The 72,089-nt window shown below is 45.1% G+C and overlaps 2 protein-coding genes across 2 annotated transcripts; one reads left to right on the top strand and one right to left on the bottom strand.

The window, feature by feature from the left end:
* The first annotated feature begins 39,668 nt into the window (after nt 1-39,668).
* On the top strand, nt 39,669-41,174 carry LOC103651973 (uncharacterized). Its single transcript, XM_008677637.1, has 2 exons — nt 39,669-39,945; nt 41,110-41,174. The coding sequence occupies exons 1-2, from the start codon at nt 39,669-39,671 to the stop codon at nt 41,172-41,174; spliced, it is 342 nt and encodes a 113-aa protein (XP_008675859.1).
* A 2,392-nt stretch (nt 41,175-43,566) lies between these two features.
* Nucleotides 43,567-46,888, bottom strand: LOC103651972 (exocyst complex component EXO70A1). Its single transcript, XM_020550896.1, has 3 exons — nt 46,440-46,888; nt 45,641-46,252; nt 43,567-44,902 (listed from the first exon to the last, which is right to left on the bottom strand). Exons 1-3 carry the CDS (start codon nt 46,775-46,777, stop codon nt 43,753-43,755), a joined length of 2,100 nt encoding a protein of 699 aa, XP_020406485.1. The 5' UTR covers nt 46,778-46,888; the 3' UTR covers nt 43,567-43,752.
* Between the last annotated feature and the right edge of the window lie 25,201 nt (nt 46,889-72,089).

Below are 72,089 nucleotides of genomic sequence, written 5' to 3'. Positions count from 1 at the left end.
CGGACAGTCCGGTGCTTCCTTCCGACCGTTGGCTCGGCCACGTGTCGCGCGCCGATCGCGCGGCCGATCGTTGGCCCGGCCGACCGTTGGCTCACCGGACAGTCCGGTGCACACCGGACAGTCCGGTGAATTTTAGCCGAAGTCGCCGGAGAAAAACCCGAGAGCAGCCTCTTCGGCCGAGGCAGCCTGGCGCACCGGACACTGTCCGGTGCACCACCGGACACTGTCCGGTGCACCACCGGACAGTCCGGTGCCCCAGACCGAAGCAGCCCCTTGGCTGTACACAGCCAAGTCTTCTCTTCTCTTCTTCTATCTGTTTCTAACACTTAGACAAATATATTAGTACACAAAACCAATGTACTAAGGCTTAGAAACATACCTTAACTTGTGATTTGCACTTTGTTCATCCTTGGGCATATTTTCACATTTAAGCACTTGTGTTTGCACTCAATCACCAAAATACTTAGAAATGGCCCAAAGGCACATTTCCCTTTCAAGAGGACGCTCGGATCTCTTTGGAAAGGGCGCGCGAGCGCCGCCAAAACATCGAAGGCCGCAACCTTGATCAAGACTTCGCTGCGGCAGCACCGCAGACGCCAATGGGCACCCGGACCCAAGTGGGTGTCCCCCTGACCGGCGTGGGCTGCACCGCTCTCATGGACCATCTCCGCGCAGCGTCTTGGCCACCCAAGTTCAGGCCACATCTGCCGGAAAAGTACGACGGAACGTTAAATCCGTCGGAATTCCTACAGGTGTACGTCACTGCCATCACGGCAGCAGGTGGAAACACCGCTGTGATGGCAACATATTTTCACGTCGCCTTGTCTGGACCAGCCCGGACTTGGCTTATGAACCTCGCCCCAAGGTCAATCCACTCCTGGGAAGAACTCTGCGCGCGGTTTGTAACAAACTTCGCCAGTACTTACCAGCAGCATGGAGTGGAGGCCCACCTCCATGCGGTGAGGCAGGAGCCCGGGGAGACTCTCCGGACGTTCATCTCCCGCTTCACCAAAGTGTGAGGTACTATACCTCGCATTTCCGATGCTTCCATCATCACGGCCTTCCGTCAGGGGGTATGTGATGAGAAGATGTTGGAGAAGTTGGCCACGCACGACGTGGAAACTGTCCCCACACTCTTCGCTCTGGCCGACAAATGCGCTAGAGCCGCCGAAGGCCGTGCCTGGCACTCGGTCCCACAAACCGGGGCTGGCCAGTCGGGTGGCTCAGGTGCCGTCTCCTAGGACGGCAAAAAGAAGAAGAAGAACCGTGGCCATAAGAGGCCGCCGTTTGCCGCCCCGACTGTCGCAGCCGCGGCTAGAGGACGGGGCGAGCGCAGTAAGCGCCCCCGGCCACAGGGAGGCAATAGCGGCTCGTGCCCCGTGCATCCCAACGCTCACCACAGCGCCTCGGAATGTCGCGACATTATCAAGCTCGCGAAACGCGTCAGTGAGCGACGCGTGCAGCCGTCCAAGGATGACACCCCGCCCCGTCGTCGGCCTGGTAAGGAGAGGCTCGACGACGGTGAAGTAGCCGCGGGAGAACAAGAGCTCGGGTATCAATCACCCAAGGGGGACCTCAAGGATGTCCTTACCGAAGGTTCCGACTCCGGGGATGACAGCGACCGCCGCAAGAAATTGTACGTCATGTACGGCGGGAGCTGGGAGCTGACCTCCCGCGGGAACGTCAAGTCCTTACGCCATGAGGTCCTATCGGTAACTCCAGGGGTCCCGAAGGCTGCTCCCCACCAGCGATGGAGGAGCACCACCATCTCCTTCGGGGCACCCAACTGCCCTGACAACATGGCGGGGGCCGGCGTACTGCCGCTCATCACCGCTCCTGTCATCGCCAACATGCGACTGCACCATGTGATGATTGACGGCGGAGCGGGCCTCAACGTCATCAGCCATGCTGCGTTTAAGCAGCTGCAAATCTCGGGATCCCGTCTGGGACCCTCACGCCCGTTCTCCGAGGTGGGCCCGCAGCCGGTGTATCCCTTGAGGAGCATTGCACTCCCGGTTACATTCGAAACTGAGGAGAACTTCCGCACGGAGAACGTCGTCTTTGATGTGGCGGAAGTCAACCTCCCCTTCAACGCCATCATTGGCAGGCCGGCCCTGTACTGGTTCATGGCCATTGCCCATTACGAGTATTTGGTCCTCAAGATGCCATCCCCAACCGGGGTCCTCGCTGTGCAAGGTGACTGTGCCGCCGCACTGGCAGCCATAGAAAAGTTGCACGCCATGGCGGCAGAGACTGCTCGCCCAGACGACGGAAGAAGGGACCCCTCGACCTCCGGCACCAAGGCGGCCCTCAAGGTGCCAAAGGTACAACCATCCAGAATGGATGGTGTCCCCGTCAAAGCCATCCGGCTCGCTGCGGACTCCACCCAGACCACTCGCATTGCTGGTGATCTGGACAAGAAATAGGAACTCGCGCTCATCGCTTTCCTCCAGGCAAACGCTGACGTATTCGCATGGGATCCGTCGCAGATGCCTGGGATCCCCAGGGAGGTGATCGAGCACTGCCTGAAGATTAACCCCGACGCCAAGCCAGTAAGCCAGAAGCCTCACAGACAGTCTGTTGAGCGACAGGACTTCATCTGAAAGGAGGTCCGGAAACTGCTGGACGCTGGCTTCATCGAAGAAGTTCATCATCCGATATGGCTGGCCAACCCAGTCATCGTCCCCAAAGCGAATGGAAAACTTCAGATGTGTATCGACTACACCAGCCTGAATAAGGCCTGTCCCAAGGACCCGTATCCACTGCCACGTATAGACCAAATCGTAGATTCTACCTCCGGGTGCGATCTGTTATCATTCCTGGACGCTTACTCTAGTTTCCACCAAATCCAGATGTCTAGGGAAGATAGAAAGCATACTGCTTTCGTGACAGTGGATGGGCTGTACTACTATGTTGTAATGCCGTACGGTCTGAAAAATGCCCTGCCAACCTTTGTGCGGGCGATGAGTAAGACTTTCGGGGACCTGATTAGGGACAAAGTAGAGGTCTATGTCGATGACATCATGGTCAATACTAAGAGAGGGTCGACCCTAGTGGAAGACTTAGCCCTGGTCTTCGACAAGCTACGGGCAACCCACACGAAGCTGAACCCGGACAAATGCGTTTTTGGCATTTCCGCCGGGAAGTTGCTTGGATTCCTGGTTTCGTACCGAGGCATTGAAGCGAACCCGGAAAAGATTAGAGCAATCGAAGCAATGAGGCCCCCAGCCCGAGTCAAGGACGTCCAGAAGCTTACGGGATCACTAGTCGCCCTTAGCCGCATCATTTCAAGGTTGGCTGAGAGAGCGCTGCCTTTCTTTAAGCTGCTACAGAAGTCCGGATCTTTCTCTTGGACCGAAGAAGCGGAACAAGCCTTCCAGGAGCTGAAGCAGCATTTGGTGTCCTTACCAATATTGGTAGCTCCGGAGCCAGAGGAACCGCTATATTTATACATCGCGACGGTCGCAGAAGCGGTGAGCATGGTGCTGGTCGTCGAGAGACCGGCACCAGAAAGCCAGGAACCTGGGGGCTCGGGACCGACTGTGGGGGTCCGAACCATTCAAAGACCAGTCTACTACGTCAGTGAAGTCCTTCATGAGGCGAAAACGAGGTACCTTGAGACACACAAACTCCTCTATGTTGTGCATGTCGTGTCCAGGAAGCTGCACCATTATTTCCAAGCGCACTGGATTGTGGTGGTGACCTCCTTCCCATTAAGGACCATCCTTCACAACTCCAACGCCACAGGCAACATCGCTAAGTGGGCTGCAGAACTCGCTGAGTTCCAGCTGGATTTCCGACCATGCCACACCATCAAGAGTCAGGTCCTGGCTGACTTCATCGTAGAATGGACGCCCCCCGCAAGCGTCCCCAAGGGTCAGGGCCCTGATTCGGACCCCACGCCTGTGGAACCCAGTGGACTAGTCTTCACAGAGCCCCACTGTACGCTCTACTTCGACGGATCTGCCCGCCAGCAAGTTGGCGGGGCTGGAGTGATCCTCACCGACCCAAGCGGAGATCAAGTGAAGTACATGGTGCACCTTGAGTTCAAGGCCACCAACAACATGGCAGAGTACGAGGCACTGATCTTCGGCTTATCGGCGGCCCTATCCTTGGGGATCCGCCAGCTCCTAGTAAAGGGAGACTCCTAGCTAATTATCAAGCAAGTGCACAGAGAATGTAGCTGCAATGAGCCCAGGCTCGCAGCCTACCTTCTTCACGTAAGGAGACTGGAGAAAGACTTCACAGCCCTGGAGCTACAGCATGTTCCTCGGGCCGACAACTCAGCGGAAGATGACCTCTCCGTGAAGGCATCAACTTGGGCACCCATGCCCGAAGGCGTCTTCGAAAGGCGGCTGCTGAGACCCACCGCCCAGCCGACCGAACTGGGCGAAGGGGGCGAGACTAGCACCTCGAAGCTAGCGGTCCTGGTCGCGTCCCAGTACCCACCAAAGACTGTGTGCACTACAGGGGGCTTGCCAGCCCTTTAGCGCCGCAATCAATATCTTAGAGTAGTCCCGATGCATGGATCTCCGAGATCCGGGACTACCTGAAGGAAAATATCCTTCCTGAAGACCATGCGTCCGCAGAACGCATAGTGCAGTTGGCTAAGCGCTACGCGGTGGTGGAAGGGGATCTCTACCGCCGCGACGCCAACGGCATTCACATGCGATGCATTACCCTAGAGGAGCCGTGGGTTGCTCACGGAGATCCATGGAGGAGAGTGCGGAAGTCATTCATCATCCCGCACATTGGTCGGCAAGGCCTTCTGGCATGGCTTCTACTGGCCAATCGCTCTCCAGGATGCAGCTGAGATGGTAAAGTCTTGCAAGGCGTGTCAGTTCCACGCAAAGCAAATACACACACCAGCTCAGGCGCTGCAGATGATTCCACCCTCTTGGCCATTCGCCGTATGGGGGGTAGATATCCTAGGACCTTTCCCCAGGGCTGTTGGCGGGTACCGGTACCTCTTCGTCGCCATCGACAAGTTCACCAAATGGCCAGAGGCCACCCCTGTGGTCAACATCACCCAAGGTGCCGCTGTCGCCTTCCTAAAGTCCATTGTCTGTAGATTTGGGGTCCCAAACTGTATCATTACGGACAACGGAACCCAGTTTACAAGTCGGATCTTCCAGGAATATTGCGAGGGCATTGGCACCCAGCTCTGCTTTGCATCCGTTGCCCACCCCAGAAGCAATGGCCAAGCAGAAAGGGTAAATGCAAAGATCCTCAGGGGACTCAAAACGCGCACCTACGACTGCTTGAAGAAGCATGGTGCGAATTGGGTCAGTGAACTCTCCTCCGTCCTATGGGGAAACCGGACAACACCCAGCCGAGCCACCGGGGAGACCCCTTCCTGGTATATGGGGCCGAAGCCTGCCTTCTCCCGGAAATCATCATGGGCTCCCCTCGGGTCCAAGCCTTTGAGGAGTCTATGCAGGGACTGCTACGGCGTGAAGACATGGACTTCGTCGACGAGCAGAGGTGGCGAGCAGCCATCCGAAATGCACGGTACAACCAAGCGCTCAGACGCTACCACCAAAGGTTCATGCATAGTAGGGAGCTCAGGGTCGGGGACCTAGTCCTAAGGTGAGTACTGAACCGAGAAGGGCTCCATAAAATCTCCCCCAGCTGGGAAGGACCCTTCAAAGTGACGGAAGTGAGCCGACCCGGGTGCGTCCGCCTCGCCACAACCGAAGGAGAGTCTCTGCCCAACCCCTGGAACATAGAACACCTCTGTAAGTTATTCCCATAAAAGAAAATCTGGGGGATATAGTTTTCTTCCTTTGTAGCTAGGTAGCACACATATGTACGCCAGCCCGATAAGGCCCGCCCTTACAAGCTCGGTCTGTCGGTTTGCACTCATGAAGCTATGAAAAGAAAATCCATCCTACCCCTAGATTTACTTTGTGGTGGTCTTATCCTGTCCAATCTTGCAACCATTATTTTTATCTAACCCACCCACTCAGATTACCTCTATTACTGGTATATCGCATCCGGATTGAATAAGCATGGGGGCCAGCCCAAGAGAACGAATAATCGTCCACGGGGAGTTCCGGGGCCGGGTGGCCGTTTAGCTGGTCCAATACCCTAAGCCCACTCGCCCCACCACCCCATGACGGGTGTCCTAGTACCCGGAGCTATAAGTCCTATAGGTCTGAAAGCCCGAGGTTCGGCTTCAAAGAAAGGGCACGCGTCTCATAGGGTGGATCGGAGCTGCATGACTGCTTAGCCCGGTCCCGTACTCCACCGCCATGCGATGGGTACGCCGAGGGTCCAGACACACGGGTCGGCCCCCCAGTCCAGGCCCTACAGGTCATGTTACATAACTCAAAGGATGAAGGATACCAGCTAATGGGTCCGATGGGTGCACTACTGAAACTCCCTAGCTAAGACTGTGTGCAGGTCCCCAACTCCTTCTTAAGATTACTGGCATTCAGCCTCGACAAGTCGAGACCGCATCCCAGAGGGGCCAAGTACTAGGGAAGAAGTTGACAACAAAATACATAGAAAAGGGAAAGTATCATATAGATAAGTTATAATGTTGCATGACAAGAAATACTTAAATGTATCTTACAAAACCAGAATATGATAAGTCGCTCCCAGCGGAGTCCTTGCTTTCTTTCCACAGATCCGACTACTCATCAGAAGGATCTCGCTGGAAACGCTTGGCCACCACATCTACAGCGTCCTGCACACTCCCCCAGGCGGCGTCTTCGGCATCGGCCACCGGACCGGCAATCACCGGTCCCAAGGAAATGGCCGGGTCGTGACTCCAGAAGCACGTCAGGATGTATTCTATCACCACCCGGCAGAGTCTGCTGCCCTCAACCTCCAGGCGGGCGCCAAGGATCTGATCCAGGCGTCGGAGGCGGTCAGCAGCGGAATCCAGCACCGGGAGCGTGTCAGAAATGGACACCGACTGCTTCGACACAGGGATGGGGCTCACCCCCAGCGGCACCAGAGCCGAACTCGCCTCATCGGCCCATGCGGCGATACGCTGGACCCCAATGCGATGCTCCGCCCGAAGATCCTCTAGCGTCTTCTTCATCATCTCTGCCGCCTGAGAAACCGGAGCCGCCTGCGCCATCTGGGCTACCTGCGCCGCTTGCGCCGCCTGGAACCAGTGGACCCGCTCCTCCAGGTTCTTCTCCTTCTTCTTCGCCTCGAGCTCGTGCTCGGCCAGCAACTTGTCCCGCCTTTCCCACATCTCCTCCCTCCAGGCAAGGTCCTTCTCCTGTCGGATGAGATCCGTTGCCCGCTTCTCCAGGGAGGCATTCTTCGCCCTAAGGTTTTCTTTGGCAAAAGAGATTTTGCCAGCCTTGTCATCGAGCACCTGTTGTAGCTTCTGCAGTGCCGCCTCGGTCACGGTCTGCTTATCCCACTGCTTCTCCAGCACTGCATTATAGGCTTTCAACTTCTCATGGAACTCAGTGATGACCACCTCCCGTTGGTCCAAGCGCTCTTTCTTCTTGGCCAGCTTCCCCTCCTCCCAGGTCGCTTTCCGTTCCCGTTCGATCACCTCCTCCAGGTCCTCCTTGAGGTCCTTACGCCCCTGCTCAAGCTCGGACCGCTTCGAAGCAAATTGACAGGACACGGCTTTGGTACGTTCCTCCAACTGGGTGCCCCAATCACCAAGGCACTGGTGCTCAGTCTCGAGCGCCTCCCACTCCCGGAGGATCGCCGCTTCAGTCTCCCGAAGAGCCTGACGGGCGCGGGACAGCACCTGAGGGAGGGGAGGCGGCGCTGCTTCTGGCCCGGCGCAGGTCTGGAGCCGCCGCCCAAGAACGACCTCTGGCTCCTCAAGAACGGCCGGCGAGACGGGATCGGGCACGCCCCCATGGGTTCCGCCATTATCGAAGGTATATCCGTCGCCGCCGCCGTTGGGTCTGCCATAGCCGTTGGCAGTGCTGCAGCTTCTGGACTCCCGGCTGGAGCCTGGGGTCCCGATGGCACTGCCTCGGCAATGCCAGCCGGAACCTAGGGGCCCGGCGACGCAGCTACTGGACCCCCGGCAGGAGCCTAGGGGCCCGACGGCACTGCCTCGGCGGTGCCGGTCGGAACCTAGGGGCCCGCGACGCAGCTACTGGACCCCCAGCGAGAGACTGGGGGCCCGACGGCACTACCTCGGTAGTGCCAGCCGGAACCTGGGGGTCCGACGCCGTTGCCATGACAGCAGCTGGAGCATGGGGGCCCGATGACGCCGCCTCAACAGTGGCAGTCGGAGGAAGGTCGCTGGCATCAGAGCCAGCAGATACTTGCTGCTGGGAGCCGGACTCGCCAATGGGAGCGACTTTGGAGGCGGAGGAAGAAGAGGTCCTGATAAGTAAGGGATGGGTTAATACCCGTCAACATGGAAGCTAAATCAATATGGGAAAGGAGAAGGGGACACTTACTTAGGGCCCTGGACCTTCCAATGACCTTGGAAGCGGGGCATCCGCTGCCCTTGCTGTTGTTGTTGTTGACGCTGCTGCTCCTGTGGCGGTGGTAGGCCAGATGATGGTGGTGGCAGTGGTGGTGGGACTGATGGTGGTGCTGGTGGAGGACTGGCCTGCCTCTACGAGCCCTGAGCCGGGGAGCCGGCCTCCCCGGCATCACCAGCTGTCTTCTAGCGCTTCTGAGGGAGGCCCGAATCAAGGGGCGGATCCCCAACGAAAGATCCGTCGGCACGACGCAGTCGGTGCCGCCTCTCTCCCTCTGACCTCCCGGAAACACCTAGGGCGGAAGGACTGCACGTGGCACCCTTGCCCTTGTCAGAAGGGCTAAGAGTTGCTAGGGGAGCTCCGGAGCCGGCATCGGCAGGCTGAGAACCTCCGTCCGTACACCGAAGATCTGAATTCCGCGATGGGGGTCCTGACCGCCGGTCTGGCGGACTGCTACGCCGCTCTCGTCAAGGGTCGGCAGCCAGCCCAAGATCGCTGCTCTCAACCCTTGGTCGTCGCAAAGTGGGGGAATACCCTCGAGAGGAATCAAGGACTCAGCAACGAAGGGCTCACCAGTGACCCCCTTCACCAGGAGCTCTAGCTCCTCCCAAGATAGGTCGGTGCCTAACCCGCGTTGGATCCGGCCGAGGTCGTTTGAGCCAGTGAACCAGCAGCTCAAGCGTGCCCTCGCCTGCAGTGGCGCGATCCGACGCTACAAAAAGTCACCGACCACATGCATTGACGTCAGACCGCCGGTCGCCAGAGACTTGATCCTGCCCAACACGGGCTCGAACTCCGGAGCCAACGATGGCTTGGCTCTCCATAGCTTCTTCTCAAGCCTTGGCCCGTCACTCGAAAGTGCGAGGCGGTCGCTAGCCTCGGTACTAGCGATCACCCATTCGGCCCACCCGTTTTCCCACCTCGCGCCGCTGCAGGAGGAGATATAGGCGCTGGCCGAATCCGCCCTTGACTGAAAGTAATACGCACCAAGATGGTCCTTGGCCTTCCTGGACTTCACCAGCACGAAAAAGTGGCAAAAGAGAGAGGTGCATGATGCCACCCCCACGAACATCTCGCATAGGTGAGCAAAGATGGCCGCCTGGAGGATGGAGTGGGGTGTGAGGTGCTGCAACTGGAGACCGAATTCCTCCAGCAGTAACATGAAGAAGGGGGAAATTGGCAATGCCAGCCTGCACGAGATGTAGGATACAAAGAGCACAAATTCCCCAGCGGCAAGATCACCAAGGGGGAAGCGCCGGCCCGGATCCTCCGGGCGTGCGACGGCACACTCCACCCGAGCAGGCAGTGCACCGTGTTGAGCCTTCTCTCGGTCTAGTAACGCTCGGGATGAACCAGTGAAGCCATGGATGCTACGGCGGCAAAAAGCAGAGGAATGCAAGTGCAACAGAAGCATAGAGGACTCAGAGGAGAAAGGACACAACAGTTGAAGAAAAGTGCGGATACGAAACTGCTGGCCACGGAGTGAGTCCCCTTTTCTCAAAGAGGGCTCTTCCGCATGTGCGTCCCAACCCCATCCAGCACGCACTCAGTACTCACAGTGACCCGGTCCCCGACATGGGGGCCTAGGTCCACAGGACACACACCCGGAGAACCAGCCTCCGAGTGTATGGAAGACGGGCCGTCCTCCCGGAAGTGAACCGTCACGCACGACCGCACGACGCCTAGGGGCCGATGGAAGATATTTTTTTGGCGGCGGCAATAAGATGCCCCACGCGCACCCCCGATGAAACCGGCGGGAGCGGGGGCCACGTACTTGCCAGCTGCGCGGATGGATGTGGCAGGCGGCATGACTGAAGATGGATTGGCGACGACTACGACGACAAGTGCCCGAAAATAGTGTGCCAACCAGGCTTTGGCCCCACCTACAGGCTTGTAACCTCCCCTGAGGCGGGCCCGGGGGCCACTGTCAGCACCTTGGAACAGGGGTACCCCTTACTATAGTAAGAAACCGCGCCAACTCCACCACGTGGATAACCCCGAGACCACCAGGTGACCTCGGAGTAGTAACATATACCGTGGTATCAAGTGGATCCGGACCCCCGTGAGAGAATGCCAGACCCCGGCATACCTAACCAGGGCTTCGGTGGACCCAGACCCCCCTAAGTGAGGTCCGGACTGCCCACGACAAGACCTCGGGGCAAAGAATACCCTGGCCTGAGTCAAAGGCATACAGGGGTCCGACACAGACACTTGTCCGGGTCTTGTCGGGCACGCCTGTGCTCCCCACTCAGGCAGGGAACCGGTGCTGCCACGCGGCCTGCGGCTTGTGATGTGGGACAGAGGGCAGAGCCTGACGTAAGGCCTCGGAGCCACGCGATCTCTGCATTTATTATAGAGATCGCGCGCCACCTGACCGCCCTGCGGGCAGGCGATGTGCTGACTCGGCATTTATTGCGCCCCATCCAATTTGATGGCATGCGGTGACCAGATCAGGCGGCGTACTTGTCCAATCAGGCAACGGACAGTACACCCGTGCCATAGCACACGCGCAGTGGTCATCATGGCTTAGACGATACCAAGAAACCTTCGGCAACACGCCAACTATACTCGAGCGGTGGATGTCGGGGGACAGAAGTGTTGGGGACTTGTTCTCAAATGCTATGAATTAAGAACAAGGCAACATAAAATGTTAAATATTAATGCCCTTCGTCCGCTGAAGCATTATTTCCCCAAGGATTTAATGAACTTCGGACGAAGGTTATAATGACACAATTACGAAGGTTGTATCTTCATAATTGAACTCTCAGAGATAATATAAAAATAACACGAGATATAAAGCATTAAAGACAAGTAAATTAGAAGTAGATAACATCATTTACATATTAAATAAACTTGATGAATTCAAATATAATGTTTAGATACATTTATACCTCTGCCTTGACAAGGAATAATTTCCGAGTGATGTGGTTGCAATTACAAGAATGCGTGAACAGTAAAGGAATACTGTTCACTATTTATAGGCACAGGACGTAGCCTGTGAGCAATTACAATCATACCCCTCATAAAAGTTTACAACGGTGACTCAAACTTTCATGGACTAAAAGGTCATTCTATTTTTAAGTCGGTTTGTAATTCCGAAGCTTCATGAACAGCACCCTTCGGCATCATGTACAGACAGCTTCAGCCGAAGCTGTTTCTTCCTGCAGGACCTTCGGCGACGAAGCATGGTCCCAACAGTAGCCCCTTCGCGGTGCTAGATCGTTTTTCGTAACGAGCTTGATCCGTGAAAAAAGTCTCTTAGGCTTCGGTAAGCCGAAGGTCCGAAAACACCTTCCCTGAGCTCGTTGTCGAGAAACGATACAGTTTCCGAGCGCGTAGCGGTCCCACCATGCAGGTTCACTATTTTGGTCTTTGCGGCCCACCGCGCAGCGGGTGCGAGCAGCTATTTGCCTGGTGTAAAAATCCTGACGATTCACCTTCTTACCTGCAGCACTATATAAACAGACAGGTAGGTGTGAAGTTACCACAGCATTCATTGCCATTGCACTGTTTTGCTGCCGAAAATTTTAACCATAGTCGAAGCTTGACTCTCGCATTCAGACGAAGCTCCAGTTTGGTGCCTACTTCGTCTGGAGAAAAGCTTCGGGAGAAAAGGTTATTTAATTCCCAAGAAATCTTTCAAGAAATTCAAATCTAAATGGCCAGAGTGCGCTCTACTGCTAGAGTTGAGCGTGAGGGAGACGAAGCCGAAGGTGTGGAGACTGTTTCTATCTCCGAAGCAATGCAGCGATCCGGACTGGTGACCTCGGAAAGAATCCCCACTGCCGAAACAGAACAAGCTGCTGCCGAAACAGAACAAGCTGCTGCCGAAGCGGAACAAGGAGATATTGAGGAAGCTGATTCTGATGATGATTACCATATCGCAGTGCCGAGCAAGCCTAGCCATTTGGACTTCGGAAAGTCGACTATCTCCAAGGCTGATTTTTCCAAAATGGTGAAGTCAGGCTATTTCAGTGAAAATGAGAAGAAGCTGCTTCGCTTCGGGGGAGAGGAAACTACCTCGAAGCCAGAAAAGGATGAAATAGTTATTTTCAAGAGTTTTCTAAAAGCTGGGTTGAGATTTCCTTTGAATAGAATGATTTCTGATGTGCTGCAAAAGTTTGGTATCTATTTTCACCAACTGACTCCTAACGCCATTGTCAGGCTCTCCGAAGCCAGGCAGTGGAGCCGTTTGCCGACAGCTTCTGTCGAGTACATGAGTTGCATTACCAGACTAAGGCCAGAAAGGATGGGTTGAATGAAAATTTTGGTTGTTATATTTTGCCTATCGAAAAGCCACAAAATTTCCTGTGATTAGCTACCGAAGCAAATGGCCGGCAGACTGGAAGTCAGAATGGTTTTATGTCAAAGTTGACGATGACCAAGAGAAGCTGGTACAGAGCCCTCTTGAACTGATCTTCGGAGAAACAAGACCCCGATGCAAAATGACAGCAGAAGGTCCAACTTGGACCGCACTGGCTGAATTCAAAATTATTGCAGAACACATTGGCACTAGAGATTTAGTGCAGGAATTTCTGGCCTTCAGAGTATTTCCAACTATGAAAGAGTGGACTATGCTGAAGCTTAAAGGAGAAAAGAAAGAAGGGGAGCTTGTCCGACTACCCTATTATTATAAGTTTAAGAAATATTTTAAAGCACCCTGCCAAGAATGGCTCGATACAATCGAAGTAATGAGTAATAAAATTCTTGGAAATTACTCCAAAAAAGAGGACCAGCTGATGACAGCAGCCTTCGGCACTCGGCCGAAGCGAAGGCTGAACAGAGTGCTTGATGCTATAGGATTTGAATATGCTGATTATGGTCGACGGGCGGAAATGCTGGGGGCCCGAAGCGAAAAAGAATTGCCAGCGCTGCTGACGAAGAGGTCGCCAAGGTAGCCAAAAAGAAAAGGGAAGATTCTGAAAAATTTAGTCCTGAGGAGTTGAACCCTGAGCCGAAGGTGGCCACTACAAGAAAGAGGAAAACTGCATCTCCAGAACCAAAAACGTTGGTTCGAGAGGAAGGTACTCCTGCAACGCCTTCTTCTGTCGAAGTAGAAGAGATTATGAAGGTAATGACTGAACCCTTGCCTTTCAAGCTAAGTCCGCTGGCGCTGGCACTGACGAAGTTTTTTCAGAAGGACAAGGCAGCTTCGGCAGACGAAGGTCCTGCACTGCCGAAAAGACGAAGGATTATTCAAATAGCAGATGTAATTCATGGGACACCGTCACCGACACCGGCATCAAGAATTGCTGTTGACCAGACTGCCGAAACCGCCGAAGCTAAAGGCGCCGCAGCCGAAGCCACCAGAGCGGAAACCTTCGAAGCTGAAACTAGCGCAGCCGAAGCTGCCGGGGCTGAAACCGGGGCCACAGAAGATCTGAACCTGGAAGAGACACTTGAAGTTATTGATAACATACTCCTAAAAATGACTGAGGAAGAATCTGTTGTGGCCGCGGCGAGCGCAGCTACTGGAAAGGGGAAAGAACAAGCTGAAGACATTTTGGAAGAAGAAGATTTTGAATTTCAAGATTTACTTGGGCAAAGACTGACAGACGCTGAAAAAGCAGAGCTTAAAAAATGTGCCATAGCCTGTGGATATAAGCCAGGGGCTACACTGTTCGGTGGGGTTAACGAAGGAAAGCTGAGGTGCCTTCGAAATCGCAGCGAAACTAAAATTGTTAGAACTCTGTGCAAAAACATTGGCTTGCCGAAGCTAGAAGCGGACCTCTGCCGTTACCAACGACACCATATCGCCGGAAGCTTGCTTTATGCTAACTTCAAGGTAACAAATATTTTTGTTATTTTATTACTATTATTATTATCTTTTAGGTCGTTTTCTAACGAAGATCGTTTCGACAGAGCATATTATTAAGTAAGGTTCTAAAAATGCAACAAGATCTCGAAGAAGAGAAGAACAAAGCCGTCATCCAAGATTTGGCTGAAAAAGTTGAAAATTACGAAGCTAATCTGAAAAAGAAAGACTTCACCATCCAGGACCTTGAAATCATTGTTAAAGAGCACGAAGGTGCATTAGAAAAGAAAGATTTTGTTATTCAGACTATGGAGGGTTCTTTGGCTGAAGTCCAAACTGAGAATAACAACTTAAAGAATGAATTGCTCCAACAGTTAGAAAAATTTGAGCAAGAAAAGAAATATTTTGAAGCAAGCCTGAAAACTGAGGTGGATAAAAATTCAAATTTGCAGAAATCCTTTAAAGAACTTCAAGAGAAATGCTTAAGCTTCGGCAGTTGATGCGTGCAGCGGCTGAAGGATGTGTTTCATTCTGTTGGAGCCAGCTCTGCGAAATTTACACCTTCAGCTGAAAATCTGCCTAGCACATTAGAATATATTGAAGGCGAGGTTGATGCCCTTGACGAAGTTATTGGTGGGCACGCCGACTTCTGCGCCCTGGTAGCTTCTCGGGGCACAGCTACTGCTTTTCTGAAGGCTGGCTGCACGCATGGAAATATTGTGAACAGACCAAACTTCAGCTTGTTAGCATCAGATCTGATAGATATCCCAAGCCTAGCCCGAAGCATTGGAAATAGATTCATGACCCAGATATGGGTAAGTGGCGGGCGAAAAATGGCAGGTGACGAAGCTCGAAGCCATCTTAAGCCGGTAAGAAACCTATGTTTGTTACTTTTACCTTCTCCTTGAAATTTGCACCTTTCTTATTCTACTATTTGATATTCGCAGGATGACGAAGCTGAAGAATGACGAAGCTGAAGTTTGACGAAGCCTAGCCTGAAGCTTAATAGTTGCTTACAATATACTTTCCTGCAAAAATTCTGGAGAAACTCTTGTAATATAGTTATGGAACAACTTATGTAAATTTGTACATACCTTGTAATATATTTTGTCTCCTTTATCCGCATACAGTCTGCTTTGCTGTGGACGAAACTTCTCTTTTGAGCCGAAGGCGAAAAACACCTTCCCTTCTTTTCGTACACAACGAAGCATAAAAAATTTTCCTTCAAAGTTTTTCCTCATTGCTGAAGCACCTGTCTTTTTGTGTAGTATGATGATTTTATATATGTCTAAATGAATGTTTATGAATGCAAATGACATGATGAAATGTACTGTGCAAATGAATATTGGGACACATGTTCAAAAACCATAAGCACAGCCCTTCATCCCCTTAGGAATGATTCAAATCTTTTTGCCGTTTACTTTTCGGCTTCACCGTTTACTTTTCGGTGTATCAGCGTTGACTTTTCGCTGTAAGCCTCCCTTGGGAGCTTCTTCGCCTTTTACTTTCAGCGGAATCAGCGTTTATTTTTCGCTGTAAGCCTCCCTTAGGAGCTTCTTCGCCTTTTACTTTCGGCGGAATCAGCGTTTATTTTTCGCTGTAAGCTCTGCATTCCCTTAGGAACGACTTTTGAGCTTCTCCCTGTTTCCTTTTCTTTTTTCCTTTGCATTTACATTTACATTTTTTGGGGGATATCACACTCATAGAATTGAAATAAAGAAAATTACATGTTGTGGCCCCATTAAAAACCTTTCTCCCCTTTGGAAAGGAAAAGGGTGCCACAAAAAAGAATATAAAAAATTACATCAAACTAAACATAATATCGCCGAAGCTCATCCGCATTCCATGATCTAGGAATGTCGTTGCCGTCCATATCCTTCAATCTGTAGGAACCGGGTCTTGACGAAGATACAACCAAAAAGGGGCCTTCCCACTTCAGCTGTAATTTGCCTACTGTTTCAGGGTTGGCTACTCTTCGAAGTACCAAGTGTCCTGGTTCAATGTTCTTCAGCTTGACCTTTCTGTCACGCCATTTTATTGTTTCAGCTTTATACTTATTGATGTTTTCCACAGCTTGAAGTCTGATCCCTTCAATAGCATCTTTTTCTACAGAGCAATCAGCTTCGTCTTCGCCTTCTGCCGAAGCTACTGTCCTTATTGATCCTGCTTTGGCCTCTTCTGGGGTTATTGCTTCGTCACCGAACAATAGTTTAAAGGACGTAAAGCCTGTTGACCTTGACATGGTGGTGTTATGGCTCCACACCACTTTGATTAACTCGTCTGGCCACTTTCCCCTGGGCTGATTGAAGATTGACTTCATTATTCCTGTCATTATAATCCCATTAGCTCTTTCGACAAGTCCATTTGACTTTGGGTGTCGGACTGATGCAAAATGGATCTTCGTGCCAATTTGATCACAAAATTCTCTGAAGGCTTCAGAATCAAACTGTGTCCCATTATCCACAGTAATAGCCTTCGGCACTCCGAAGCGACAAACAATGTTTTGCCAGAAAAACTTTTGAATAGTAAATGAAGTTATTGTGGCTAAGGGCTTTGCCTCAATCCATTTGGAAAAATATTCCACTGCCACTACTACATATCTTAGGTTCCCCTGTGCTGGTGGTAATGGGCCTAGTAAATCGAGGCCCCACCGTTGCAACTGCCAAGTGGGTTGTATTAATTGGGTTAAAGACGAAGGTTGTTTTTTATCTTTTGCACATTTCTGACAACCTTCGCATTTTTGGACCAGATCCGCTGCATCCGAAGCTGCCTTTGGCCAATAAAATCCTTGGTGAAAAACTTTCCCAAGCAAGGGCCTAGATCCAATGTGAGATCCACACAGGCCTGCATGTATTTCCTTCATTAATTCTATACCTTCGGATCTGGATAAACACTTGAGCAATGGGGAACAGACCCCACGCTTGTATAACTCCCCTTCTATTATGACATATGGTCGAGCTCTTGCTTCTATTCTCCTGTTATAAGCTTCGTCGTCTGAAAGAAAATTACCCTGAAGGAAAGAGATGATCTCAGTTCTCCAATCTTCGCTATAAACAGGGGATATGTTAAGGATTGCTCTTTCAAGAAGCTCGACCGAAGGTGCTTTTATTGTTTCGAAAAATACTTCCGAAGGTATAGGCAGCCCCTGGGCTGCTGACTTGGCCAATAAATCAGCATATTCATTGTCTCCACGAGGAATATTTTTGACAGAGAAACCCTCGAAGGAAGCCTCAATCCTTCGGACTGTATCTAGATATTTTTCAAGCTTCGGGTCTCTTGCTTTATAGCTCTTGTCAACATGACCAGAAATAACTTGAGAATCAGTTTTAAGAATTGCCCTTCTGATTCCCATTGCCTTTAGCTTCCGAAGACCCAAAAGCAGAGCTTCATACTCGGCGATATTATTTGTGCAACTAAAATCAAGTCTTGCCGCATAACAAGTTTTAACTTTGGATGGTGAAACCAACACAGCAGCCGCTCCTGCTCCGAAGGTTCCCCAAGACCCATCACAAAACACTGTCCATGCTTCGGCATCTTTATTCGTTTCTTCCTCCTGAGCCCCTGGCGTCCAGTCAGCAATGAAGTCTGCCAACGCTTGGGACTGAATCGAAGATCTATGAACATAATCAATACAAAATTCATTGAGCTCTGCAGCCCATTTTCCAATCCTTCCAGTAGCTTCTCGGTTTCTCATAATATCCTTCAGAGGTTGCGAAGAAGGAACAATTATGTTATAAGCTTGAAAATAATGCCGAAGCTTCCTGGAGGCCATCAAAACAGCATACAGTACCTTCTCCAATTCTGTATAATTTTTCTTTGATAAACTAAGAACCTCGGATACGAAATATATTGGGGCCTGCCTCTTAACTTGGCCTTCAAGCTTCTCCTGGACAAGTGCTGCACTTACCGCTGAGTGCGAAGCTGCCACATATAATAACAAAGGAGCCCCTGGCGTTGGTGGAGTTAATGTTGTTAGATCTATCAAATATTGCTTCAGCTCTTCGAAGGCTTTCTGCTGGATTGGTCCCCATTGAAAGACTTCGGCTGACTTCAGTACTTCGAAGAATGGTAAATTTCTCTCTGCTGATCTGGATATGAATCTGTTGAGAGATGCCAGCCTTCCTGTCAATCTTTGAGCCCCCTTTTTTGTACTTGGTGGTTCCATTCGAAGTATAGCTTCGATTTTGCTTGGATTAGCCTCAATTCCCTTTGTTGAAACTAGGCAACCAAGAAATTTCCCCTTCTTTACTCCAAAGACACATTTTTCTGGATTCAACTTTAGACCAGCCTGTCTAAAATTAGCGAAGGTCTCCTGTAAATCAGCAATGTGGTTATCTTGCTTCGTGCTTTTTACAATGATATCATCAACATAAGTTAGCACATTCCTGCCTATCTGAGAATGGAGGACCTTCGCTGTCATTCTGCTGAAACTTCCTCCGGCATTCTTAAGCCCCTCAGGCATCCGAAGGTAACAATATGTCCCACTAGGGGTTATGAAGCTAGTTTTCGGTTCATCCTCCTTCTTCATCCAGATTTGATGATAGCCTGAATAGCAATCCAGCAGACTTATAAGCTCTGATGAAGCTGCTGCATCGACTAAGGAATCTATCCTTGGCAATGGAAACTCGTCCTTCGGACAGGCCTTATTGAGATCAGTAAAATCGATACACATTCTCCATTTACCATTGGCCTTCTTCACCATAACAGTATTAGCCAACCATTCTGGGTATTTTACCTCTCTAATAACTCCGACACTGAGGAGTCTTTTCACTTCATTCCGAGCACCTTCGGCCTTGTCATCAGACATCTTCCGAAGCCTCTGCTTTCTGGGTCTGAAGGATGGATCAACATTGAGTGAGTGCTCAATAACATCCCTGTTAACTCCACAAAGATCATTAGCTGACCAAGCAAAAACATCTTTATTGTTGAACAAAAACCTTATCAAGGTTTTCTCCTGCTCTTCGGACAATTGAGATCCCAATAGCACCTTCTGCTCTGCTATATCCTCACATAAGAGCATGGGCTTCGGCTGATCAGCCGAAGCAGCCTTTTCCCTTCTGAACTTGTATTGCTCACAAGCTTCAGTTCCATCTATATTATGGATTGCTTTTGAGTCTGTCCAATTTCCTTCGGCCCTTCTGGCAGCTTCCTGACTTCCATGAATAGCAATGGGCCCTTGGTCCGAAGGTATCTTCATGCAAAGATAAGCTGGATGAAGAATTGCTTCGAAGGCATTGAGAGTACCACGACCAATGATTGCATTGTAAGGGTATTCCATGTCAACAATATCAAACACAACTTGTTCAGTCCTTGTGTTGTTGATAAATCCGAAGGTTACTGGCATTGAGATTTTGCCGAGTGCTACAATCTGCCTTCCTCCGAAGCCGCAAAGGGGATGTGTGGCATCAAGAATTTTATCTTCGGGCTCTTGCATCTGTCTGAAGGCTAGCAAATATGATATCAGCTGCACTGCTTGTATCAACCAAAACATTGTGGACCAGAAATCCTTTGATAACACAAGAGATAACCATAGCATCGTTGTGTGGGTAATCCTTGAGTTGAAGATCCTCTTGGGAGAAGGTAATAGGAATGTGAGACCATCTTGACTTGATGAAGGGTCCTTGCACTCCGACGTGTTGTACCCTTCTCTGCGCCTCCTTCTTCTGCTTCTTGTTGGCTGGCTCTGAACATGAACCGCCTGTTATCGGGAGTACCAGCTTCGGAGCCGAAGCAGCTCCAGCTTGAATGTTGAACGAAGCCATCAGCTCAGAAAAGTGGAAGTGAGTTCACCGGAGGTGGGCGCCAATGTTGGGGACTTGTTCTCAAATGCTATGAATTAAGAACAAGGCAACATAAAATGTTAAATATTAATGCCCTTCGTCCGCTGAAGCATTATTTCCCCAAGGATTTAATGAACTTTGGACGAAGGTTATAATGACACAATTACAAAGGTTGTATCTTCGTAATTGAACTCTCAGAGATAATATAAAAATAACACGAGATATAAAGCATTAAAGACAAGTAAATTAGAAGTAGATAACATCATTTACATATTAAATAAACTTGATGAATTCAAATATAATGTTTAGATACATTTATACCTCTGCCTTGACAAGGAATAATTTCCGAGTGATGTGGTTGCAATTACAAGAATGCGTGAACAGTAAAGGAATACTGTTCACTATTTATAGGCACAGGACGCAGCCTGTGAGCAATTACAATCATACCCCTCATAAAAGTTTACAACGGCGACTCAAACTTTCATGGACTAAAAGGTCATTCTATTTTTAAGCCGGTTTGTAATTCCGAAGCTTCATGAACAGCACCCTTCGGCATCATGTACAGACAGCTTCAGCCGAAGCTAGCCGAAGCTGTTTCTTCCTGCAGGACCTTCGGCGACGAAGCATGGTCCCAACAAGAAGGATGGTGCAAGGTGACCAACATTAGTTGCTCCGGTTATCTCATCCGTTATGTCCCTGAGCCTACGTGTCGGGGTTCAGAGTCCTTTTGTACATCCCCCCTTCAGCTATAAAAGGGGGAGGCATGCGGACATCCAATCTTAGGCTCACTTAGACACTCACAAGTTCATACAAGCTCTCAAGCAATACATCACACAGTGGAGTAGGGTGTTACACTCCGGCGGCCCGAACCACTCTAAATCCTTGTGTGTTCTTGTGTTCTTCCCACTCTTCGAACTAACAAGTAAAACGCTTAGGCCCCTCCTCATCTTAGGATTTAGGGCGGGTGCACTCCGCCACCCGGCAGGGGATTTGCTCTCCGACACAAGGTGCAAGGGTCAAAGAGAACCAAAGAAATTTGGGACGTCCTCAAAACCGCGCACGAAGGGGACGAGGTGACCAAAATCACCAAGCGCGAAACGATTGAGGGAGAGCTCGGTCGATTCGTCCTCAACAAAGGGAAAGAGCCGCAAACCATGTACAACCGGCTCAAGGCGATGGTCAACCAAGTGCGCAACCTCGGGACCACCAAGTGGGATGACCATGAAATGATCAATGTTATTCTAAGATCCCTTGTTTTTCGTAATCCTACTAAAGTACAATTAACACGTGGGGATCCTAGATACAAGCTAATGTCTCCCGAGGAGGTGGTTGGCAAGTTTGTGAGCTTTGAACTTATGATTAAAGACTCCAAACACATTGTTAACTTGGAGCAAGGTGCCACCTCCACACCCGAGGTGCAACCCGTCGCATTCAAAGCGACGGAAGAAAAGAAGGATGAGTCTACACCAAGTAGGCTTTCAATTGACGCCTCCAAGCTCGACAACGAGGAAATGACGCTCATCATCAAGAGCTTCCGCCAAATCCTCAAGCAAAGGAGGGGGAAGAACTACAAGTCCTACTCCAAGAAAGTGTGCTACCGGTGTGGTAAGTCCGGTCACTTTATTGCTAAATGTCCAATCTATAGTGAAAGTGACAGGGACGAAGACAAGAAGGGGAAGAAGAAGGAGAAGAAGAGGTACTACAAGAAGAAGGGTGGCGATGCCCACATATGTCGGGAATGGGACTCCGATGAGAGCTCCACTGACTCCTCCTCCGACGAGGACGCCGCCAACATCGCCATCAACAAGGGCCTCCTCTTTCCCAACGTCGGCCACAAGTGTCTCATGGCTAAGGATGGCAAGAAAAATAAGGTACACACTAGAGCCACCCCCAAATATACAACATCTAGTGATGAGGGTAGCTCTAGCGATAGTGAAGATAATTTAATGTCTCTTTTTACCAACCTTAGCATGGACCAAAAGAAAAAATTAAATGAATTAATTGAAGCCATTAATGAGAAGGATGAACTCTTGGATAGCCAAGAGGACTTCCTTATTAAAGAAAACAAAAAATTGTTACATTGAAAAATGCTTATGCTCAGAAAGTAGAAAAATGTCAAAACTTAACTAAGGAGCTTAGCATTTGTCATGATTCAATTTCTAGTCTTAGAAATGAAAATGCTAGTTTAGTTTCTAAGGTTAAAGAATTGAATGTTTGCAATGATTCAATTTCCTGTCTTAGAGATGAGAATGTTAGATTAAATGCTAAGATAGAAGAATTAAATGCATGCAAACCTTCTACATCTACTGTTGAGCATGTTTCTATTTGTACTAGATGTAAAGATGTTAATGTAGAAGCTATGGATGATCACCGTGCTATGATTAAACAACAAAATAATCACATAGCTAAATTAACGGCTAAAATTGTCGAGCATGAGCTCGAAAATGAAAAATTTAAATTTGCTCATAGTATGTGTGGCAGAACCTCCCAAGTTATTGGGCCCACATGCACCTGCCCTTGTCTCAAAGACCTCAGACGGCTATGCATGTGCACCAGATAACTTAACAGGATCTGTCCGAGTGTCCCAAGGACCTCAGATAAACCACTTACAACCAGGACCGCAAGATTAAGTAAACACAAATCACACACCAACAATTTGCAGCGGAAATCTTATTACCAAATTTTACAAGTTACACCAAGTTTACATTGTACATGATTGGAGGAATTACACTATGTTTTCAATGTATAAACATTTATATGTTTAAAATATATGCTAGCTTAAGTGACCATTCTCAATAAGAAGTAACGGCGATCCGAATCGATTAATACCCAACTGGGGATCTCCAATCACATGACATATGTAGCACTTAACACTTGCATATGTCAACTCGCCACCGGGTTTCTTAAGACCAGACCGGGTTCACGCCAACCGAGAGCACAGATACACCACTGTCCAGCCTCTTGCCACGGAGGGTACACGCTACTCTCGCCATCTCTCCACTCCCATTGCTTGTTGGCCTTTCTAGTATTAGTCTGCCCGAGGCAAAGCTTACCCATGATGAGGCATGTGACCAGTTAAAAGGTCCCCGATCATCAGGCCCACATCGAGACGATCCTTAATCGACTCACACAGAGACACTACACCGAGACTCTCTTCTCGTGCAAGTCACCCGCCCCGTCTCAGCTTTATCATTTAAAAACCCAAAGTCTAGTACCTGGCAGAGGTACATCTTTTCTGATGTTGAACCCATCAATGCCCTGATGGATCTACCATCACAAGTTTTTCTTTGTAAAAATTCCTTTCCACTGTGAAGCATCATCTTTTGTTCTAAAACAAAACATTTTGTTTTTCTAAAGCAAAGCTAAGCATCAAAAATCCTTTTTATAAAAGGGTGTCAACGAAGGGTAATCAACTTTCCAAGGAAGGAAATACATCAACGGTTTAGCACACAACTCTTATCACCTAATGCATCAAACAAGGTGATAAAGATTTTAAAACAGCAAGGAGGTGGCAAATGCATCGGGGCTTGCCTGGAATAAACATTAGGTTAGTGTTTGTTAGGGGGTGACCATCAGCATCTCACATCCTGGCGCTTGATCAGATCATCCATTTTTAGGTTCATCCATCAGCATCATCATGCGGAGTAGCCTGCGCTTAACATTATCTTGTGGTCGACTCAGCTCTGGTTCTCCGCATCACGTGGTTAATTCACGCACCTAAATGAAATGCATTATGCACATGAATGCATATAGACAGGAATATTACAAACCTAAATAGTGCTATGTGATAGCGGATTAAACACCTGTAGCAAGACATCACAAATCTAGTACGAAAATACTAGATATCGATATCATATTATTTTATGACTTAGCAGGTAGAATATTTTTAATCGAATCACACGATGCCTACAAATTTATTACATATTCTTCACATCATTTATACCTTAGACCTATCCTCCACGTCACCACTTTGACCAAACAAACCAAATTCATGACAAACAAGACTAACAATACTTATCAGTCAAGTGTTGACAAATTCTAAACTCATTTATCTACATTCATTAAATAAGTGAGTATTAACAAGAGAACTAGTGGTGCCCCTCTAGCAGCGAGAACATGATTATTAGCCCAAACCTCACTACACCAATGCAGGGCACATGCTTTAATCATGAAGACACTCATAGAGCATACATCAAATAAATTTAATCTACTAGGGTGACTATTATCAAACAACATAAAACCCCATAAAAGTATTTTTATCAACCAAATACTTAACGTATTGATGTGCGTTTCTTTTAGTCATGAAATTTCTAGATTCTAACTGGAATAGACTTGTCGATTGCTATTTACTTTTAACCGCTTAGGGTAGTATGCAACCTTTTTCCATGACATGCAACTAATCACTAAATCTATAATATAATAATTACTTGAGCAAGGCATCAACGCTCTCAAACAATACACGTACATAATCAACCACGACCGCATTTATCAGCTATATGAGCGAGACACTAAACTTATTATTCACTTAACCACTCCTCACACAATAATCATTTTAAACTTGAGTTTCGCGTGACACGACCACTTCATACTTATCTACACACTCCATTGATGCATGAAGCGAGGCATCACGACATACATCTAATACCTCGACAACGCACCTGTGCTAAGAATAAAATAATCTTCACGAACAACTAATTCAACCAATCCATTCATCAGACCAGTCAATAAGAATAGCAAATCAGCTTACCGTTCCAATAGCTGACTCGAATCCGCGAGATCGGTAATGATTTTCTGATTCAAACAATTTGTCGAGCGCATAGAAGGTGCTACACGAACTTCACGCACACCACCATCCAATCTTTGGACATCTTATCTTGGGGATTCTTTTGTCCGCGTGATCACAATTCGGAGGCATCACGTTTCGACCGGCATCGAGACGGGGCGACTGAACGACGACGACAAGACAAAGTTGGAGACAACCGAGAATTAACGTCAAACACTAGAGTTCCCTAACGGGCTGCTGTGATTGGGCGTCGAGGCATTGTCCAAGGCAAATAGGAGATCAAGAATCGGCCAGTCCCCGACTCTCGCGCCCACCACGCTTCCGCTGCGCAGCCGGTGTGGTCAACTAAAATGACAACATCGGGGACAGAGAAACTCACGCGACATGGGCAGGGGCGAGCTGGGCGGAATCCGAGCCGGAGCTCGCGACAACAGGGAGCAGGATGCTGGCTCCAGGGAGCCTATTGGTGTTGCCGAGCTAGGGCTACTACTGCTCCTAAGCATCCATGGCCGAAGGAGGGAGAGAACAGGGAGGAACGCGCTGCGGAGGGGAGTTCGGCTGTGCGCTGGAGCTAGAGTCGGGCGCGCCATGGGAACTCGGGGCACGGACCAAATCTGAGTAGGGGAAGCAGGCGCGACGGCCATGGTGAGCATAGGAAAGGGACTCAGGGAGGAAGACGCACGCGAAGCTCCGAGCTGCGGCCAGCGCAGAGCACCAAAGAGACACGGCAAGGGATAAGCGCGCGGTAGAGGGCGAGCAGGGCGCGCGGAGGAGAAGCCGACGAGCTCGGCTGGGGCTTGTTGAGGGAGAATCGTGGCGCAGAGAGCTCAGCGCGGCGTCGGGGGCGCGTCGGCAGGGAGGCCGCCGTTGGAGGCAGAGCAGGGAGGAGCAGAGACGCGATGGCCAGGGAGTCCATGGCGCGGCGTGCTGGGCGCCAAGCGCCGACCATGGGAGGGAGCAGGAGAGAGAGCCACGATGGAGCTTGAGCAGAGGAAAGCTGTGCGTGTAGATAAAGGAGCAGGGGCGGCGGCTATAGAGAAAGATCAGGGGTAGGGGGCGGGGGGGGGGGATCAGGGAGATGGGATATTTTTCCCCTTTTTATTTTGTTTAAACAAAAATCATTTGCAAATATCTAGCTTCTAAGGCTTGTAAAGGTTCACAAGGGTTGATCCAAAACATATTTCAGCCAAACATTTTTACTATCCGAATTACGGAATAGATAACCAAACTAGTTATGCAACATTTGGTTTGATTTAATTTGAAACCTAATAACTCATCCGTAGTCTAAATGGGAAACATATTAATTACGACTACTCAATATCGGTTCTAACTATCTTGGTCCGATTTAATTTTGCATCAATATTGTTGTCGTCGATTTCTAATAAATCTTGTTTCGGACAAAAATCACAGAGTGGGTCGATCTTCCGAATTCGTATCCATTTACTCGATAGATTTTAATTAGGCACAAGACTCGTAAACTTTCAGAACAATTTCGTTCCGAAATTCGCAAAAACTTAGGAGGAGTCTAAATAGACAAAAATAGATGCGATATTAAAATCGTGATAGACGAAGATGATTAAAATTTAGCATTCGTTGTATTTACTGATTTTACGTGCTTAAATCCATACTCGTTGTCGGGCGGAATATAAACACCTGGGGTGTTACAGCCCTCCCCCCTTAAAAGAATCTCGTCCCGAGATTCGGAGCGAAAGACTTCTAAGAGCAAAGAAGCATGTAACCCATGTCCATACCAGCGATAATCATAAGACAACTCCAATCAAAGATGAGTGTCTCAGGATGTTGTTTCTCTAGTGGATATAACATGTATCGCCTTAGGCTAATTTAGAAATGTCCACCAATAGAGACGATGTCTGCTAGAAGAACACATAAGGTTCTATGTATGCAGTTTGCTTTTTCTAATGACACTGTACTATCTGAGTCTGTTGGGCGAGCGGTAGATATGCGACTTTACCCAAACAGAACCAGATGCAACCTCTTGGGTAAAACACACAGAAAGAGGTTTACCAACAAATGGTCATTGGAATTTTATAACATGCAAGACGAGTGTGGATGTCGAACAACATCACAGTTAACTCGTGTTAGCTAGAGAATCCAAGTCCAAGAAAAATGATAAAGACTTGAAAAATCACGAGCGGAGGGATCTGTAAATGCTGCCTTCGCAACCAATCCATTTTATCGAGTACTAATCATGGATCTACTTGATCACACATGCTGGAAAAGCACACGTGAGACGATCGAGGCATGACTAGAGCGATGATTAGGTGGTTATCAGTCGACTTAACTTGATTCTTGAAAGTACTTCCTTAGGATGGGTTGAACCAAAGTGAGTTTAGACAACTCGACAAAACGATCTCTAAACTCAACCTTTGTTCACAATGTAGCTACAAGTTAGTAAAAACTAACTTGTTGAACTACTTTTGACATTGAGTAGGTCCTCTCAGTACCATCAGTAAGCCAAGGGTTGAGAGTTCACATATGCTAGCAAAAGGTCACACATTTGGGTAGAAATCCATTTGGTCAGGTTGTTCATCCGTTTCTTCATGCAAGATGAACTGACTTAGTGAGGGAATACCTGGATTAAATAAAAGAGCGAATTAACAAACTCCTGCATTTCCGTAGCAGGGAAAATCAATCTCCATTTTGCGAGCTAATCAGTTGTCTTCCAACACTAAAAAGCTTCAAGGCTTCACCTTTACACAAATGATGTAAAGGGAACTTGTATAAGTAGTCACTGCCAAGATCAAAAGAAAAGAGACCACACATAAAAGTGCTATGCACTTTTGATCCAACAGATATGATAAATGTTGCTTGATTACTTCACAAACAACATAGAAATCGTTTCAAGGAAGAGATCTACGGAAGATAACATATTAGGGTAGTTCCATAATGGATCATGATTAGAGACCTTGATACCAGCATCCGACGAGTAGCACAGTCCTGTGTGCGCATTCACAGGGGGCTCTCAGTTTCGCTATGGCACCATAAGTCATTAACCATGACACCATTACAAAACTGGAACCAATAAAGAATATCACGTAGAAAAAATAGATTGTGCCAAGATAACACATTGATATAGTCCCATAATGGATTACAACTATTAACTGTGATACTAGCACGTGCCGAGCAGCACAACCATATGTCGATCGTCCACAGGAGGCCCTCGATTTCGGCATGGCACCATCGGTTTTAGTCATAGCACCATTACCAGACATAACCAATAAGAAATCTTGCGCAACACCAATGGATTGGGCAAGGGTGACAATATACAAAGAGACTCTACCTGTCAAAACGGTTACAAGTAGAGAGCCAAATAGATCATGGTCCGATGAAACGAACAAGGCATGGCCATAACCTAAACTTGATGAAGGGAGTATGATGGGAGACTGTTACTTCAGCCCAAGAATATTTCTATGCCCATCATAGAGATTACAAGGTCAAGGATTAGTATCTTATTAAGTACAGAGGAAAACAATCATAAAATTAAGTTGGTATGCCTTCGATAGATATGAGGAAACCAAAGGCATCAAACTCGAGAAAATGATCGGACATGTCTTTCCTGGGTTAGGATGATAAAGCAACATGGCGATCCTTAAGAACAGACAAACTGGATAAGGTACATCAGCTTGTGCCAATCGAACAAGGGCATGGTCTAGTTTTGGGTTTAAGTAAACAAGTCACAAACATTCTATCGGCACATCAAGTACAAGAGCCAGCACATATAACACCTAAATAGATTACCTAAAGAACAGAGGACAACTATTTCATTGGAGTTCATAATACAGCATTACACCACATTATCTACAATCACTGGTTACTGGAATAAAGGCGAGAGAAGCATTTTGGTGCATAGGTGACAAACAAGATGCAACAATCAGGATGCATGCTCGTCCTATTCGTCCTCACAAGTTTTGCCAACATAATGTGGCGATAGCGTTCTATCTCGGTGGCATACTTACAACTCTCACGGTATTTTGCTAGTCGTCAACTACACATACGTTTTTGAGGTTAGTGTACCTGCAGAAAATTCCATCACAACCCAATTTTCCCATGAGGCAGTTCACACATGACAGTTTATCACAGTTTATACTCCATATATTTTTATATGGAGGCCAGCTCTTCATTAAGCGCCGAGCCATGCATAGGCGCCGTTGCCACACTTTAACCATAGGGCAACTCATTATGGTAACTCACCTTCTTACCTGAGCGTAGGTGCGTCGTTGCAAGTACATTACACTTCTTAGTATTCCCATGTCTGTATACCCATACACATCCATGGGGTACTGAATTCCTAGAAAAATAATTACTCCACATTGCATCCTTCATATATACATATATGGAACATGTATATAATCAGGTGCCACAATTAAGCACTCCCCTAGATCGACGTTTGTTCGGTCATGCTCTCACAACTCACCTTACCTGAGCATTGATCCATTCAAAACTGAATGGCCTCAAAAACAACATTACACATGTATGCAATATCCACCCGGTTGTGGGTTATAGTTTTGAACTAAGCCACCTGATAATCCTTAACTTAGGGCTTATAGAGGATGTCGCTAGCATTATAGTTTTTCAAAACTGTTTTTTTTCAAAGCCAAACAATGTGTTTAGTTGAAATTAGGTTTTTCGAAACCAAAACTTTTGTTTTGAAAATACGTATGTGACCGTATATACTTAATACTGCTCCGATACCAGCTATGATAGAACCTCCCAAGTTATTGGGCCCACATGCACATGCCCTTGTCTCAAAGACCTCAGACGGCTATGCATGTGCACCAGATAACTTAATAGAATATGTCCGAGTGTCCCAAGGACCTCGGATAAACCACTTACAACCAGGACCGCAGGATTAAGTAAACACAAATCACACACCAACAATTTGCAGCGGAAATCTTATTACCAAATTTTACAAGTTACACTAAGTTTACATTGTACATGATCGGAGGAATTACGGTATTACACTATGTTTTGAATGTATAAACATTTATATGTTTAAAATATATGCTAGCTTAAGTGACCATCCTCAATAAGAAGTATAGAAGAGTTACTTAAACTTATAAGAAGGTCGTGCCCACCAGCGCTTAACACCAATCACAATCAAGTGACTCTACCTACAGCAACAATGGGAATAAAACCCTAAGTACGCAAGTACTCAGCAAGACTTACCCGACTAAAGAAAAGACTCTCAAGGGTATGCTGGTTTTAAAAGGAATCAAGGTAAGGCTTATCAAGAATCAAGGACTCTGTTTTGCAGAAAAGCTTACTATGAGTGGATCCTTAAAAATCCAGTTTTATTATCAGGTTAAGAAAAGTTACCTGCATCTAAAGTTCTTTCTATCCTAGTTCAAGCACTTGGCCTACACTAGCTGTCTTTTTATCATCCCTTCAGTTCACTGGATTGCTACGTGTAAGTCAGTGACCAAGTCTTCATATCCGAGAAGTAACGGTGATCCGAATCGATTAATACCCAGCTGGGGATCTCCAATCACACGACATATGTAGCACTTAACCCTTGCATATGTCAACTCGCCACCGGGTTTCTTAAGACCATACCGGGTTCACGCCAACCGAGAGCATAGATACGCCATCGTCCAGCCTCTTGCCATGGAGGGTACACGCTACTCTCACCATCTCTCCACTCCCATTGTGTGTTGGCCTTTCTGGTATTAGTCTGCCCGAGGCAAAGCTTACCCATGATGAGGCATGTGACCAGTTAAAAGGTCCTCGATCATCATGCCCACATCGAGACGGTCCTTAATCGACTCAGACGGAGACACTACACCGAGACTCTCTTCTCGTGCAAGTCACCCACCCGGTCTCAGCTTTATCATTTAAAAACCCAAAGTCTGGTACCTGACAGAGGTACATCTTTTCTGCTGTTGAACCCATCATGGCCCTGATGGATCCACCATCACAAGTTTTTGCTTTGTAAAAATTCCCTTCCACTATGAAGCATCATCTTTTGTTTTAAAACAAAACATTTTGTTTTTCTAAAGCAAGGCTAAGCATCAAAAATCCTTTTTATAAAAGGGTGTCAAGGAAGGGTAAACAACTTTCCAAGGAAGGAAATGCATCAACGGTTTAGCACACAACTCCTATCACCTAATGCATCAAACAAGATGGTAAAGATTTTAAAACAGCAAGGAGGTGGCAAATGCACTAGGGCTTGCCTGGAATAAACATTAGGTTAGTGTTTGTTAGGTGGTGACCACTTGGCGAGCATCTCACATCCTGGCGCTTGATCAGATCATCTATTTTTAGGTTCGTCCATCAACATCATCATGCGGAGTAGCCCGCACTTAACATTATCTTGTGGTCGACTCAGCTCTGGTTCTCCGCATCACGTGGTTAATTCACGCACCTGAATGAAATGCATTATGCACATGAATGCATATAGACAGAAATATTACAAACCTAAATAGTGCTACGTGATAGCGGATTAAACACCTGTAGCAAGACATCACAAATCTAGTACGAAAATACTAGATATCGATATCATATTATTTTATGACTTAGCAGGTAGAGTATTTTTAATCGAATCACACGATGCCTACAAATTTATTACATATTCTTCACATCATTTATACCTTAGACCTATCCTCCACGTCACCACTTTGACCAAACAAACCAAATTCATGACAAACAAGACTAACAATACTTATCAGTTAAGTGTTGACAAATTCTAAACTCATTTATCTACATTCATTAAATAAGTGAGTATTAACAAGAGAACTAGTGGTGCCATGCTAGCAGCGAGAACATGGTTATTAGCCCAAACCTCACTACACTAATGCAAGGCACATGCTTTAATCATGAAGACACTCATAGCGCATACATCGAATAAATTTAATCTAGTGGGGTGACTATTATCAAACAACATAAAACCCCATTAAAGTATTTTTATCAACCAAATACTTAACGTATTGATGTGTGTTTCTTTTAGTCATGAAATTTCTAGATTCTAACTGGAATAGACTTGTCGATTGCTATTTACTTTTAACCGCTTAGGGTAGTATGCAACCTTTTCCATGACATGTAACCGATCACTAAATCTATAATATAATAATTACTTGAGCAAGGCATCGACATTCTCAAACAATACACGTACATAATCAACCACGACTGCATTTATCAGCTATATGAGCGAGACACTAAACTTATTATTCACTTAACCACTCTTCACACAATAATCATTTTAAACTTGAGTTTCGTGTGACACAACCACTTCATACTTATCTACACACTCCATTGATGCATGAAGCGAGGCATCACGACATACATCTAATACCTCGACAACACACATGTGCTAAGAATAAAACAATCTTCACGAACAACTAATTCAACCAATCCATTCATCAGACCAGTCAATAAGAATAGCAAATCAGCTTACCGTTCCAATAGCTAACTCAAATCCATGAGATTAGTAATGATTTTCTGATTCAAACAATTTGTCGAGCGCATAGCAGGTGCTACACGAACTTCACGCACACCACCATCCAATCTTTGGACATCTTCTCTTGGGGATTCTTTTGTCCGCACGATCACAATTCGGAGGCATCACGTAGGGACCGGCATCGAGACGGGGCGATTGAACGACGACGACAAGACAAAGTTGGAGACGACCGAGAATTAACGTCAAACACTAGAGTTCCCCGACGGGCTGCTGTGATGGGGCGTCGAGGCACTGTCCAAGGCAAATAGGAGATCTACAATCGGCCAGTCCCCGACCCTCGCGCCCACCATGCTTCCGCTGCGTAGCCGATGTGGTGAACTGAAACGACAACGCCGGGACCAGAGAAACCTGCGCGACATGGGCAGGGGCGAGCTGGGAGGAATCCGAGCTAGAGCTTGCGGCAATAGGGAGCAGGGCACTAGTTCCAGGGAGCCTATTGGTGTTGCCGAGATGGGGCTACTACTGCTCCTAAGCATCCATGGCTGAAGGAGGGAGAGAATAGGGAGGAACACACTGCGCAGGGGAGTTCGGCTGTGCGCTGGAGCTGGAGTCGGGCGCGCCATGGGAGCCCGGGGCACGGACCAAATCCAAGAAGGGGAAGCAGGCGCGACGGCCATGGTGAGCACAGGAAAGGGACTCAGGGAGGAAGACACGCACGAAGCTCCGAGCTGCGGCCAGCGCAGGGCACCAGAGAGATGCGGCAAGGGAGGAGCGCGTGACAGAGGGCGAGCAGGGCACGCGGAGGAGAAGCCGGCGAGCTCGGCTGAGGCTTATTGAGGGAGAACCGCGGCGTAGAGAGCTCAGCACGGTGTCGGGGGCGTGTCGGCAGGGAGGCCGCCGTTGGAGGTCGAGCAGGGAGGAGAAGAGGTGCGGTGGCCAGGGAGTCCAGGGTGCAGCGAGCTGGGCGCCAAGCGCCGGCCATGGGAGGGAGCAGGAGAGAGAGCCACGATGGAGCTTGAGCAGAGGAAAGCTGCGCACGTAGATAAAGGAGCAAGGGCGGCGACTGTAGAGAAGGATCAGGGGTAGGGGTCGGCGGGGGGATCAGGGAGATGGGATATTTTCCCCCTTTTTTATTTTCTTTAAACAAAAATCATGTGCAAATATCTAGCTTCTAGGGCTTGTAAAGGTTCACAAGGGTTGATCCAAAACATATTTCAGCCAAACATTTTTAATATCCGAATTACGGAATAGATAAACAAACTAGTTATACAACATTTGGTTTGATTTAATTTGAAACCTAATAATTCATCCGTAGTCTGAACGGGAAACAGATTAATTACGACTACTCAATATCGGCTCTAACTATCTCGGTCTGATTTAATTTTGCATCAATATTGTTGTCGTCGAGTTCTAATAAATCTCGTTTCGGACAAAAATCACAGAGTGGGTTGATCTTTCGAATTCGTATCCGTTTACTCGATAGATTTTAATTAGGCATAGGACTCACAAACTTTCAGAACAATTTCATTCCGAAATTCGCAAAAACTTAGGAGGAGTCTAAATAGACAGAAAAAATGCGATATTGAAATCGCGATAGACAAAGATGATTAAAATTTAGCATTCGTTGTATTTACTGATTTTACGTGCTTAAATCCATACTCGTTGTCGAGCGGAATATAAACACTAGGGGTGTTACAGTATGCTTTATAATGGGAGACGCCCTGGCATTAAGAATGGCATTGGTTTCCAACAGGAGAGCAATGTCAAGCTTAACGCCCCTAAAAGATTGTCTAATTTTGTTAAGGGCAAGGCTCTCATGGTTCAGGATAATGAAGGCTACATTTTATATCCTGCTAACTATCCTGAGCACAAAATTAAGAAGATTCATGCTAAGAAACCTCATACTATTTCTCATCATGCATTTATGTATAAAAATGAGGCTTCTAGCTCTAGGCATACCACACATGTCAAAATGTCTAAAAAGAAAATCCCTGCTGCATCAAATAAACATAATGTTTCTTTTAAAACTTTTGATGCTTCATATGTTTTAACTAACAAATCAGGCAAAATAGTTGTCAAATATGTTGGGGGCAAACACAAGGGCTCCAAAACTTGTGTTTGGGTACCCAAGGTGCTTGTTTGTAACGTCAAAGACCCAAGACTGTTTGGGTACCTAAGAACAAGGCCTAAAATTGTTTTGTAGGTTTATGCATCCGGTGGTTCAAGTTGGATAATCGATAGCGGGTGCACAAACCACATGACAGGGGAGAAAAGAATGTTCTCCTCCTATGAGAAAAATGATGATCCCCAAAGAGCTATCACATTTGGGGTTGGAAATCAAGGTTTGGTCAAAGGTTTGGGTAAAATCGCTATATCTCCTGACCATTCAATTTCCAATGTTTTTCTTGTAGATTCCTTAGACTACAATTTGCCTTTTGTTTCTCAATTATGCAAAATGTGCTACAACTGTCTACTTACAGATATATGTGTCACTGTCTTTAGAAGAAGTGATGATTCAATAGCATTTAAGGGAGTGTTAGAGGGTCGGATATATTTAGTTGATTTTAATGAGAACAAAGCTGAACTTAATACTTGCTTAATTGCTAAGACTAACATGGGTTGGCTCTGGCATCGCCGACTAGCCATGTTGGAATGAAGAATCTTCACAAGCTTCTAAAGGGAGAGCACATTTTAGGACTAACGAATGTTCATTTTGAGAAAGATAGGGTTTGTAGCGCATGTCAAGCAGGAAAGCAGGTTGGAGCTCACCATCCACACAAAAATATCATGATGACTAACAGGTCGCTTGAGCTACTCCACATGGATTTATTCGGCCCGATAGCTTACATAAGCATCGGCGGGAGTAAGTATTATCTTGTTATTGTGGATGATTATTCTCGCTTCACTTGGGTGTTCTTTTTGCAAGAAAAATCACAAACCCAAGAGACCTTAAAAGGATTCTTAAGACGGGCTCAAAACGAGTTCGGATTAAGGATCAAAAAGATAAGAAGCGATAATGGGATGGAGTTCAAGAATTCACAAATTGAAGGTTTTCTTGAGGAAGAGGGCATCAAGCATGAGTTCTCTTCTCCCTACACACCTCAACAAAATGGTGTAGTGGAGAGGAAGAATAGAACTCTACTGGATATGGCAAGAACCATGCTTGATGAGTACAAGACACCGAACCGGTTTTGGGCTGAGGCGATTAACACCGCCTGCTACTCCATCAACCGGTTATATCTTCACCGAATCCTCAAGAAGACATCATATAAACTCCTCACTGGTCAAAAGCCCAATGTTTCATATTTTAGAGTCTTTGGGAGTAAATGCTTTATCCTTATTAAAAGAGGTAGAAAATCTAAATTTGCTCCTAAAGTTGTAGAAGGCTTTTTACTTGGTTATGACTCAAACACAAGGGCATATAGAGTCTTCAACAAATCCATTGGATTAGTTGAGGTTTCTTGTGACATTGTGTTTGATGAGACTAATGGATCCCAAGTGGAGCAAGTTGATCTTGATGAACTAGATGATGAAGAGGCTCCGTGCGTCACGCTAAGGAACATGTCTATTGGAGATGTGTGTCCTAAGGAATCCGAAGAGCCCACACAAGCACAAGATCAACCGTCATCTTCCAATCAAGCATCTCCACCTACCCAAGATGAGGAACATGCTCAAGATGATGAGGATGAAAATCAAGAGGATGAGCCACCTCAAGAGGAGGACATGGATCAAGGGGAGATAAAGATGATCAAGACAAGGAAGATGATCAAGAAATATAGGATCAAAGACTGCCACATCCAAGAGTCCACCAAGCAATTCAACGAGATCACCTCGTCAACTCCATCCTTGGTGACATTCATAAGGGGTAACTACTAGATCTCGAGTTGCTCGTTTCTGTGAACATTACTCTTTTGTGTCCTCTATTGAGCCATACAGGGTAGAGGATGCACTAAGAGATCCGGATTGGGTGCTGGCAATGCAAGAGGAGCTCAACAACTTCACGAGGAATGAGGTATGGCATTTAGTTCCACGTCCTAATCAAAATGTTGTAGGTACCATGTGGGTATTCCACAACAAGCAAGATGAGCATGGTGTGGTGACAAGAAACAAAGCCCGACTTGTGGCCAAAGGTTATTCACAAGTCGAAGGTTTGGACTTTGATGAAACTTATGCACCGTAGCTAGGCTTGAGTCAATTTGTATATTACTTGCCTATGCTACTTACCATGGCTTTAAGCTCTATCAAATGGACGTGAAAAGTGCCTTCCTCAATGGACCTATCAAGGAAGAGGTCTATGTTGAGCAACCTCCCGGCTTTGAAGATAGTGAGTACCCTAACCATGTGTATAAGCTCTCAAAGGCGCTCTATGGGCTCAAGCAAGCCCCAAGAGCATGGTATGAATGCCTGCGAGATTTTCTTATCACTAATGGCTTCAATGTCGGAAAAGCCGATCCTATTCTCTTTACTAAGACTATTGCAAAAGATTTGTTTGTATGCCAAAATTATGTTAATGATATTATATTTGGGTCTACTAACAAATCAACTTGTGAAGAGTTTAGTAGTATTATGATTCAAAAATTCGAGATGTCTATGATGGGGGAGTTGATCAAGCAACTCCAAGATGACACCTTCATCAGCCAAACAAAGTACATTCAAGACATACTTAAGAAGTTTGGAATGAAGGATGGCAAACCCATCAAAACACCCATGGGAACCAATGGGCATCTCGACATCGACACGGGAGGTAAATCCGTAGATCAAAAGGTATACCGGTCAATGATAGGATCTTTACTCTACTTATGTGCATCTCGACTGGATATTATGCTTTCTGTATGCATGTGTGCAAGGTTCCAGACAAATCCTAAGGAAGTTCACCTTAGGGCCGTGAAAAGAATCATGAGATATCTAGTTTACACTCCTAACTTTGGGCTTTGGTACCCCAAGGGATCCACTTTTGATTTAATAGGATATTCCGATGTCGATTGGGCAGGGTGTAAAATTGATAGGAAGAGCACATCAGGGACTTATCAGTTTTTAGGGAGATCCCTGGTGTCATGGGCTTCAAAAGAACAAAACTCAGTAGCTCTTTTAACCGCCGAAGCCGAGTACATTGCCGCATGCCATTGTTGTGCGCAATTACTTTGGATGAGGCAAACCCTCAGGGACTATGGCTATAAATTGAGCAAAGTCCCTCTCCTATGTGATAATGAGAGTGCAATCCGCATGGCGGATAATCGCGTTGAACACAGCCGCACTCAGCACATAGACATTCGGTATCACTTTCTGAGGGATCGCCAACAAAAGGGGGATATCGAAATAGCTTATGTTAATACCCAAAACCAATTAGCCGATATCTTTACCAAGCCACTAGATGATAAAACCTTTAGCAAACTTAGGAATGAGCTAAATATACTTGATTCTTGGAATTTTGATTAAAACATTGCACACATAGCTCATTTATATACCCTTGATCATGTCTTTATCATTTGGTGCAAATGCATATTTTTATTATTCTTGTACTAAGGCTAAGACTAATGTGTTTTCAAGTATATCTTTATGATTAGTCTTAGATTGAAAGGGAAATGGAGTATTCCGCAAAGACAAGGCTTCCACTCAACTCTAACGATATCATTTACCCTTTGTCATTACTCCACAAACTCTCAATGGTATGACCCTTTACTCATATTTAAATTACAATTTGGGAGAAATTATTAGGCCCTAAAGGGGGAGAAAGATGACAAGGGCTCTCAAAGTCTCCGTTTTTTGGCGATTAATGCCAAAGGGGGAGAAATTATTTAGCCCAAAGCAAAAGGACCGCACCACCACCATTTCAAAAAATTTCGAAATGAAGTTTTAATTGGTATTTTTTCAATTGGTATCTAATTTACAATTGATCCTTCAATTGGTATCTTTAGAAGTCAATCTTTAAATTGGTATCTATTTCAAAACCCTCTTGAAAGCTAAGAGGAGAATTTCATTCAGGGGAGTTTTATTTAGTCAAAGAAAAAGCATTTGAAACAGGGGGAGAAATTTCAAATCTTGAAAATGCTTCTTGCAATCCTATTCATATACCTTTGACTATTTGCAAAAGACTTTGAAAAGATTTTCCAAAAGGATTTGCAAAAACAAAACAAGTGGTGCAAAAGTGGTCCAAAATGTTAAACAAAAGAAAGAGTAATCCATTCATACTTAGTAAGATATTCAATTGGTTTAACTCCAAGCAACCCATGCACATTCTAAATGCAAACTAGTTTCATTTCTGCACTTTTTATTTGCTTTGGTTTGTGTTGGCATGAATCACCAAAAAGGGGGAGATTGAAAGGGAAATAGGGTTATCCATTTCCTACAATTAATTCTGGTGGTTGATAGTCAACACAAACACATGGACTAACTAGTTTGTCTAGAACTCATGTATTACAGGTGCATAAGGTTCAACATAAACCAATAAAAGAATCAAGTTAGGGACTCAATTTGAAATGGAGCAAAGGACTTGAGTGTGCTGAAGATTGGCGCACCGGACTGTCCGTTGTGCCACCAGAAAGTGTCCGGTGCACCAGGGCCATACAGGTGTCAACCATCCACTCTCGGGAAAACGAAGGCGCGCTCCGCTATAATTCACCGGACTGTCCGGTGTGCCACCGGACTGTCCGGTGAGCCAGCTGAGCAACGACTATCTGCGCGCAACGGTCGACTCTGACAGATCAACAGTGTAGCGCAGAAGTTAGAGCAGGAAGTCAGAGGGCACCGGACTGTCCGAACCCTAACGGTTGGGTGATGTGGCAGCGCACCAGACAGAGCACATTACTTGTCCGGTGGCGCACCGGACTGTCCAGTGCGCCCATCACCAGCAGCCTCCCCAACGGCTACCAAAGTGGTTGGGGGTTATAAATACCCCAACCACCACAACCTTGGGGATCCAAGTTTTCTGAAGATCACGTTCAATATAAGAGCTCTAGCATTCTTTCCAAGACAGAATACAAAAGATCAAATCCTCTCCGAGTCCAAAATTCATTCCAAACACTTAGTGGCTTGTGAGAAAGAGATTTTTGTGTTCATTTGCGCTATGTCGCTTGGATTGCCTTTCTTCTTTTCCTATTCTTATTCTCAAGTGCTTTGTAAGCGAGGCAAGAGATACCAAGTGTGTGGTGGTCCTTGCGGGGTCTTAGTGACCCATGATATTAAGGAAGAAGGCTCACTCGGTCTAAGTGACCGTTTGAGAGAGGGAAAGGGTTGAAATAGACCCGGTCTTTTTGACCTCCTCAATGGGGACTAGGTTCTTTCGAACCGAACCTCGGTAAAACAAATCACCGTGTCATTCGCCTTGATTCTTGTTTGATTTGTTTTCCCCTCTCTTTCCGACTTGAATTTAATTCTAACGCTAACCCCCGGCTTGTACTGTGTGTTTAAAGTTATAAATTTCAGGTTTCGCCTATTCACCCCCCTCTAGGCGACTTTTAGGGACGCGCCGGTGCCGGAGCTACCGTGGGCGAAGCTGACGGCCATCTTCCGGGTGATGGCGGACCTCCTCGGCGACCCGGCGTGGCCGCAGCTCCACGCGCAGCCCTGCACCGACACGCCAAGGCTGGGCCTGAAGTGCGAGCTCGCGCCCGACGACGCGTGTGTGCTCCGCGCTACCCGCCTCCACCTGGGCCCCAACGTCGCCACCCCGCCCTGTAGGCCTAAGGCTAGGCTCGACCCCGCCTCGCTGCGCGGCCTACCGCACCTCCGGACGCTCTCCATCTTTGGCTGTTTTGGCGCCGCCCAGCCCCCGTCGAGCTGCCGCCCTCGCTGTTCACGTCGTCGTCCTCGCTCGTGCAGATCGTGCTCAGGTCTAACCCCAGCCTCACCTCCCCCATACCGGCGACGTTGGTTATCATTGTTTTTGAGGAAAAAATGGCGTATTAGTATTGACACATCGCGTATCCATAGGAAGTCTCGTAATTGATTAATAACATCTTGTTGACCACAGGTGTAGCTATTAGACAATATATGGGTTTGATATATGAACATGTATGGTGTTTAGTTGCTTCTTCTACTTTGTTCTAATTGATGAATAAAAAATGAATGGGTCTTTCCTCATTTTTCTCATGTCGGGAGAGCACATCTCATGAAATGATCCAAAATTAATTACTATTAATGCTTTTATCAATAGTGTTCGTGTACCATCGCAACGCACATGCAACTAACTAGTGATAATATATATATATATATATATATATATATATATATATATATATATATATATATAGATAGATATATGATGAGGATGTCACTCTCATATAAATAATATATGGACCGCCAACACGAGCACGTGCACGAAAATTAAATCTATAGATTTGTTCTAACTTAATCAATTCTGTTTTAGAGCTTACATTTGATGTCACAGATATTTTAATGATTAAGAACTTTAGAGAGTACCATCAAGGGCTTGGGAAAAGGTTAAGATGTCGAGCACAACAAGGGTGTCCACAACAATAAGAAGATCAAGTCTGACTCGGCTGCGATTCCATTTCAGGTTCCAGGACCAAACTGCACTAAAATGGACGCCCATGATGTATCTGGACTCCGATTGCAACAGACTTGATATGGTTAGAAAGATAATAAGATTATCTAACTAACCCATCTGGTCCCACCTTAAAATTCATCCGGAGTCAACGGAAATCATCAAAATAAGCCAGCACTCACATTCTATTTTGGTGTTGCGACACAATTTGTTGGGATGTTGGACCATGTATCGTGTTGGAGCCCATTCTGGGTACTTCCAGGGGTTGTGCACGCCCCTAACCTCTATTTCAATAACAACCGCCGCCACATTAGGGTTTGGGGTTTGCTTAAATTATATCTGTCATCGAACGGTATCGCTGTTCATCGGTTTGTGAGACCCCAGCTCGTTATCAATGCATTTTTGATTGTGTTCTTCCTGTTCTTACTTGTGTTCTTGATTGCGCTTGCAGGGATAAGCCATCGTGGCGACGTCACTTGTGTCTCACGGGTGATAACCAGCAGAGCAATGGTGTAGTGATTGCGAGGATCCATTCGTTCTGAGTCTTGAATTATCAACGTCGAGATCTCCCAAATCAAGTTATCGTACCTCACGGAAGATCGGACCTTGCCTTCTATCAAGTGGTATCAAGATTCAGGTTGCCGTGAGGTATAATACTACCTTTAGATTCATTTTTTGTCCTATAGTCCATAAAAGCCAAAAAAATTATGATTAGTTCATCCCGACCTAAAACTATCGTCTTAGCCTTTGCATAATTCAGTTTTGGAGTCCACAGTTCTAAGTTTGTGTCCTAGGTTGAGTTTGGTTGTTGGTTTAAATTTGTTTTGGTTCAATTTGATCCTTTCCGTCCGCTTCTATCCTAAAAATCGATCTCCAGAACAGATCCCATCTACAAAACCGATCATAACCGATCATATTTTATCTCATCATCATGTCCTTATCAGATTAGTTTTTGTCCAGTTTGGTATTTTAAACATAAATCTTACATACGAACTCGAAATTTAGTGTTCTTGTACTTTTTGGAAAGCTTAGAAAATTATCTATAACTTTATTATTTACGAGTTTACTAGAAAATGTCATTATCAAGGAGTTACTTGTATTGGAATTAAATCTGTTTAGGATCCTGAAATTTCAGACCAATCTGTTTTCGAGATCATTATCTCCCACTTCTGTTATCCAAAACAGGCGATGCACGTATCTAAAATAAAAGAGAAAAAGAAACCTACAACTTTCGTGTTGCGAGTTTTTGCGTTTGAGGTCGCTATATTTGTCAAACAGTCTGTTGAAGTTAGAGCAGAAAATCTGTAACAGACAGACGAGAATTGTTTTTGATACTCTTGAGTTGTACCTTGTTTTTGTGGCACTTTTGTGAAAAAAGAGAATATAAAAGGCAAGTGCACAAAAAGCCGCACAAAACAAAGAAAAAAGGGGAAAAGAGGAAAAGTGTGCGTATAAGAAGGAACACCATTGATCTATGCACCTCTATGATTCATCTTATCTCCATCTTGTTTCCTTGTTGTAACAGACAGACTGAGGTGAAGGTCATGCGAGCTCACGCTGATAGACCGGGAGCGGTGAAGGACGAGTGCTAGGACTTAGCTGACGGTCCGGAGCAGCCGGGTGACTAGCCGTAGTGGCTGACACCTAGGACACACACTCATGCAAGGATGTGGCAGAGCGAACCGTGTTGCCCGCGCGGTCGAGAACTGGCAGGACACGTGTCTAGGATGTGGGGGGATGCTCACGCGGTGCGATACTCACGGCGGTTTCGGTGATTGAGCCTCAAAACCACCCAACGCTACTGACGACGAGTTCGGCTGGGTTTGGCCTCAAAACCAAGCAGTTTCGATGGAAACTAAAGACGACACGTGGCGTGATCACGGAGGCTGCATCAAGGTGAAGCAATTTCGTGTGAAGGGCGTGACCGTCAGATGAAAACTTTAGGAGTTGGTCCATTTTGCCCCCGGTGAAGTGGATATGCTCTATGTAAATAGGGGTAGTTTAGGAAATGAAAATAACCCTCTATAAATAGAGGGGAGGACTGGTTAGTTCAACATCTCTTTGGCTGCCATTTTGTTTAGATCACTTGTTTAGAACTCCTAATTTTCCTCTCTAGGTAGTCACTAGTTTAGCCGAGAGATTCGTAGCGATTTTGTTCTATCGACTTTGTCTTGTAATCTGCAACGATTAATTTGAGAAAGGGTGGTCGGTATGGCCCACAACTTTTAGTTGGCTATCAATCTTAGTTTTCATTCTTGATGATATTTTGAGTCGCTTTGCTCTTGTGATCTTCTCTCTTCCCGTTTTGTGATCTTATGAAGAACCATCGAGTTTTGTCTTAGGATTTGGTTTGGGGGTTGATTGGTGGTGAGTTATGCTTCTTAAATCATTGTATACACCTAGTTGTTGTAATTTTTGGTCGTGGTTTGAGAAGAGCTCTGTTTGAATTCAAAATAGAAAACTCCATCAAAACCCCAACCAAAATGGGATTTTCGATCCACGCTTTGTTTCCTGTGTTACTGGAGTTGATCTTTCACCAGTAGATATATTTCCCTCTGCGCAAATTGTCTGTAAAATTTGAAGACGTTCTGTGAAGATTTGTCTGTGTGGCACTACCGCTCTCAAGTCCGGTACTGCTGGGCAAGGAGTTTTAATCCTTTTCCACTCATACTTCACGGTTCACCTTTTCTCCGGAACTTGGTAGGAGTAGTCAATCAATCCGTGTTGTTCCTTTGCGGAGTGTTTTTGGTGTCCTAGAGGTTGGATTAGGTCAGGGAATCAAGTCACAGTGTTATTGTAGTTCAAAAATTTATAGTGGCTTATATTCACCCTCTATCCTAGCCTCACCGATCCTTCGGTTTTTTTTACCAGGCGAGTACAGTAGATTTATTCATGTGTATGTATAGCTAGCGATGTGATATGCACGTCCAGTCCATGCCCGTTTTATGTGATTTTGCAACCTAATCGAGTTTAACTATTCATGTACGTAAAAGCCTATCTTTTGAATTAAACTAAAACCCGAAAGACAAAATATTACGTACGAACATGCATCTGCATCCAAATTCCCTTAACCTAACCACTGACAATAATTGCTTCAACCCTCGAACAATTTCAGCAGCTGAGACTTTATTTGATCTACGCTGTACGTTGCGGACTTGTGCAGCTTCTCGGAGCCACACTCCACCTGCATTCGGTACAACAACGGGAGAACCTTGTGAGACACCGCTTCGCGCAACCTGTCCCGCAACAGAGGATCGGCGACTTTCCAGTTCTTGTGCGCGCTGCAAGTCACCTCGAAAGCTGAAGTGAGCTTGCACAACAGCTGGTGAGGCCACAGCATCACCGAGAACCGGGTTTTCCTCTCCAGCGACGACAAAACCGGCGTCCAAGACACGTCCAGGTAGCCCGCTATGAACTGGTCGAATTGGTCCTGGCACCGCAAGAACCAGCTTTCTCCCAGGATCAGTACCAACTCCGCGTCCTTCTCGGCCTCCACGAGGATGAAGTGCACGTTGTTCAGAAGAAATATTTGCTCCTGCCCCTGCCGAAGCTGCAGGCTCTTAGAATTCACGCTCAACGTGAACTCCAGAGACAAGACCAGCCGCGTCACCAGTTCACCAAACGGTTCTAGACGACGACGGCCGTCCGCTAGTAGCATCGGATAGACCGCCCTCCTGTGCTGAACCAGGAACCGTACATGATCCACGATGCGCTTCGTGAAACGATGGACACCGGTGTCGGCGATGAACAAGAGCTGCGACCTGACAGTTTTGTTCAGCTCATCTGATGATTTGGCGAACGCTTCCGACAGTCTCTTGATAAGCCCTTCAGCCTCTGCAACGACGAGCTCCTTAGTTTCCCCCGACAGCAGTGATAAGATTGCTGGCAAACCGTGATCCAGTGCCTGGTACACCATCACCACATCTACCATTTTGGATAGACCACGTCTAGCAGCGCCGCCGTAACTGTTCTCGCATGGCTTGTCGGTTGGTGGGCTCACCTGAAAGCCGATAGAACTAGCTGAGCTGAGCAGCTTCATGGCAGTTACCCTCGCGATTGCCAGGAAATATTCCTCCTTGATTCTGTCGAAGGAGCCAAAGTCATGTCGGTTCAGTTGCCTCTGCATCTCGCTGAGGAAACTAATGATGATGTGCATTGTGGATGTCCAGGCTTCCAGTAGAACTTCTCTTGATTCTTCCATTTGATATCCGAAAATGTTGTCGATGTCAAGTATTTCGATGTACCTGTTGCATTGGATATAGGCAAAAACAAGGTTCATTGTCAGTATCAGACTTAGTAACACATGGTTTGATAATCTGGTATATATATGGTCTAGTCTAGTCTCAAGGGGACCTGATTAATTACGAGACAAACAAGCTGCCTTTCGGACGGTAGTAAATTGTTTTCTTCCTCCAAACCAAACATTCACTGCACCCTGCAAACAACTCTGCCATGTTTGCTTCTATTCCATGCACACGACCAATCGGTCTTCTTAAAAGTGCAACTGACGCACATGTAAATGTCATAGGCTTTGTCTTACTCGCAATTTTATTTTCTTTAGACAAGGGGTGTTTCGGGGGCTAATTTTTAAGTCCTCTATTTTAATCTCTATTTTAATCTATTAGCATTTATTAGCAAAGTTAAATGGCTAATAGGCGAACAGTTTGTCAGCCCTCCGACTAACAATTAGACATTGGAGATTAATATGCTAAAATTAGCTGGTAAATTGTTTGTCATAAGATCCAAACAGGTCCTAAAGCAAATAATTCCTCTTTTAGTTCATGTGTTTGATAATTTATAAACTACAAGAAAATAAAATAAAGAGATTAAAAAATAGTGTAAGTTACAAACCAAACACCCTAAGTTCAAACTAACCCTTAAGGTTCATTTTCCCTTACTTCAGCTTGCCGATCGAGTACGTAAAAATATTAATTAGTTGAGGGCGCAAGAAATCTATAGAGCATTAAACTGGAGAAGATTACCTCGCGAGTTGAGCGCAGTGTCGATCAAAAGCTGCTCGTAGAACATCTTCATGTCGGCTCCCAAACATGGCGCTCGCAATATCACGGAGGATCGACAACGACCTAGGGTCGACATAGATCATTCCAGCTGCGAACGTGTTGTGACTATGGACCGACGGCTCTTCACCTAGACCCCTGCAGTAGGAGCCATAGCTGGCATCGCTTGTGCCGCCGCTGGCCGTGAAGGACCCAGAGGACGAGTAGCTCATCCGTGAGTCGTCCAGGGAACGACCACCGCGGCTGCGCCTGGCGGACGCGGCGGCATCCCAGATGGAGGCCGGCGAGTGGTCCCTCATCGCGGCGTCGTCCAGCTTCCACACCTTGAGGTGGCAGAACTCGTCGGCGAGGCAAGACATGACCGTCTTGAGGAGGCTCTTCTTGCGCTGATCGATGTCTCCTGACGTGTCCAGCCGCTGCAGCCGCTTCGCAGCAGCGAGGTATCTGTCGAGGAGCTCCGGGGTGCCCCTGCCCCTGTCCGGGAAGAACTCCCTGGCCTCGCGGTTCAGGCATATCGGGATGACGATGGATCTCTCGATGCTGTGAAGCTCACGCTCTAAGCTATCGGCTTCCTCCCTGCACGTACACGACGATATGTTAGTTGGCAATCCAAACTTGAGTGCGCTATTAGTGTTATATATATATATATATATATATATATATATATATATATATATATATATATATATATATATATATATATATATATATATATATATATATATATATATATATATATATATATATCAAGAATGTGAATTACCTTGCACACGATGCCATCGATCCCCGGGACGAGTTACCGCCGGTGAGGTACCGGGAAGAAGCTGGATAGCTTCCACGAACACAAGAGTCACCAGCGATGGGGAGGTAGTACCGGCGAGAAGGGCGGCCCTCATGGACACAGCCCTCCATGTCGCTGGGGAACTGGGAGCTCGCGGCGGTGTGGCCAAGCCACCCTCCCCGAACGCGATCATCTCGGTGATTCTCCCCGCCGTCCTCATCGCGCGGCCGGAACAGCGCGCAACGACTGCCCGGTGTGGAACGGTGGCGCGGACCAAGGCCACTGTGCGCGTGGGCACGTTGCCACGGCTCCCTTGGCATGATGCCAACCTCCCGGAATCCTGCCGGCTCCGGCTGCCGATCAAAACTCTCTTGCTAATTTAGTGAGACTTTTTGACTGAGAAGCCAATTAATAAGCTGTTCCAAACAGGGCTAGCTAGCTACCTGCGATCCGTGCATATAATATCAGTGGATGCGCAAGATCGATTTGGCTTCCATTGTTCCATTATTGTTGAAGTCGACGCTGAGCGCTAGCTGACGATCGAGGCGGAATTTGCGATGCGTCGCCTGCCTAAAATACCGATGTAAAACGTCACACTGCCCAGGGCGATCTGATCATAGAAACTGCCCTAGCTCCATCAAAATATTCAGAGCGGCGTTGGTTTTATGCGGTGTTAGGAAAACGCATGACGAGAAGGTCTCTATCTAAATAGTCGTCTCTGAGCTTTAACTAAATGGTTGAGACCTCAAGGCACAGATTCCGCGTAACTTCCACTTGCATGGCCAATACGTATGTTTGTATATTACCAAGAAAGGCACGACAAAAATATTTGACGTGGCACAAGGAAGATGTTTTTTTCGTGGCTTTGTTACATAATGCGAACAAAGGTTGATACTTGATACGTAGGGGTTAAACCAACTCGAGTATACATGTCACGTAGTAGATATGAATAGTAAAAATAATACTCGTTTTTTCATATGGATTCGAGTATTTTTATATCTGAGACAGATACGAGTAGTACTCACTACCGGGATTTCGCTTTTTTGTCAAGTGTCAAATGATTTGCTGAGTGTTTTTTTTCGGCCATTCGGCAAATAAGTTCTTTGCCGAGTGCAAAGCAAAAACCCCTCGGTAAAAAAAACACTCGTCAAAAAAACTTTTTGTCGAGTGTTTTATTTTTTTGACACTCGACAAATAGCTTCTTTACCGAGTGTTTTTTTGACACTAGCCAAAAAGTTTTTTTGGCGAGTGTTTTTTTTACACTACGCAAAAGACAATTTAAAAACCACATTTTGATGCAGTAAATTAATTCAAATGAAAAGCTTTTCAACTACAGATTTGTATAACTCATCAAGACGTACAATTTATATTTTAATTATTTCTTCATATGACAAAATAAAAGTAAATTTTTTTATAAACCTATACCACTCGTAGTTGATGAAACTACAAAAAATGTATAAGATTTGTGAATAATATTAGAACCATTATATGGGATGAACAAATGACCAAACAACAAAAAATGAACTTTGTGGATCTTGAGAAGTTATAGAAATTTGTAGTTGACAACCTTTTCATTTGAAGTCATCTTGTCAATAAAAACTACGTCTGAATTTTAAAAATTTAAAATTTGAATTTTAAAAATGACCTCAAATGGAAAACCATCATCATGAAAGTTTTAGGCCTTGAAAAGTTATGAAACTTTGTAGTTGACAATGTTTTGGTTTGTGTAACACCATAAAATCTTGATTTCGAAGATTAGTAAGAATTCTCCCAAGTTTTTGATAACCATGTTTTCTAATAATAGATTAGAAGCCAAATTCTCATATAAGAGATATCTTTGATTGCTCTAAAAGATTTAACCTAAAATAAAGATTATATCAATGTGCTTTTACGTAAATAAATAATAAAACATTAGATTTGGTTAAAGTTTTTTTTACCTTAAAAGAAACAATTTGACCAACTTTAGGTTTGAAATTTTGACAATGAAATTTAAATTTGAAACTCAAAAAAAGAAACAAAAAGAAAGGCTTTCAAACTTGATTAATAATGTGATTTATTTTTCCTTTATGTGCATGCAAGCATATACGCAAATCAATCGAACAATACAATAATTAATAAAATAATACTTTGCATACCTACTGGATTTTTGTTTGTGCATTTAAATTTAGTATGAATTTTTAAAAACAAGATTTAAATTGAAAGTTGAAAGTTGAATTTGAAAATTAAAAGAAACAGAAAAAAGAAAAGGAAACAAACTTACCTGCTGAAGCCCACACCGTTGGCCCAGGAAACAAAAAAAAAGCTCCCACACGCATGGCCCAAGTGCACAACGCATGGTTTTATTTTTTTTCTCTTCTATTTATTCCCCTTGCCGCATATGATGTCACCATGACCTTAGCACTGACATCAGCTCACATTTTCACCTCGTTGTTACTGCTCTCGCAGTCGGGTGGGGTACCTTCATCAGATCGTTCGTGTGTGACTTTGTTGGGCGCTGATTGGTGGGGACAGGGACGCCAGAGCCTCCTATCTCAGCAACAAACACAAACGGATCACAACCACCGTATCTGGTTTGGATTCGATAGGTGCCTGCAATAACAAACTGTCAAGAGTATTCCTTCCGACTCTAGATATAAATTCAATGACGTCGCACCTCTTTTAGCCATCAACTATAGATTCACCTGCTCTATAACCTCGCAGTGCCAGCAGCGCCGCTGCCCATCCAAACCACAGCAGGCCACCGCCAGCTAAGCTCGCAACCATAAGCCTCCATGACCAACTCGTCGAAGTTTGACTCCCGTCCAAACTCTAGCGACAATTTCGGTGAGGAATTTCTCTCCGCCCATTCATCTTCCGGGGAAACCCAGAACATCGCCGTGACCAGCTCGGCGAGAGCTTCGTTACCGTGCTTCTGGTTCATCGATCGGATCTCTAGTTCATCGTAAAAAACCGAGATGACCAACAGAACACGAGGTTGAAGGGCTTGAATGTAAAGTAAATTAGTGGTAGGTTAGAGGTCTTTCTCGTATGATAGGCTTAATGCTTCCCATCTAATAAATAACCACCACCACACATCTTTTTACATGCAAGACGGCTATACATCACAAATTTAAAATCATGATAAATTGGTAACAGCTAGGTCATGCATTTGTAAACAAATCTTTCCCACCGTCATGTCACCTATTTCTATGCAACCCTACTAATTTATTAAAAATGTGATATCTTCTAGGTCAAATAATTTGTTTTAATTTATTTAAGTTGTGTTAGGTTCATATTAATTTTTCGTACGTAGTAATAACATTGTTTTAATTATGCCACGTGTATTAATTAATTACTTATTTAATTAATGTTAATTAGCTAGATAATCACTACACCAAAATAGTAAACTTCCTAGAGCCTAAACCCTAGGAAGTTAGGCATAAACTCTAGGAAGTTAGCTAAACTCTTGAAAGTTAAGCCATCCCGTCGGAAGTTTGGCTCTCAGAAATTTTTTATCGGAAGTTAGCTTAACTTCCTAGAGCCCTCTAGAAAGTTAGCTAACTTTCTAAGCCAAAAAAGCCTCTCGGAAGTTAGTAGATTCTCAGAAGTTAGTAGCTTCACGCCGTCGGCGTCGTCAGCTGACTAACTTCCTACGACTAACTTTCTACGACTGACTGTAGCCCCTAGGAAGTTAGCTGACTAACTTACTACGGCTTAATAAGCCTCTAGGAAGTTAATTTGACCAGCATTACAAATGTTGTTTATTTTTATTTTACACCACATTCCACAACATAACAAATATATCAACAACTATATAGCACAACATATTTTCATATAAAACATCTCACACACAATCACATAACAATATGTAAATCCATAGTCTCATAAATTACATCACAAAAGTCTCATCCATAGTCTAATCAATTACATCACAAAATTCTCATCCATAGTCATAATAAGACACATCTCATCATCCAGTACTAATAAGAGACAATATTTCATACATAGTCATAATAAAAGTCTTAAGTATCAGAACGCAATAACATGGAAGCTCACGGTCGCCGATCACCATCGGGTTACAGTGATGAGTGATGGTCGATATCTCCACTAGTGAAGAGGGTTTCGACAAAGTCTAGCACGTCTTCTTGTTCATGCGTCGGCAAGGTAGTTGGAGGAGTCTAATATACATGTACAAAATAATATATGATAATCACACACTGAACAAAAACAAAGTCCTGTTATTTTGTGTCTTTTCCGTGGTCCCCTACCTTTACATTTGTGTGAACTGAAATATTCTCAAAAGGTGAAACAATCAAAAGGCACTTGCATCTGTCACTATATTCATCACTTTGAAGCTATCAGTGAGTGCACAAAACAAAATTAAAATTACTGTAAGCAAAGGACTTTGCTTTTTACTAGGCCAACGCACACAAGAAGTGAAAAAGAAATGACATGGACTTACTGAATCAAGAAGCTTCAGACCAGCTCCACGTGTAAACTTCCTGGCAAAAAGGAAGCACACTACAGGAAACTGGTTAAAGAACGTGGGTGAAAAACCGTCGAACTTAATGTAATAAGCCGTCGAACTTACCGTAAGAACGTGGGTTTACCGACGAATATAGCCGACGACGATTTTTGGACGATCTTAGAGAAGTAAGTTCGATGGCCCCGTCGAACTTAACATTAAGAACGTGGGTACCGTCGAACTTAACATTAAGAACGTGGGTACCGTCGAACTTAACATTAAGAACGTGCGTTTTTAAGTTCGACGGGGGCCGTCGAATTTATTCACATAAGTTCGACGGCACCCGCGTTCTTAAGGTTAAGTTCGACGGGAACACGTGGCCGTCGAACTTATGTGTCCTGCGTGGAGCTACGAGGACTGCACAATAAGTTCGACGGTACCCACGTTCTTAACCTTAACCCTGCATGCGTCTGCGAGGACTGCACAATAAGTTCGACGGTACCCACGTTCTTAACCTTGGGAAACCACAGCGATGCGCGCGCGTGAGTGGATTGGGGAATCTTGGCTCGCACAAATTCTCGACGGCGCGCTGGAATGGTACTCTCCCCTGTACACCTCCGCGGCGGCGGAGCGAGATCCCGCGAGGCCCTGGATCGTTGCCTTGAGCTTGTACAGCGGGCCCTTCCTGCGCTTCCGCGCGTCGGCCTCAGCCGGGTCGCCGTCGCCGTCGCCGGCCTCCTACTTGAACGCGCGACACCGCAGCAGGGATGGCCGGTGAGCGGGCGAGGAAGAGGAGGAGGTGGACGGCCGATGATCCGGAGAGCGGTGGTGCGGCGGCGGCGCGACCTGCTGGTGAGAGAGAGAAGCGCGTGGGTGAGAATGAGACAGGTGAGAGAGAGCCGCGCGTGGCATTGGATTTAGGTTTTCATGATTAAGTTCGACGGTGTCCACATGCCCGATGAACTTAACTTAAGAACGTGGGTACCCACGTTCCTAACTCGTTAAGTTCGACGGTTTTAGTTAGGGCTGACGAACTTAACTTAAGAACGTCGGTACCCACGTTCTTAACATAACCCATGAACTTAACTCAAGTAAGAACGTCGGTACCCACGTTCTTACTTTTACCCACGGACATTTATCAGTTTCTTGTAGTGGCAGGGGGCTGGCTTTCCATTACTTGTACACCACTCCCTTCTATTTTCGGTCTCGTAATATATATTATCAATATCCTAAAAGTGAGAAGAATATATCCTCAGCAAACAACAAGAATCGATGTTGATAACCCCGTTACAAAAACATCAGCCTTCGAAAAAGACATTTGTTTAAGACATTGGTTCTTCGATTGATGAAGTATTTACCACCACAGGTGTTACGGGTTTAAGACACTCCACCTCCTTTTCCTATAAAAGGTGCTTGTTGCTTTATTCATTATAGCAAGTGATGTGATTGCCGCGTAAGTTCTTCTTCTAGACCACTTTGCTGCATTGCAGAAGAGCTGAATGATCAGGGAACTATGCAAAGAATATTGTTATGATCAAGATCATTGACTTAATGCAAGCAACGTCTGAACATAGTGCTCATCTGGTATGCAGTTATGGGCTTTCCATGCCTCCGTAGGCTGCAAAAAAGAGAAGATAAATGACATTTAAATAAAAATAATTATCAACTGATTTTCCCTTGTAAAATACTATAATGTAGACACAAATAAATGCAAATATAGAGTTTGGAAAGTATTTTGATGTACAAGCATAATACTGTCACTTTTTAATTTTGGAACATCAAAAACTAAATTATATAATTCTTAGGAAGTTTGAATATACTGTAGTCCAGAAAATTAACCATATTAAAAAAACTAAAAAATAATGCAATTATTTTGGACTAGGTTGTTTCAACATAGCCAGTCCAAGTTTGGGACTAACAGGCTGTCAGGTTCTGCTGTTGATTATGGGATTTGAGATATACATTTTTATAAGTAAAAACTCCTAAAATGGCAATCCATAAATCATGCCATGAATAAGAAAGGGGATTGTTCAGTAATATACAGAAATGTTTTTACTTACAATTACAATAGGACGATCCCAATCCCGCCAGCAAGGGTCTCCTCTATAGTATACAAAAATATACAATTGGTCAATATTAGAAATTCAATAGATAAAAGAGGTTAATGTAAATAAGACGAGGATTCAAAATTTGACAACTGATGCTCTAAAGAAAAACTCTAAAGAAAAATATATGCTTTCTTGATTGCATACCAACCTGAAAAACTAGATAAAACAGGAAGAATAGCCTGAAACAAGACCAACAGCAAGCTGATCTAAAGAAAAATATCTGCTCTCTTGATTGCAAATTAAAATGTATTAGTAAACAATGTAACCTTACTATTGTTCTCAAACTTATCGGCATACAAATATTGAGATATATACCCTGCAATGCTTCTGGAATTCTCGTAACACCACTTCATCATCAACCACAACCTCATCATGCTTTATAATTAGCACAGCCCACTGGAAACAGTGTATGAATAAAAGTTCAGTGGTAAAGGCATCAGAATTAATTATCAAGCAATGTTCAGTCCGGGGGCGGCGGACGGGGCCGGAGGCGAGGGCGGCCACGGCGGAAGGGGCCGGGGGCGGGCGCAGCGTGGACGGCCGGAGGCGGAGGCGGCCGGTGGCGGGGGCGGCTGGCGTCGGGCAGCTCCAAGGAACAGACAGACGCGAGAGAGATAGGGTTGAGAAAGGTGAGAGAAGAGATAAGGTTGAGGAGAGGTTTAAAATAAAAAAAACTAACTTACTAGAGTAAAGTCGTAGGAAGTTACGTAACTTCCTAAAGTTTGTACAATTACTCTAGGAAGTTAAGTAACTTCCTAAAGCTGGCCGTGGAAGTTAGCTTTTCGTTTGACTGGTCAACAGCTGAAACCTAACTTCCTAGAGGAGGCCGTAGGAAGTTAGCTGGGCAGCTAACTTCCTAGAGCCAGCCGTAGGAAGTTAGCTTTTTGTTGGACCGATCAACAGCTGAAACCTAACTTCCTATAGAAGGCCGTAGGAAGCAGCTAACTTCCTAGAGCCAGCCGTAGAAAGTTAGCTTTTCGTTTGATTGGTCAACAGCTGAAACCTAACTTACTAGAGAAGGCCGTAGGAAGTTCGGGTTTTTAACTTCCGACAGCTTTTATAAAATAACGTAGGAAGTTGTGTTTATTTCCTAGAGCTACCAGTTGCCTCTCGTAAGTTATTTATTTCTTACGGTTTGTTATAAAAGCTGTAGGAAGTTAAAAAACCGTAGGAAGTGTATGATTTTGGTGTAGTGAATCTAGTTAATCTAATTTATAGTTCTAATCTAAGCATTTTATAAATAATTGATTATTAATACTAACTCAAATATTTTAATTTAATATCAGCTTAGTTTAAATGCAATATCTGTTAGATCCCATCTATTAGATTTATTGCGCCTAAAATATCGTTTTATCAATAAATTCTTCGTTTTAACTTCGATTTTAGTGATTATCGAACCTACGGTCTCGTAGCGGCGCGTAGAATATTTTTACGCTGTTTGTTCTCATGTTTGGTATACTATTATTTTTATGTACTTCTTGTCTATTTGTGTGTATTGCTACAAGTAGCCGCGAGGTTACGAGTCACCCGAAGACCAATTTGTTGAAGTACTTGGAAATCTCAAGTCTACGAGAAGTTGTGCCTTTGATCACTCTTCTTTACCTAATAATGATCGTTGTTAATCATTGTGACATGCTCAGGTTAATTTGATGAGACCTAATAGGTTTCCCTAGTTTTGTTTACCCCACCCCATGCAGACAAATGAACTATTGGGTAGACTTGCTATTGCTCTACCTGGTTTTGGGATTAATGTTACATTTGAAATATGATCATGTTTTAATTATGCTATTTTTTAATTATTGTTCATGACAAGATCATTGTGTTAATTGGAACATGGAGCTTAACTTGAGATAACCGTGCTACCACAAGGGTGGAATGGGACGCCCTTGGCCGATTAATTAGGAAAGCTAGTGGAGGACTACCTTACCCGAAAGGGGCAAGGATGATAGAGGAGCTGTGTATAAGGAGGTTCTCGGGTCGATCATACTGCGATGCATTTCAGACGAGGATTCCTATATTGCCCTTCTCAGAAACCATAGCGGGTTTTCTAAAGCTAGTGGAACTTTGTAAAGGCCTCGTTGTGCTACCCTGCCTCATCTCCTCGGCAGAGATGAATGGGAAGTCGCGATCCCTTGGCAAATGGGTAACACGACTTGTGGGTAAAGGGCACAACCTCTGTAGAGTGTAAAACTGGTATATCAGCTGTGCTCACGGTCAAGAGCGACTCAGGACTCTCGCATGATTAACTTATGGAACTAAACTTAATTTTTCATATGCATTGCATTGTGGGTGTTATTATTAATTGTGATCTCTTATTTAATTGGGTTGGTATCTACTTACACCTAGTAACTGCTAATAAAACTTTGACCAACTTTAAAAGCAATGCTCGGCTTTAACCATCTCGTTTGGTAAGCCTTACACTTCACATGAGCCTCACTGTAAGTGAGCTCATGCACATTATTCCCCACAACTTGTTGAGCGATGAACGTATGTGAGCTCACCCTTGTTGTACTCACATCCCCCAGGTCAACAACAGGTACCGCAGGATAAGGAGCATGAAGGATGTCGCGATGAGATTCGTGAGAGGTCTAGGCCGTCGTCTCCCAGTCAACTATGGTTCCTGGATCGTTGTCTTCGTATGATGTAATTATTTAACTATTTTGTATAGAACTCCATTATATAGTACAGATGTGACATTCGTTTCTGTACCGTGAGTCATCATATGGGTGAGACTTGATCCCACCACACATTTGACACACGCCCGGGTTTGGCCCCTTAAATCCGGGTGTGACAGTTTGAAATCATCTTGTCATGCAAACCTATCTTTGAATTTTTGAAATTTGAATTTTTCAAACTACCTCGGAGGGAAAAACACCAAATAAAAGTTGCAGGTCTTGAAATGTAATGAAACTTTGTAATTGACAATTTTTTGATTTGAAATCATCTTATCATAGAAACATTTGTTTGAAGTTTTCAAATTTGAAATTCAAGTTTTGTAAACGGCCTCAGATGTAGAAACTATCAAAATAGAAGTTGTAGATCTTGAAAAGTTATGCAACTTTATAGTTGACAACATTTTCAATTGAATTCATTTAGTGCCACAACTAATCAAATTACTCTTAGTTTATTATAATACATGTAGTAGTGTAGTGGTAGAGGAGGTTATATGTGAGAGAGAGGTTGTGAGTTCGAATCTCATCATTCACAAAACATGTAAATTTGATTTAAAAAATGGTGAAAAATGATACGACGATGGGTAGGACAATGGTGGTGGTCCCTAATTTAAAAAATGTTTTGCTGTTTTTTGAGTTTTTTGTGATTCTTAATTTGTTTAGTGCTTTTTTTGTTGAATGTTTTTCGACATTCGGCAAAATCTTTGTAGATTGCCCGGGAAAAAAATACTCGGCAAAGAACGCTTTGCCGATAAAATGTTTGCCGAGTGTAACACTCGACAAAGGCTTTGCCGAATGCAAAATGACCTTTGTCGAGTGTTTGGGACACTCGGCAAAGAAGGCGAGTCCGATAGTGACTTAGATAAAGCACCTTCAGATTCAGGTCAGATACTATTGGGGACCCTCTTTAGCCAAAGGTCCTTAGGACGATATTAGCTTATCAGTTATCCTTGAATATGTTTCAATGTGGATCTAGGAAGATGCCAAAGGACACCTTCATTCGTATATGAAGTGTTGTGGCCTCGGTTATGAAGACGAAGATCAAGCTTCGGATTAGCAGCATGTGTACGCGACAAAGGTGCCATCATGGGCGATACAAGGCCTTCAAGACTTGTTCAGCAAGACTACGATAGAAAAAGACAATAGTGGCCCTAGCTTACTTAGTAGCTTGTATGTATAGAATTGAGGGCACAATTGTAATTTTGACGAAGTTGTACCACGTGACTATAAATAGGAGCACAAAACCATGCATTAGGCACCCTTTTTTAACCGGAGTAAATTGGCTCACTCTACCTACAAAGTTGTGCTTCTTTGTTACCTTCGTATTATTGATTGCAAAAGTCAAAGGTATATTTGTAAGCATTTGTTATATTGTAAAGAATGAGGTAATATAATAGCATATTAAGATGAGTAATCTATTTCATCTCTTATACTTTATGATTTGTTATGGACATTATCATTTTATGCCTTTAGCCATCTCCCTTTAATTACTTCGAAGGAGAATTCGTTAAAGTGTGGTGGCCACCACATAGAGGAGGATGGTCTCGCCCGATTCGGACACGAACAAGACCAGCAGCGAGGTCAGGAACGCCTTGATCCAATCGATGGTTTCCTGGGCTTCTACTGTCTAGGTGAAATGGTCACTCTTTCACAATAGCATGTAGAGAGGCATCCCCTTCTCTCCGAGCCTAGAAACGAAACGGCTGAGTGCAGCCACACATCCGACCAACCGATGTACTCCTTTCAGATTCTGGATGGGGCCCATGCGCTGGATGGCCTCTATATTTTCTTGGTTGGCCTCGATTTCATGGTCTGAGACTAAGAAGCCTAGGAGCTTTCCCTTTGGAACCCCAAAGACACATTTCTAGGGGTTCAACTTGATCCAGAATCTTTGGAGGTTACGAACGTCTCTTCTAGGTCGGCGATGAAGTCGTTAGATCTTTTTGTCAATGATGTCATCGACATAGGCTTCTATGTTGCACCCGATTTGATCGGTGAAGCACTGGAGCATACACTATTGGTACGTCGCCCCAACGTTCTTCAGACCAAAAGGCATGGAGACGTAGCAGAACATCTCGAAGGGGGTGACGAAGGTGGTTGCATGTTGGTCGGCTTCCTTCATAGCGATCTTGTGGTACCCCAAGTAGGCATCTAGGAAGGAAAGAAACTCGCACCCCACGGTGGAGTCTATGACCTAATCAATTCGCGGGAGAGCAAAAGGATCCTTTAGGCAAGCCTTGTTAAGACTTGTGTAGTCAACACACATCCTCCAGCTTCTGTTCTTCTTCTTGACAAGGACGGGGTTGGCAACCCACGTCGGGTGGTGTATCTACCATATGCATCTGGCCGCCAAAAGCTTCCCGACCTCTTTGCCGATGGTCTTGCACTTTTCTTCGTCAAAACATCAGAGCCAATGGGTGACTGGCCTGGCCATCGGCTGGATGTTCAGATCGTGCTCGGTGATTTACCTTGGGATTCCAAACATATCCGCAGGCTTCCAGGCGAAGACGTCACAGTTGTCCCTGATGAAGATGATGAGTGCACTTTCTTGCTTGTCGGAGAGCACTGCCCCGATTCGAATGCATCTGGACGTGTCGGCTATGTCGATCGGCACGTTCTTCATCTCCTCAGTGGACTTGAAGGTGCCAGATCTAGCATTTAGGGTGTCGAGGGCGCCTTGCTGGGTGGCGCCATTTTGCAGCTGACCTACTTACACGTGTAGGCTTCCTCGAATGAGGTGGCAACCGTAATGACCCCATAGGGTACGGGTATCTTCAACTTGAGGTAGGTGTAATTGGGAATCGCCATGAAACTGGACATAGCATGGTCTCTCGAATATGGTGTTGTAAGCTCCACGGATGTCCATCACCTCGAAGTGCATCGACTTGATGCGAAAATTTGAGGAGGCACCCAATGTAACCCTTAGTGTGATTCGCCTAAGCGGGTGAATCCCTCGGCCGAGCGTGACGCCATGGATTGGCTCCATGCTTGGGTGTAGCGCGGAGCGCGAGATCCTCATGCGGTCGAGGGTCTCAATGTACAAGATATTGAGACTACTTCCTCCATCCATGAGGACCTTGGAGAATCATCTCGTGCCCACGATCGACTCGACTACGAGGGGCTAGGTTCTAGTGTGTGGGACCCTGCCAAGGTGGTCGCACCGGTCGAAGGTGATCGGTAGCTCCGACCACTAGAGATATCGAGGGGTGGCGGGTTGTGTCGCGTACACCTCGTGACCTTCGTGTCGGTGCTTGTTGCCGGGTGCCCGATGACAGTCTTCTCCAACTGTGCCTACTGACGAAGGTGTTTCCCCCATTTCAATGTTACCCATGGTCTGGCGGGAGCACCACCCAGGGGTGGCGTGCCTTCTTTCGCAATGTCGCCTCTCCACCCTGCCCTATGTGGGTCATGCAGATCCTATGCGCCCGACATCTGTTACCTTAGGTTTGTCAAGGCCATTGAGAGTGAAGGGTCATACCATTGAGAGTGACATGAGTAACGACAAATGGTAAGTGATACCGTCAGAGTGGGAGTGGAAGCCTTGTCTTTGCCGAATACTTCATTTCCCTTTCAATCTAAGACTAATCATAGAGATATACTTGAAAGCATATTAGTCTTAGACTTGGCACAAGAAGAATAAGAAATATGCATTTGCACCAAATGAAAGAGATATGATCAAAGGTATATACTTGAGCTATGTGTGCAATGTTTCAATCAAAGTTCCGAGAATCAAGTATATTTAGCTCATTCCTAAGTTTGCTAAAAGTTTTCTCATCTAGTGGCTTGGTGAAGATATTGGCTAATTGGTTGTGGGTGCTAACATAAGCAATTTCGATATCCCCTTTTTGTTGGTGATCTCTCAGAAAGCGATACCGGCTGTCTATGTGCTTAGTGCGGCTGTGCTCAACGGGATTATCCGCCATGCGGATTGCACTCTCATTATCACATAGGAGAGGGACTTTGCTCAATTTGTAGCCATAGTCCCTAAGGGTTTGTCTCATCCAAAGTAATTGCGAACAACAATGGCCTACAACAATGTACTCGGCTTCGGCGGTGGAAAGAGCTATAGAGTTTTGTTTCTTTGGACCCCATGACACTTGGGATCTTCCTAGAAACTGACAAGTCCCAGATGTGCTCTTTCTATCAATTTTACATCCGGCATAATCGGCATCGAAATACCCAATTAGATCAAAGGTAGATCCCTTGGGGTACCAAAGCCCAAACTTAGGAGTGTAAACTGAATACCTCATGATTCTTTTCACGGCCCTAAGGTGAACTTCCTTAGGATTTGCCTGGAACCTTGCACACATGCATACGGAAAGCATAATATCCGGTCGAGATGCACATAAGTAGAGTAAAGATCCTATCATCGATAGGTATACCTTTTGATCCACGGACTTGCCTCCCGTGTCGAGGTCGAGATGCTCATTTGTTCCCATGGGTGTCTTGATGGGTTTGCCATTCTTCATCCCAAACTTCTTAAGTATGTCTTGAATGTACTTAGTTTGGCTGATGAAGGTGCCCTCTTGGAGTTGCTTGATTTGAAATCCAAGGAAATACTTTAACTCCCCATCATATACATCTCGAATTTCTATATCATGATCCTGCTAAACTCTTCACAAGTTGACTTGTTAGTAGACCCAAATATAATATCATCAACATAAATTTGGCATATAAACAAGTCTTTTGCAACAGTTTTAGTGAAGAGAGTAGGATCAACCTTTCCGCCTTTGAAGCCATTAGTGATAAGAAAATCTCGTAGGCATTCATACCATGCTCTTAGGGCTTGCTTGAGCCCATAAAGCGCCTTTGAGAGCTTATAAACATAATTAGGATACTCACTATCTTCAAAGCCGGGAGGTTGCTCAACATAGACCTCTTCCTTGATTGGTTCATTGAGGAAGGCACTCTTCATGTCCATTTGATAAAGCTTGAAGCCATGGTAAGTTGCATAGGCAAGTAATATACGAATTGACTCAAGCCTAGTGTAACACCCCGTCCAATCCCTGGACCGGTGGTACTTACTCCTGGTAGCTCTCTAGGATCATATATTGTCCCCACAGACCAACACGAGTCTTTTGTTTGCACTTTGTCCCCACTCATGCGCACCCGAGAAAACTTCCTGGTCGGTCACCCATCCTAAATTGCTCCAAGCCAAGCACGCTTAACTTGGAGGTTCTTTCGAGATAGGCTTCCGAAAAAGAAGATGCACCTTGTTGGTATGGATAATCTATTAATTCTATTAAGCCTTGGGCAAGGAAATCACCATCCCAGGGCCAGGATATCACAATCCAACCCCTTAGAAGACCGACGTCCTCATCGATCAACCCCAATCCAGGAACCTCCCCTCTTAGCCACGTCTGTGTGTCTAGTGTCGTCATATGCCATGACATGTGAGCACTCCGGGCCCACATGCGCCATGCGCCATATACCCGAACCCCCTAGCCCACACACGCCCGTGAAACCTCGAGAACCATCAACTAAAAATAATGCATTTAGTTATTAATGGTAATTATGGCAATAAATTTTTCATTCAAGTGTTTGTTATTTATTTGCATTTGGAATAATTTTTGGTTGCTCATGATTGATTTTGGATATTTAATAGCATTTCTTGTTAAATGAAAATCCAAATAAATAATATAATAATTATTAGTCCAAAAATAAATATTCTATTTATAAATAATTTTGGTATAATTATTATGAATTTTTAGATTATTTATATATGTATTTACATTCATAATTAGAAAAGAAAAGAAAAAAAGAAAATTCTAAACCCTAACCCTAACGGCCCACTAGGGGCCTAACACCGCGTCGCGCCCCCTTCCTGCCCTAACCATCCGCCGCCACCCTTCCTTCTCCCCCTTCTCTCTCTTACGCGTGGGCCCCACCCGACCCCTCTCTCCTTCCCTCTCCCAGTTGTGCCGCCAGGGGGGAGCAACGCCCACGCCGCGTCGACTCCAGCCGCCAGGGCGCGCCGCACCAACCCCGCGCCCAGGCCACTGAGCCACAGCCACCCGCCCTGCGCCCGAGCGACCCCGACGCCCTGCACCCGAGCCGACCGCGCGCCACCCCGCCCCGTCCGTTCTTCCCCTCGTCGTAATGGAGCTTTAAATCGACCGTTTCTTCCTCCCCCACTCTCTCCCCATTGATGCCGCCGCCATTAATGGCCTTGAAGAACCCCGGTCGCCTCTCCCTCTCTCCTTGGCGACCTCTCCTCTCCCCTCCCTCTCTCTATAAATACCGGCCAAGCTCCTCTCTCCCTCCTCCCTACCCGAGCTCGCCACTCTCTCTCTCACTCTCCTTGCTCGCCTACACCGTCGTCGGAGCTTCGTGGACCATGCAGCCCCGCAGGAGCCGCCCGACGCCTAACCCCTGCTCTTCTCCACTCGGCCGAACACCCCCGTCGAGCTCTCCCCTTCACACGAACAAGCTCAAGGTGGAAGACGACCCAAAATAATTTTGTGTATTTTCGAAATCACTTTTTGATTTAGTTTGTGAATTTTATAATTATTGTGTTGTAATATGAGCATGTTGTGATTCGGAATTCATACGTATGTGCGCTATGGATTTTTGGTAGATGTATGCGATAAATTAGTGCACCGTGATTATTCATGTTATTTGTTTACAATGACTTTTTGAAAGTTGGATTAGAGAGAAGTATGACAAAAACGGATAGACAAATGTTGGTGATAAAAACACTAGATAGGTAATTTTATAGTTAATTTTGTTCACAATGAATTTTGGAAATTATTTAGAAGGTTATAATCATAAGTTCGTTTTAATAGATAATAGAAGCTTTTTTTAACATGGAATTAGTAAATGGTATAGAATTCATGGCAATATAAATATTATGGGTTATTAGATGATTTATCTCTGATTATTATTAATAATACTTTCTTTTAGAAAGAAAGAGAAAACTAAAAGAATATCATTAGTAGTATCAAAAAGAGGTTTTTATTAGCCAAAATAAAGGTGTCCATGAGTATAGCACTTAACTTCTTAGAATTAGTAAAATACTTGTTTATGTCAAAATAACCATGATTATGTTATAAAAAGCTCAAGTAGTGATTTTATATTGATTCTTAGAATATTAATGTTAGTAGAGTCATGAATGAACCATTTTTAGCTATACGCATAAGTTCTGTTTAGAAATAAAAGGAATAAAATCTATCAGTCTATTATTAGTAATAATTAGCATTTATTTTCATAAAGAATGTTAATACATGTTATACTAGATAAAACTAGTATTATAGCACCTACTCATAGTTTCATCAATAATGACTCGCAGTAATAGTCATAAATGAGTTAATAAGTATTTACGCTTTAGGACGTATTTAGGAGTGTGATGTATGAATGTGAATGTAATGGTGAATGATGACCCTTGTACTGGTGTATGTTTATTTATTTGGCATACATATTTTTTTGTATGTGCGATACACAAATCGATGCTAGAAGTGGACTGTGAGGTAGACGAGCCAAACGCATTCGAGGATGACCCGCAGAAAACTTTCGAGCAAGGCAAGTGGATTCTCCCTCTACATATTCTATTTGTACCCAATTAATGCATATAATAATGTTTATTTTTGGATAAATTGCATAATCTGATGGGATTCACCTAATTAAGGATTTTCTAGATTTACCAACTGTATTCCTTGATTACCCTAAGAAAATACTATGCTTTGCAAATTGATGCTACCGCTCAACTTGTTAATTTTTATGTCACTCATTATTTGATATTAATGTTCCGAAAATGAAATTGGCATTATGGTGTTAACCCGATGGTTAAACAAGATTATTTCATATTAATTGGAACATGGAGTGACCACCCAGGATAACAGTGCAACCACGAGTGCTATCATGGCTCTGGCTTTGGTAATTAGCTTTATATGCTTAGTACCAAGCAACCTTACCTGAAATATGGGCAAGAGGGGGAGCAGCAGTGGTGGCAGCTCACGTTAACATGGGGACGTATTCTTGTCTAAGGTACCTCGCCCAGAGGGCCTCCACACCGACTTGGAAACCTTAGCGGGTTGCTTTGTATTAAGTGTATTTTGTGAAAGCCTCATAATGGATCCCTAGCCATTCACCTTGGTAGTGTTTACATGCCCGATCAACCTAGGCTAGATGGGATACATGGCTTGTGGGTAAAGTTGTACCACCTCTGCAGAGTGTAAAACTGATATGTCAGCCGTGCTCACGGTTAAGAGCAACCTGGACCCTCACATGATAATTGAACTTAAAGATGGACAATAAATCGAGATCTGATGATCTGCCAATGGTTTTCTTAAATGGTTTCACTTAAGTGTTTTGTTATACTCTTATACCTTTGTTTAAATGGGATACTTGGGATACACAATTATTAGTAAGACAGGTGTTGTTAATAAATATTGACCAACTAAAATGCTTAATTCTCAACCTTAGCCTCACCTTGTTAAACTTGCATTAATTTTCCCCCACTTGCTGAGCCCCGACCATAAGTGAGCTCACCCTTGCTAATATTTTGATCAGAGGGTGATGAAGAAGACATTGACGGAGATTTTGATGAATACTGAATCTAACGATGCGCCGGTCATCTTCCTGTGGGAGATTACCCATGTTATTTCCGCTTTACTTTGATGATACATTTTAAAGATACTATTATCTGGATGTTGTAATAAAGAGTATTCTACTCTCTTTACGCCTTTATTGCATTGTCTTTTGATATATTACACTTGTGACGTCAACATATGTGTGGAAAATGGATCTTGGCACACATATGCTATGCATTCGGTTTTGCCCCCAGAACCGGGTGTGACAGAAGTGGTATCAAAGCTATGCTGACCCTAGGTCGTTAGACTAGTTAGAAATGGAAAGCCTAGTTTGTTCAAAACTTGCTAATTTCATCCTTATAAAATTATTTTATCAGCCTTACCACTTTAAAGTTCAACTGAGATGACATTTCTCTTGTAGATGGTTCATACCCTCCAAACCACCCGAGTCAACACCAACTACGCCCCTCCGCCACGACAAGCTCCTGTCTACCTAGTGGTAGTGGAGGAAGTTTCGGTGGATCTCCCTTGCATTCGAGTGGAGCATGGAGTCATCTTGGAGGACAGCTCGGAGGAACTTCTATCGACGCCCACCCCGTTGGCAGAGTCACTTGCCTTCGCAGCTAGGTCATCGACCTCAGCACCGCCTGCACCAGCCATTCAAGCTCTTGCACCCGGAGGCGACGACCTAGATGACTCTAGGGATGATGATGAGGATGACGACGACGACGAGGATGACGAGGAACATGTCAACGAGGAGGCCAACGATGCCTAACAGGACTACTTAATGGGGTTTGGGCCTGTCACTGAACATTACACATCAATGTTCGAGACAGGGCACTTCCCCAACCTGCTGTAAGACGTGGTGCACACGTTGGGAACCTACGTATGCCCCTTGTACGAGACAAGGCGAGTGTGCGAGCCTCCCCAGGCTTGCTACTACATCACTCGCATCCACGTTAGGGTGATGGATGCAGGGGATAGGGGGTTCAGGACTCTATTAGCTCATGAGTTCCTGACACCGCTATCCACCTACGCTGCTTCGGTCAGCGATGCTGCCAGACAGACTCTGTGGTCTCTCAGCCACACTTACCGGCAGCAGCTGCATGACACGAGGTTCAGGCATCTTCCTCTGCGTCTGAGTGGAGGAAGCCATACCAGCATCTTTGCAGGTGGAGCTGGTGAGGATCGCCTCAACACCCTACCTGGTGTAGTGGCTGGTATTAACACCGACCTGCACAGTGCCACCCTGGATCTCTCTAGGGTGCACTTGGAGCTAGAAGATGCCCATGCCAGGATTGTAGCCCTGGAAGCCCTACTTCAAGGATAGGATCCCCTGAAGCCCAGGTCCCCGCCATGGCGTTGTCCCCTCCCCGCAAGAGGCTTCACTATGGGGAGCCCGGATCCATCACCAGGCTACTTTGAAATTTTAAGTTATGTTGTAATAAGATAGTCTTCGCGTCAGACGATGAATACTCTTTTTAAAGTTATCTTTATAATAATAACAACCATGTGATGGTGTTGGTTGCAATGTTTGATTTGGATTTTTGTTTGAGTGCAATGGTCTTATGGAATGATGGCCATAAGAGCATATAAAAAATAAATTTAAGCTAATCCCCTCAAGAATCTTTATTACTCCTCACTCCTCTAAGAAGTTCACTTTCTAATCAATCAGATGGTGAACGCTCGTTCAGGACCCAACAACAACAGGAACCAGCGTGGTCAACAGATACCACCACCACCGAACCCTAACATGGAGCAGTTTATCGCCGCTCAGATACAGCTTCTGCAGGGACTCACTGTGTCTGTACAATAGATCCAGCAAAACCAGTAGAATCAACAACACCAGCAGCAATATCAGAATGCACCCCCAGCTAGAGACAAGCAACGAGATTTCATGAGTCATCACCCGCCTACTTTCTCTCATGCGGTTGATCCTTTGGATGCTGATGACTGGCTCAAGGTAATCGGGAAGAAGTTGGATATCACCCAGTGCAATGACTGGGAGAAGGTCTTGTACGCCTCGGGAGGACTCAAGGGAGCCGCGTCTGATTGGTGGGATGCCTTCACAGCGGCACACACCAATGCGGATACTATAATCTGGCAGGAGTTCCATGTGAACTTCCGCGCTCATCATATTCCCTCGGGGATTATGAAACTCAAGAAGAAGGAGTTCCTTTCCCTCACTCGAGGGAATATGACCGTCAGTGAGTACCGTGATCGCTTAACCTAGCTTTCACGCTATGCACCGGAAGAAGTGGATACTGACGAGAAGCACCAAGAGCATTTCTTGGAAGCTTTGATTGGACCACTGAACTATCAGCTGCAGAGTAATACCTTCCCCAACTTCCAGACTCTGTTGAACAAGGCAATTGGCCTTGAGAGCAAAAGAAGGGAGCTGGCTGGCCACAAAAGGAAGTTCCAAGGTCAGTCTAGCAGGAACACCCGCCCGAACAACTCGCAAGGTTCTCAGTTCCGCTCTGGAAATCAGGGTGGAAACAATTATTAGATGCAACGCTCTGGACAACAAGGCCAGTGAAGCAATCAAAGTCAGAACCAGCAGAGGAACAACTCTCAGACCAACCAAAGGTCTGGTGGTAGTTCGCAGACTCGTCAAGGTGGCGCCGTGAACATGCAGGCCAAAAGCAATAACGCACCAGTCCAACCCAATGGCTGTTTCCAGTGCGGTGAGCTTGGCCATTATGCTAACAACTGCCCAAGGCACAACCAACAGACACCTCATAAGAGAAACAACCAGAGGAATGACCAGAACACCCATGCTCGTGGATCTGCACAGAACAAGACTCCACAGAACCAGAGTAGAGGAAGTGTCAACCATGTGACAGCTGAATCAGTGCCTGAGGATGCAAGGATGCCGACGTAGTGTATGGTATGTTTCTTATCAACTCCATACATACTTCAGTTTTATTTGACTGTGGAGCATCACATTCATTTATAACTGAGTCATTTGTGGAAAACATAAAATACCAAAGCACCCTCTTAAGAAGATGTTACACATTAGTTCACCAGGAGGTGACATGAAGGCCACACATTCATGCCTCCATGTTAATCTCAAGATTCAAGGAATAGATTTTCCAGTCAACCTAGTGGTCTTAGGATCCAACTGTATTGATGTGATTCTTGGATGTGACTGGTTGAAAAGTTGTGATGGAGTGATACAATGTGCCAAAGGAACAATTATGTTGACAAGTCCACAAGGTGAAAGAATCCAAGTTAGCATAGACAATCCAACAAATGCAAAAGGAGAGACAATGGTAAATCACTTGGAAGAAAAGCCCCTCGAAAATATCAAGGTAGTGTGTGAATACCCAGACGTATTTCCGGAGGAATTATCAGGTATGCCACCTGACCGTGATATAGAGTTTTCTATTGAATTATTACCTGGAACTGCACCTATTTCGAAAAGACCTTATAGAATGGATGTCAAAGATTTAGTTGAACTGAAGAAACAAATAGAAGAATTACTAGAAAAAGGTTTCATTCGCCCAAGTTCATTCGCTTGGGGAGCCCCAGTTCTATTTGTGAGCAAGAAAGATGGTTCGAGAAGAATGTGTGTTGATTATAGAAGTTTGAATGAAGTAACCATCAAGAATAAATACCCATTACCTCGGATTGAAGATTTATTTGATCAGATGAAGGGAGCTAAGATATTCTCGAAGATAGATCTAAGGTCGGGATATCATCAGTTAAATATTTGAGCAGAAGATGTACCCAAGACAACATTCACCACGAGATATGGATTATATGAGTTTTTGGTCATGTCGTTTGTACTGACTAATGCACTGTCATACTTTATGAACTTGATGAATAAAGTATTCATGAAATATCTGGATCAGTTTGTCGTCGTATTCATTGACGACATACTGGTATACTCTCCGAATGAAGAAACACATGAAGATCATCTAAGACTAGTTCTACAAAAGCTTCATGACAACCAATTATATGCAAAGTTCTCGAAGTGTGATTTTTGGCTGAAGGAAGTTGCTTTCTTAGGACTGAAAGTCGCCTAGGGGGGGGGGGGGGGTAAATAGGCGTAATCTGAAATTTACAACTTTAAACACACACTAGAAGCCGGGGGTTAGCGTTAGAACTAAAAATAAGTCCGGGAGAGAGAGGGGAAAACAAATCAAATGGAAATCAAGCGAACGAACACGATGATTTGTTTTATCGAGGTTCGGTTCCAAAGAACCTAGTCCCCGTTGAAGAGGTCACAAAGACCGGGTCTATTTCAACCCTTTCCCTCTCTCAAACGGTCACTTAGACCGAGTGAGCCTTTCCCTTAATCAAATGAGTCACTAAGACCCTGCAAGGACCACCACACTCTTAGGTATCTCTTGATTTGATTACAAGTCACTTGAGAACAAGAATGAGAAAGAAGAAAAGAAATCCAAGAGACAAGAGTTCAAAAGAACACGAAATCACTCTCTCACAAGTCACTAAGTATTTGAGATGAATTTGGGACTTGGAGAGGCTTTGATCTTTTGAATTGTGTCTAGGAGTGAATGCTAGAGCTCTTGTATTGAATGTGATGTTCATAAATCTTGGATGCTTGGAGTTGTGGTGGTTGGGGGGGGGGGTATTTATAGGCCTCAACCACCAAAGTAGCCGTTGGGAGGCTGCTGTCGATGGGTGCACCGGACAGTCCGGTGCGCCACCGGACAGGCACTGTAGGCTGTCCGGTGCGCTGCCATGTCACCCAACCGTTAGGGTTCGGAGCGAAGTCGACCGTTGGAGCTTTGTTTCCTTGTGGCACCGGACAGTTCGGTGCCACACCGGATAGTCCGGTGCCCTCTAACTTTGCGGCTCTGACTTCTCCCGCCGCACTGTTCACGCGTCAGGTGCTTTTCTAGTCGACCGTTGCATGTAGATAACCGTTGCCAGCTGGCACACTAGATAGTCCGGTGAAATTATAGCGGAGCGCGCTGGCGGAAACCCGAGAGTGGATGGTATAACCCTGTACGGGCCTGGTGCACCAGACATTGTCCGATGCCCCAGACCACAACACACTCAGTTCTTTGCTCGAGTTCAATTTACTCCCTAACTTGAATCTTTTATTGGTTTGTGTTGAACCTTATGCACCTGTAATACATGAGCTCTAGAGCAAACTAGTTAGTCCATATGTTTGTGTTGACGATCAACCACCAAAATTAATTATAGGAAAAGGTTAACCCTATTTCCCTTTCAATCTCCCCCTTTTTGGTGATTGATGCCAACACAAACCAAAGCAAATATATAAAGTGCAGAATGGAACTAGTTTGCATATAGTAAGTGCATAGGTTACTTGGAATTAAACCAATTGATAATCTCACTAGATATGAATGGATTGCTTTTCTTTTATTTAACATTTTGGACCACCTTTGCACCACTTGTTTTGTTTTTGCAAATTGTTTTGGAAAATCTTTTCAAAGTCTTTTTGCAAATAGTCAAAGGTATATGAATAAAATGCCAAGATGCATTTTCAAGATTTTAATTTCCCCCTGTTTCAAATGCTATTCCTTTGACTAAACAAAACTCCCCCTGAATGAAATTCTCCTCTTAGCTTTCAAGAGGGTTTTGAGATACCAAATGAAATACTAATTCAAAGATTGACTTTAAAGGTACCAATTGAAGAGATTCCTATTATCTAGATACCAATTGAAATTTTGCTTTCTCAAGACAAGTGAAGCATGGATGCCAATTGAGAAATTGCTAAATATCAATTGAAGCTTTATTTCAAAATTTTTGAAATTGTGGTGGTGCGGTCCTTTTGCTTTGGGCTGAATATTTTCTCCCCCTTTGGCATTAATCGCCAAAAACAGAGACGTTGAGAGCCCTTTTTACTTTCTCTCCTTTGGTACAAGTAAATAAGAGTGAAGGATTATACCATTTGAGAGTATGCGGAGTAACGACGAAGGGTAAATGATACCGTTAGAGTGGAGTGGAATCCTTGTTTTTGTCAAATACTCCATTTCCCTTTCAATCTACAACTTATTAGAAATACACTTGAAAACATATTAGTCGTAGCCTTGGTACAAGAATAATTAAGAAATATGCATTTGTACTAAATGAAAGAGACATGAACAAAGGTATATAAATAAGCTATGTGTGCAATGTTTCAATCAAAATTCCGAGAATCAAGTATATTTAGCTGATTCCTAAGTTTGCTAAAAGTTTTCTCATCTAGTGGCTTGGTAAAGATATAGTCTAATTGATTCTTGGTGTTTACATAAGCTATTTCGATATCCCCCTTTGTTGGTGATCTCTCAGAAAGTGATACTGAATGTCTATGTGCTTAGTGCGGCTATGTTCAACGGGATTATCCGCCATGCAGATTGCACTCTCATTATCACATAGGAGAGAGACTTTGCTCAATTTGTAGCCATAGTCCCTAAGGGTTTGCCTCATCCAAAGTAATTGTGCACAACAATGGCCTGCAGCAATGTACTCGGCTTCGGCGGTGGAAAGAGCTACTGGGTTTTGTTTCTTTGAAGCCCGAGACACCAGAGATCTGCCCAGAAACTGACAAGTCCCTGATGTGCTCTTTCTATCAATTTTACACCATGCCCAATCGGCATCGGAATATCCTATTAAATAAAACGTGGATCCCTTGGGGTACCAAAGCCCAAACTTAGGAGTGGTGTAGACTAAATACCTCATGATTCTCTTCATGGCTCTAAGGTGAACTTCCTTAGGATCAGCCTGAAATCTTGCACACATGCATATGTAAAGCATAATATCCGGTCAAGATGCACATAAGTGGAGTAAAGATCCTATCATTGACCGGTATACCTTTTGATCTATGGATTTACCTCCCATGTTGAGGTCGAGATTCCCATTGGTTCCCATGTGTGTCTTGATGGGTTTGCCATCCTTCATCCCAAACTTCTTATGTATGTCTTGAATGTACTTCGTTTGACAGATGAAGGTGCCCTCTTGGAGTTGCTTGATTTGAAATCCTAGGAAATACTTCAACTCCCCATCATAGACATCTCGAATTTTTGTATCATGATCCTACTAAACTCTTCACAAGTTGATTTGTTAGTAGACCCAAATATGATATCATCAACATAAATTTGACATACAAACAAATCTTTTGCAACAGTTTTAGTAAAGAGACTAGGATCGGCTTTTCTGACTTTGAAGCAATTAGTGATGAGAAAATCTCTTAGGCATTCATACCATGCTCTTGGGGCTTGCTTGAGCCCATAAAGCGCCTTTGAGAGTTTATACACGTGGTTAGGGTACTCACTATCTTCATAGCCAGGAGGTTGCTCAACATAGACCTCTTCCTTGATAGGTCCATTGAGGAAGGCACTTTTCACGTCCATTTGACAAAGCTTGAAGCCATGGTAAGTAGCATAGGCAAGTAATATACGAATTGACTCAAGACTAGCTACGGGTGTAGAAGTTTCATCAAAATCCAAACCTTCGACTTGTGAATAACCATTGGCCACAAGTCGGGCTTTGTTTCTTATCACCACACCATGCTCGTCTTGCTTGTTGCGGAATACCCATTTGGTACCTACAACATTTTGATTAGGACGTGGAACTAAATGCCATACCTCATTCCTCGTGAAGTTGTTGAGTTCCTCTTGCATTGCCAGCACCTAATCCGGATCTCTTAGTGCATCCTCCACCCTGTAAGGCTCAATAGAGGACACAAAAGAGTAATGCTCATAGAAATGTGCAATTCGAGATCTAGTGGTTACCCCCTTTTGAATATCACCAAGGATGGAGTTGATGGGGTGATCTCGTTGAATTGCTTGGTGGACTCTTGGGTGTGGCGGTCTTTGACCCTGTATTTCTTGATCATCTTCCTTGTCTTGATTATCTTCATCTCCCCCTTGATCATTGTCCTCCTCTTGAGGTGGCTCATCCTC

This window comes from Zea mays, chromosome 3 (assembly GCF_902167145.1).
Source record: "Zea mays cultivar B73 chromosome 3, Zm-B73-REFERENCE-NAM-5.0, whole genome shotgun sequence".
In the NCBI taxonomy this organism is placed as follows: domain Eukaryota; kingdom Viridiplantae; phylum Streptophyta; class Magnoliopsida; order Poales; family Poaceae; genus Zea; species Zea mays.
The sequence above is the reverse complement of the archived record's forward strand: the minus strand, read 5'-3'. Positions and strand labels throughout refer to the sequence as shown.

Bases quoted from the DNA above. Each gene is read 5' to 3' on its own strand.
- LOC103651973 (XM_008677637.1), top strand. From the start codon at position 39,669: ATGGCGGACCTCCTCGGCGACCCGGCGTGGCCGCAGCTCCACGCGCAG. The intron at 39,946-41,109 runs GTTCACGTCGTC...TTGCGCTTGCAG, and splicing joins GTCGAGCTGCCGCCCTCGCT to GGATAAGCCATCGTGGCGAC.
- LOC103651972 (XM_020550896.1), bottom strand. From the start codon at position 46,777: ATGCCAAGGGAGCCGTGGCAACGTGCCCACGCGCACAGTGGCCTTGGT. The intron at 46,253-46,439 runs GTAATTCACATT...GTGTACGTGCAG, and splicing joins TCGATGGCATCGTGTGCAAG to GGAGGAAGCCGATAGCTTAG. The intron at 44,903-45,640 runs GTAATCTTCTCC...CCAATGCAACAG, and splicing joins CACTGCGCTCAACTCGCGAG to GTACATCGAAATACTTGACA.